The 72,089-nt window shown below is 38.2% G+C and overlaps 1 long non-coding RNA gene across 1 annotated transcript; it reads right to left on the bottom strand.

Annotated features, from left to right (window-relative positions):
- Positions 1 to 41,651: 41,651 nt before the first annotated feature.
- On the bottom strand, positions 41,652 to 60,944 carry LOC147648178 (uncharacterized). The gene is made up of 4 exons (XR_015280823.1): positions 60,840 to 60,944; positions 48,333 to 48,435; positions 48,132 to 48,229; positions 41,652 to 47,323 (listed from the first exon to the last, which is right to left on the bottom strand). It is a non-coding gene; the product is annotated as an uncharacterized LOC147648178 (long non-coding RNA).
- Positions 60,945 to 72,089: the final 11,145 nt, after the last annotated feature.

Below are 72,089 nucleotides of genomic sequence, written 5' to 3'. Positions count from 1 at the left end.
AACATACTTTTCTTAGCAAGGCAATCTTCTTTTCTAGTGTAAGAAAGTTTTCTTGGTTAAAAAACCCCATTTGTTGTAGTTAAATAACATATATTCATTTCAGCTTTTGCATTTTTAGCAAGAAAAAAAACATTGTAGCAACTGTAAATTAGTGTCTTCTAAACAAATCAAGCCTCTGAATATCATGACACCCTGAATTTAAGTATCCTGAATGCATGGTTTTAAAACCTGTGAACATTTAAGGCTTCACTTTATTTCTGCTTCAGGTAAGTAGTTTCTAGTCTTGACACATTTTCTTTTTTAACTTCTAGGTGTTGGGTTTTGGCTTTTGTTGTTGTTGCTGCTGGTTTCTTTTTTAATTTTCAATACATTATCAGCAACATCTTTTCTCATTTCTGTGTTGATTTTCAGCTGCAGGAACTTGCGTAACCCGTTTGAAATAGCTTAATTTTCTGAAATCTGGTGGACCAAACAAGGCAAGACTTCAATGCATGAAGCTTTAGTGGGAAAGGTTTACAGAAATATTATTCTTGAATTATGCAACCTGTCTGTTTCAGGACTTTCACTTATATTCCTGCATAATCTTCCTTTGCTCTATGGCATGTTGAGTCAATTGATTTTACAATTTCTGAACACAAAGAAAAGTATAGAATTGAAGTAGCAAACAAGATGCACTGCTAGCCGAAATGGAGAGGTACTAGTTTTTCTGGAAAGGGAAAAAGCTGCAAGAGGGTGGAAGTCACTGAGGTTACTCCATTAAACATGAGAATGAAGGATTTTTGTTTTCAAAATATGTCCATTTAATGTTTCCTGCAGATACTGAGAACAGAAACATGAAACAATGTTCCATCATGACTGATGGAAAATTACATACTGGGTGTGACCTGATTTGAGTACTTGTTTAGGGGTATTTGATATCATAGTCTGAATTGAAGATAGGAATTATGAGAAGGTAGAGTAACATTTTGAATATTAGTTCAACATTTGCTTTCATTGACTGTTGGCATCAATTGTAGCTTTCCTATAGAGCAACATCTGTTAATGTAACTCCCCTGAAAAGACTTCATCATTATTTAATTTATGTTTATGAAGTTTTTTATGTATTAAACTCTAAAACAGGGAGCATATCAAAAAACATAAGATTGTTATTGGATTGATGTACACTGCCAGGGAACTGCACTGGATGAAGTGCTTATAAATAGCTGAGGAGACCATGCTTGAAGACATGTATGTAAATTGGATTGTATGTGCACTGAAATATGTGTTATGGATGTGAGTAGGTAGATCATTTGTGATTTATAGGCTGAACATTAGGAAAAATATGCTTTCTCTTGATACAGAAATAATGGCTTTTGTATAGTCCTTTAGAAGAAACAGAATATGTTTCCGGGCTGGTTTACAGGAAGGAGATGTTGCAGAGGACAGATGATGGAGTTGGAGGCTTTTGCACACAAACACTGGCCTCCTGTAGCTCCATCTTTACTCAGCCTTATCCTACTGCCTCATCACTGTTCAGATGCATCAGTTTCTGATACCTCTCATGTTTTATTCACCTGACAGTTTCCATGCTGTATCTGATTTATAACTCTCTTCTGTTGAAAAACTCATAAAAATTAGCCTTACTTGGACTGCAGTACATAAAGGGAAACAACTCTTGTGTAAATGTACAACCTAATGAAAAAAACTGTAGTTTAAAATTATCCTCACAAGTTTATCTTCACCTGTTTACTGATTTCTCAGGTAGGAAGGGTTCATCCTTCTGGCATCCTTGTGAGTTTAATATCCTTCTTATACTTTCTTTTTATCTGCCATCCCCCTGCCTCTAGCAGGCATTCACCATGTCCTTTTCATAAACCACCAGCTCTGTGTGTCCATCAGCTTCTCTCTAAGCTTCACTTTGCATATCTCAGTGTGTGAAGCAGGCTTAATCAAAATATGGTGGATTGCTGGATATACAAGGTGAAAATCTCATAAAAATAACTTTTTGATTGGTCAAAGCATTGCTGATTAAAGAAGAGCAGATGTTGTCATCAGGGGGATAATTTTATTTAGATACCAACCTGGTAACACCTTGGGTTCTCAAGTGATTTAACAATCTACCTGTGAACAAGATGCAACAGGGAAATCAATTCAGTTAAAGGGAATGTTTATATTTTAAACAACCAAAAAAAAAAAAAAAAAAAATGCTATTAGCAGTGAATTCGCAGGTTTATTAAGTATTTCTCGTTAAAGATGCCTCAAGTGACAGATGAAAAAATGCTGATCAATCATTCAAGAAATTCTTCTTCCCAGTAGACCCTAAAAAATGTTGTCATGAATCAATCAATTCTTTTCCATCTTAACTTTGAAGATGATGTCTGAAATGTAAGAAAAGTGGGTTATAGACCTTAGGTTAGATCGGAATGATACTAATTGGAACTCATTATGGTCTAATATAAATGCTAATCTTATAAATATTAAAGAGTCAAATCTATCTTAATGCATTACACTACCTATATTACCTTCAAAAAAGTCAGCTTCATATCAACAGAGTGGAAACTCTAGTTGTCAAAGTTATAGAGGAACTTTTAGAAATGAGCTGTCAATATCCATAATTAAAAGCCTCTGGTCAGGCACAAGGAGAACGCATTGACAAAAATTGTTTGGTTTTAACTTCAAGATACACTTATTACCCTGTCTGCATTCTATTCTTAGAAAGTTTCTGGGGATCTGTTTGCTTGATATCAAAAATTTCACTGTTTTTACAAAGATCGCCTTTTGAAAAGCTGATCATACGACAGCTATGCTACTTTTGACAGGAAACAACATTTTTAGCACACCTTCCAAATGACTGATGCTTTGTCATAAAATTATGTTATATGCAGATGGATCCAGACCTGTATTTTTATCTATTTTTTGTCCATTCCTGTACAATCTTGTTAGATTCCTAGAAAGTCTGGTCAGACTGCTATGCTGTGTTCTCCATAATGGCAAAAAATTCCAACTTTGTCTCTATTTTTCATTCCCTCTTATTAAAATCTTCCTGTTCTTCCCCATATAATGAAGAAATGCTTGCATTAGTAAGCTCAATTCACTGTCATTGGAACTCTGTTGGGTGAAAGAAAACCAGAATATATGCTTCTCTCCTTCAAGCATGTTCTCTCTGTAAAACCAGAGAAAATTATTTTTCTGATAGAAGGAAAGGGAGCTTGTGAGTGAGTTACGGGATAAGAGGCAGATCAAGCTGAATATGTAGGATTTACTTTTGGGAAAAGTGAGGGGGGAGATGGAGTGTTTGGAGGAGGGAGAAGAGAGCATTGTGCTCTAATTGTAAAATTAAAGTAATTAGTTGGAAGAACAGAGTCTTGGGCTCTCAGCCCCAAACCAGAATAACTATTTAACATCTGTGCAACAGTATTCTGCTAAACAAAGCATAGAAATTCAGTTGAAATGCATATGTAGCCCCAAATGTTTTCTTTTCTGAGTACTTCTCAAAATTGTACTTTCTCCTCTTCTTTTTATTTTCTTTTTGTGCTATCCCATAGGTACCTTTCCCAGAAGATATGAATTAATATTTCACACTGAATTATATATGCAGATTTTTAACCTGATCACAGGTTAAATTTGTTATTCAAATTTGGTTGGAAACTTCTTTGTTTGAGCACAGTGAGTGAGCAATTTGAGAGTATTCAACAGTGACATGGTATTCAAACATGCTTGTTAATACCGGGATGATGTTAGCTAAGTTAAAAAGAAAAAGACATAGGAAAAAGAAAAGGAAAAGGAGAAAAGAGAAAGGTAGGAGAAGAAGAAAAAAAGAAAAATGAAAAAAAAAGAAAGAAGAAAAAATAGAAAAAAGAAAAATAAGAAATAAAAAGGAAAAAAGGAAAAAAGAAAAAGAAAGAAGAATAAATAAGAAAAAAATAAAAAATAAAATAAAAAGAAGAAAAAAGGTAAAAAAAAAAGAAGAGAGGTAAAAAAAAAGAAAAAATATTAAAGAAAAAAGATAAGTAAAAGAAACAGAAAAAAAGAAGAAACAGAAGAAGAAAGAAAAAGAAGAAAAGAAAACAAAGAAAAAGAGAAAATTAAGAAGAATGAGAAAAGAAAGAAAAAAGAAAAAGGAAAAAGAGGAAAAGAGAAAGAGAAAAAATAAGAAAGAAGAAAAAAGAAAATAAAAGAAAAAAGAAAAGAGAGAAAAAGATAAAGAGCTAAGGGAAACAACAAACTTTTGCTTACATGAGGAAAAAAGTGGATAGTTTACTCCTCACTTTAACACTGGTTGCAATCAGTAATTCAAAGAATGATAAAAGAAAATCTACTGCAGACTGTTGAAGATATTTTTGTCTTTTCTTTGTATCTTTTTGTCTTTACTTGTCAAAAGCCTTTGTCAATTTGGTTGGGTTTTTTTTCCTGTCTTATAATAGCATATAAGCTTTTAACTCTCAATGTTTACAACAAAAATGACTGCATGTTAAGATGATAAACTCAAGCATTTGGGAGAATTACCTATCTGGTAAGGGGATAGTATTACGCTATCTGCTAATACTCCTTATTAGGAGACATAATACTTATTCACAATGATATAATGCTAATTTTTGGCTTCATTGGTATGGTTTTTCCACTAGTGATAGTGCTGAAGTCCTTGGGTTGTGCAACTGAATCAGTGAAATAATAAATTAATTAAATTTGTTGCTTTGTATGAAAGAAATATGGCTCTTTTGCATTGTATTTGACAGGTATTTTCCAGCTTGAGAAGGGGGGCCAGAACTTCTCAGAACTCAGGCACTTCACTGGTTTCTCATCTCAGCACCTCATGGTCCTCTCTGCTCCACATCACTTCTCCTCTAACTCTATGCAGCTCCTCACAATGATGGATATATTTCTTGGGCAAAAATACCTCATATTCTCCAAGCTGAGAAGCTGCCTTATTCTCTGGTGGCCTGAGATCACTGCTCAATGGTGTGGTCTGTACCAAACATAAGTCAGCGGAGTGCATTAATCCAAATTCAGGAAATAGACTGCCTTCTGCTGTACAAAACTGTAGGGAGTCACTTATCACCATACCAGCAGATTTTTCTGCAGTAGTTGCAGGAGACTTTATTTGCATCTTCTTTATCCATATTTCATTAAAAAGAGGGAAGGGAAGGTGCGGGAAGGGAAGGTGCGGGAAGGTGCGGGAAGGTGCGGGAAGGTGCGGGAAGGTGCGGGAAGGTGCGGGAAGGTGCGGGAAGGGAAGGGAAGGGAAGGTGCGGGAAGGGAAGGTGCGGGAAGGGAAGGTGCGGGAAGGGAAGGGAAGGTGCGGGAAGGTGCGGGAAGGTGCGGGAAGGTGCGGGAAGGTGCGGGAAGGTGCGGGAAGGGAAGGGAAGGGAAGGTGCGGGAAGGGAAGGTGCGGGAAGGGAAGGGAAGGTGCGGGAAGGGAAGGTGCGGGAAGGGAAGGGAAGGTGCGGGAAGGGAAGGTGCGGGAAGGGAAGGTGCGGGAAGGGAAGGGAAGGTGCGGGAAGGGAAGGGAAGGGAAGGGAAGGGAAGGGAAGGGAAGGGAAGGGAAGGGAAGGGAAGGGAAGGGAAGGGAAGGGAAGGGAAGGTGCGGGAAGGTGCGGGAAGGTGCGGGAAGGGAAGGGAAGGGAAGGGAAGGGAAGGGAAGGGAAGGGAAGGGAAGGGAAGGGAAGGGAAGGGAAGGGAAGGGAAGGGAAGGGAAGGGAAGGGAAGGGAAGGGAAGGGAAGGGAAGGGAAGGGAAGGGAAGGGAAGGGAAGGGAAGGGAAGGGAAGGGAAGGGAAGGGAAGGGAAGGGAAGGGAAGGGAAGGGAAGGGAAGGGAAGGGAAGGGAAGGTGCGGGAAGGGAAGGTGCGGGAAGGGAAGGGAAGGTGCGGGAAGGGAAGGGAAGGTGCGGGAAGGGAAGGGAAGGTGCGGGAAGGGAAGGGAAGGGAAGGGAAGGGAAGGGAAGGGAAGGGAAGGGAAGGGAAGGGAAGGGAAGGGAAGGGAAGGGAAGGGAAGGGAAGGGAAGGGAAGGGAAGGGAAGGGAAGGGAAGGGAAGGGAAGGGAAGGGAAGGGAAGGGAAGGGAAGGGAAGGGAAGGGAAGGGAAGGGAAGGGAAGGGAAGGGAAGGGAAGGGAAGGGAAGGGAAGGGAAGGGAAGGGAAGGGAAGGGAAGGGAAGGGAAGGGAAGGGAAGGAAGGGAAGGGAAGGGAAGGGAAGGAAGGGAAGGGAAGGGAAAGGGAAGGTGCGGAAGGGAAGGGAAGGGAAGGTGCGGGAAGGGAAGGGGGCGGGAAGGGAAGGGAAGGTGCGGGAAGGAAGGGGGAAGGAAGGTGCGGGAAGGGAAGGTGGGGAAGGGAAGGGAAGGTGCGGGAAGGGAAGGGAAGGTGCGGGAAGGGAAGGTGCGGGAAGGGAAGGTGCGGGAAGGTGCGGGAAGGTGCGGGAAGGTGCGGGAAGGTGCGGGAAGGGAAGGGAAGGGAAGGGAAGGGAAGGGAAGGGAAGGGAAGGGAAGGTGCGGGAAGGGAAGGTGCGGGAAGGGAAGGGAAGGGAAGGGAAGGGAAGGGAAGGGAAGGGAAGGGAAGGGAAGGGAAGGGAAGGGAAGGGAAGGGAAGGGAAGGGAAGGGAAGGGAAGGGAAGGGAAGGGAAGGGAAGGGAAGGGAAGGGAAGGGGAAGGGAAGGGAAGGGAAGGGAAGGGAAGGGAAGGGAAGGTGCGGGAAGGGAAGGGAAGGGAAGGTGCGGGAAGGGAAGGTGCGGGAAGGTGCGGGAAGGGAAGGTGCGGGAAGGTGCGGGAAGGGAAGGTGCGGGAAGGGAAGGTGCGGGAAGGGAAGGTGCGGGAAGGGAAGGTGCGGGAAGGGAAGGGAAGGTGCGGGAAGGGAAGGGAAGGGAAGGGAAGGGAAGGGAAGGTGCGGGAAGGTGCGGGAAGGTGCGGGAAGGGAAGGGAAGGGAAGGGAAGGGAAGGGAAGGGAAGGGAAGGGAAGGGAAGGGAAGGGAAGGGAAGGGAAGGGAAGGGAAGGGAAGGGAAGGGAAGGGAAGGGAAGGGAAGGGAAGGGAAGGGAAGGGAAGGGAAGGGAAGGGAAGGGAAGGAAGGGAAGGGAGGGAAGGGAAGGGAAGGGAAGGGGAAGGGAAGGGAAGGTGCGGGAAGGGAAGGTGCGGGAAGGGAAGGTGCGGGAAGGGAAGGGAAGGGAAGGGAAGGGAAGGGAAGGGAAGGGAAGGGAAGGGAAGGGAAGGGAAGGGAAGGGAAGGGAAGGGAAGGGAAGGGAAGGGAAGGGAAGGGAAGGGAAGGGAAGGGAAGGAAGGGAAGGGAAGGGAAGGGAAGGGAAGGGAAGGGAAGGGAAGGGAAGGGAAGGGAAGGGAAGGGAAGGGAAGGGAAGGGAAGGGAAGGGAAGGGAAGGGAAGGGAAGGGAAGGGAAGGGAAGGGAAGGGAAGGGAAGGGAAGGGAAGGGAAGGGAAGGGAAGGGAAGGGAAGGGAAGGTGCGGGAAGGGAAGGGAAGGGAAGGGAAGGGAAGGGAAGGGAAGGGAAGGGAAGGGAAGGGAAGGGAAGGGAAGGGAAGGGAAGGGAAGGGAAGGGAAGGGAAGGAAGGGAAGGGAAGGGAAGGAAGGGAAGGGAAGGGAAGGGAAGGGAAGGGAAGGGAAGGGAAGGGAAGGGAAGGGGAGGGGAAGGGAAGGGAAGGTGCGGGAAGGTGCGGGAAGGGAAGGTGCGGGAAGGTGCGGGAAGGTGCGGGAAGGTGCGGGAAGGTGCGGGAAGGTGCGGGAAGGTGCGGGAAGGTGCGGGAAGGTGCGGGAAGGGAAGGGAAGGGAAGGGAAGGGAAGGGAAGGGAAGGGAAGGGAAGGGAAGGGAAGGGAAGGGAAGGGAAGGGAAGGGAAGGGAAGGGAAGGGAAGGGAAGGGAAGGGAAGGGAAGGGAAGGGAAGGGAAGGGAAGGGAAGGGAAGGGAAGGGAAGGGAAGGGAAGGGAAGGGAAGGGAAGGGAAGGGAAGGGAAGGGAAGGGAAGGGAAGGGAAGGGAAGGGAAGGGAAGGGAAGGGAAGGGAAGGACTATTCAGTTATTATGTGGAAAAGAAAGAGAAAAACTCTGGCTGCACAAAATAAATATTTGAAGGCAAATATTAAAATAAGCTATAATATTTTTAAGGTTTTTTTCTAATAAATTACATTATAGTTAAAATAGTTATGAAAATATCTTCCAGGTACTACCCTATCTAGGTGTTTATAGAGGAGGTTTTCTCACAGGGGACTTAGGAGAGTAAGAAGTGAAAGCATTTATTTATGGGGGGAAATTGTCTTGTCAAAGCTGTTAGCAAAGAAAATGGAAAGAAAATGGAAAGAAAACAGCCTGAGTGATAAATGTTTGACTTCTGCAAAAATATGAAAAAGAGAAAATGGCTTTAAGGACATATTTTTTCCTTCTTTTCCCTCTTAATTTGTGCAAAATAAAGTGAATGGGCCTATTTCAGCCACATTCATGGCAGAAACTAATATGTGGTATGTTAAATCTGAACCCTCTGTGAATTTAACAGAACACATTACTACTGCCTTTTGTTTAGTTCTGAGTGACCAACAGACTAGAGGATCTGCACACAGCTTCACTTACAAAATTTAAGTAGCTCAACAATCAAAAAATTCCCATTTACTACTTTAAATATTTATATATGCAGATGTATTGTTTTCTGATGTTTGTACAAAGTAAGGGAATTTCTTGGGAAACCCTAAAGAAATTAATGTTTTAGATATTACTAAACTGATATCACTAAATTGATATTTTAAATACTTAAAAACTCATTTGGCTAATAATTTTCCTCTTAGAGTGAGACTGTTACAAGGCAAGAGAGCACTTGAGGAATTACTATTTGTTGTGAAGTGATTTAATAAATGTTTAAATAATTCACTGGTACTGTCAGTACATTTTCATGAGAAGCAGTAGCCTGGAAGACTTTCATGTCTTCTACCTTAAAAACCCAAGCCCCAGATACAACCCCCTTTTCTGTTTCAGCTATACAGTGAATTGTGATCTTTTATCCACTACCCAGAATTTCCATTTTGATTTGTCAGTGGCCAAAAATTGCAGCATGTTCAAGGCCAACTCTCAGGAAACCTATGTGATGCTTTCATCAGATCCTCAAAACCAATGATTGTGCTACAGGACTATTAATTTGCAGTATTTATATGGATGTATAAGCAGCCCTGGACAACAAAATATTCATTTGGGTAAATGCACTGTATTTCTGCAATAGAATGGTTTTTTTATGATTGAATTCTAAAATGCCAAAAAACCGTGTTGATACAAGTTTTAGTAGGAAGAAAATTTCTTCCTTGTAGGTTTTCCATTAAGCTGTACCTTAATGGTCTAGGGGTCTAAATGTGTAGTTATTTCTATCTTGTACATCCATCTTGTCACTTTTTAACATAAAAGTTTTTTCAACAGAGGACAAGGTCTAAATTATTCTCTAAACTGGGAGGGAGACAGCAGTTAGACTTAAACGCCTTTAAGTGAAGTTAAGATGCTTAAGCTTACTATGATTATTGCAGAATACAATTAAAGCTGGGAAAAAAAAAAAAAATCCTAATTAACTTTTAAAAGAACTGAGAGTGATCCAAACCAGAGATGCTCATTGTTTTTTGGGGTCAGCCAGACTGAGATGCTTGCTTGTTTTTTCTATGGTGTTTAGACTGTTCCAAGTACATCTCCTCTTCACCACAATGGCAGCTCCTATCCAGACACTCTGTCTTCTGCCTCAAAATTGTTTTTCTTCCTGGTGACAGATCTTAGCTGAGCTAACTCTTCTGGCATGGCCTTATTTAACTTCTCTTCCTCCACACTTTTACTCTTTAAGCAGTCATGGCCACATGTCGGGCTGATGGCGCAGAGTATGCCTGGCTGGCCTCCCTCCCGGTTCCCTACCGCTCCAAATCTCATGTTTGTTCCCTCACCAGCCTCCTCTCTGCCACAAGCTGGCCTGTTCACAGCCCATGAACATACTGATCAACCCCTTGTTTGAGCAATGTGATCTCCTCAGAGTTGGCTTTCCTGGGGTTGCAAACACTGAAAACAGAGTAGGTGATTTTGCTGCATTATCTGCATTAGCTTTAGCTCTGCTTACTCTTACACCTGATCTCCGTGTCTCCTTTTCTCCCTCCCTTTCTCTCCCCATGCCTCTGTCTCTTTGCCTTTCTTATTCACTTCCTTCCTGGAGTGGGAATCTAGTCACAACTTTTCTTTCCAATCAATTGCTCTATCACACAAGAGAAATCTCACCTGTGATTTGTTGATCTGAGTACCTGAAACACAAGGTTTGAGTAGTAGGGGTCTTTAGGTTCTTCTTTCTGCTGCTAGGAATCAGACTTGGAACTCTTTTCTTGGACTTTGAAATGACTTTGGGGGGGGTCTTTTCATTGCATATTCACAGGCACAGGATTAAGCATATTTCCAAAGCTGTGAGCTGTGCCTAGAGCTCCCTTATACTGAAGCCCAGGCTTTAAGGGCCAGATATTTGCAATTTAGAACATGATATCATCAGACAGTTTTATAGCTAGTACTCTTGTGTCCAAATGCATTGTGTTGGGAGCAATAGGAAATGTGGAGTTGTAAATTTTAAGGAGAAATTATATTCACATAAAATTTTAACATACCCTATGGTGGGTTTATTTGTAAACATTAAAATTAATTATCCTTCTTTTCTTTAAATCTTGTTCTATTTTATTATTGCTTTTCTCTATATTTTATTATGAAGAATGAGTGGCTTCATTTGAGGTACAAAAATCCTGTATTGAATCATGAAAAGAAAATAATTCATCATTGCTTCATTGCTTGCCAGGATATATTGTTGCCAGGAAACAAGTCACATGCAAATATTTTATAGTCAGCACATATGAGATAAATGCTGATTTTTTTCAGACCATTTCAGAATTGTGTTTCTCCTAGAAGAGAACATGAATCTGTTCCCTCCTTTCTTCTCTTGTGTAGAGGATGAGAGTTGAAGTTTTCTACTTTTCTTCAGAGGAAATATTAGAATAAGGTTGAGAAACAGTATTAGGCAACAGTTGTGAGTGTAAGCAAGTTGGGGCAGACTGTGATGGACCCTCACAAACAAGTGAGAATGAGTTAAAAACAGAAAAGCAGAAGAATGGGAATAGAAGAAAAGATAAAGAAATATTCTCAGCAATCTGAAGAAAGCTAGAGCTAGAAAACACAGATCCAACAAATTCCAGACCCATAACAGTCTTTTCATTTTAAAATTTCAAATCAGAAATTATGGTAATCAGTCACTTTATAATGGTGAAAAGTGCTATTTTGTTTGACCCTCAATCAAAGGCAGTCTGACTCAAAGCATCAGAGATGAGTAACAGGTTTAGTCTTCTCAATGTTGCCCTGAACTTTAGTGAGACCTCTGAAATTATCAGATCATTAATGGATTATCATGTCCTTTTTTTGTGAACTTCAATATCTGCTTGCATTTCTCAGCTTGCCAATACCTATTTTGTAAGCCCTTTTATTGCCCTAAGAATTTTACATATGGATCACATATACACAACTAAAAGCAATCCTTGGTATTCCTTCGAGTTATGCACACACACAAAAAAGCTTTCCTTGAGAGTAAGGTGCCCAGGATTTTGCATTATGCATCCAAAAGAAAGCTAAAAAGAAATCCAAAGGAAACATCTGGGGGAAAAGATGATTAAATCAATACCAGACAAGAAGCTGCTATGGTGTAGTTTTCTTTTTTTCTTCATGATTTCTGTACAGTCATTCATGTTCATGTGTCAATCAGCATATAACTGCAGGTAACTGTAACGGGAAACTGCAGATAATCAAATTTTTCTAATGGGAAAAATTTGATTTTGAATGCATATTGATAGAGAGGTTTGAATAACACTTAGTTTGGGTACTAAGCAAAATTATTAGAGTAAAATAACATTCCTGATCTGGGATTTTTTTCAGATTAACCAGTCTGAAACATCTAAAACACATGATATCCATTAATGAGACCATTCAAGGAAAAATACAGCAGGAAAAATACTCTTTGTTTTAAAGATTAAAAAATGTATTTTGCTTTTCATAGGTCATGAATGTCATTCTCCAATACCAGATGTAAATATCCTTTTTTTTTTTCCTCTTCATAAACAGTGAGATAAACCAACATGCTTTATTGGTAGTTAAAACCTGAAATCATGATACCACTCATTCTCAGTTCATTTTATCTCTTGACACTTCTATTTAATTGTTTTCACAGATTTTGAAATTGAAATTCAAAGCAAAAAAAAATATTTATTTTTTACACAACTCACTTAAAAGTCCAAGAACTTCAAAACTTTTGGCCAATTCTTATAATATTGCCAGAGATCAGATATACCTTATGTTTAATCCGCTGAAACTCTGCTGTCATTGTTTGTCATATGTACCAAGTGTCTTCAGAGCATAAAAAATTGAAAGAGATTTTTTGAGTAATAATATTTTTGTTTTTGTTTCAAATTTCAGACTTGTCTTTATTTTTATGATAGTGTGGATAATCAAGAGAGGTCAGAGAATTATTTAAGAAGAGAAACAGACATGACTGTATTTTTGGTTTGCACAACTTCAGACAGCTCGTAAGCATCATAAGAAAAAAAAATTATCATCTCAAATCTTTCATGTGACAGTTGTGTTGGAATTAGTTGCATGAAGAACCAATGAATAAAAGCTATCTATAATGACAGAAATTGTTGACCTACTTGTGGCAGAGGGAAGACTTTATGGTAAAGTTTAATGTTTATTTTATTTTGCTGACACTATCCACTGAATTCAAAAGGCTTTCTTAAACATAGTTTTACCCCATATTATATAATATTAGGAAACTCTAATATATTTGTTATTTATGGTTTCATAAATAACATGAGGACATGTTAATAACTTCACATGAGAAGAAGAATTGATTTTGATAAAAACCTGCTCTTTTGAAAATACAAAAGCACAAAAAGAGCATCTAGAGAACAAAAATTGCTAAGAAAGACAACCAACATTTTTTTGTCTATTTTTATGAGATGAGATCCTTCTGAGTATTGGAGAGGATAATATGAACTAGAAATAGATTATAAAATGATAGATAAATTTTAGCATTTGCTACAGTGTTAACAAGACATAATATATATTCCAGAATTATTTACAAATGTCTCTAAAGCCCATAAGATGGAGATAAACCTTTAATCAGGGCCTGTTGTGACAGTATAAGATGATGTGATTTTAAACTGAAGGAGGGTTGATTTAGATTAGATAGGAAGAGACATTTTACAGTGAGGATAGTAAAACACTGTCACAGTGGTGGTATATTCCCCCTCCCTGAAAATATTCAGGGTTGGGTTGGATGGGCCTCTGAGCAACCTGAGCTAGTGGAATGTGTCCCTGCTTATTGCAGAGAGGATTGAAGTGACCTTGGAAAGGTCTCTTTCAGTTGGAGCTATTCTGTGATTTTAGGAATTTATAAAACAAAGGTTATTGAGACATCCCTCTGCAAAACAAGCATCTTCCTTGCTCATGTTAGGTCTGAAGATACTGGGGAGATCCAGAATTCCACAGATGGAACGTGTCTTGTATGAATTGTTGCATGTCTCAAGGCTTGTTGCAAAGATGTGGAATTACAAGTACAGTTAAGTGTAGGGTGTACTTCACACTACTGGTCCTATGAGGATAAGGAAAAGGATAAAAAGGCAGCAATCATCCCTTCTTTTTAATTGTACCGTTCCTTACTTAATTGGTGGCCCCTCTTCTTCTGTACGCTGTTGCTCTCCCTTGTTTGGCATGCATGGAAAAAACCTTCAGGTAGAATAAAGGTTGCCTTTCATCTGGTGAGGCCTTCCTCTGCTCAAGTCCAGCTCTGAGTTTAAGCTCTGGTGTCTCTGCAGGGAATGCTACACATGTAGGGTAAATGATTCAAAGAAATATAGAGAGTCTGGCTCATCTAAACTGTGTGAAAGGGAACAAACCTTATAAAAAAGCCCATGGAAGTCAGTAAGCATGAATGCCTATGCTCTACAGCTCTGAACTCTCATATTTCTCATTTGTCTATTGCCATTGTTAACTAAAATATTTAATGTACTGTAACAGCGTATGCGATATTACAACTTTATTGTGGTGCCAACAAAGGCATTTCTAGAGAAAACTTGCAACAACAGCAAAAACTCTCCAAGTTGTTTCAAAGTGAATCTTTTCCATGTAATTTTTAATTTCAGATGTGAGAAATTTACAATTAAATTTTGTTTTATCAAAACAAAGCCTTATCCCTACTTTTTACTGCCTTTCCTTTAGTTACTTTGGAATAACATCTCTTCTTCAAAAAAGAAACTATGTGTAAATACTTACAAAACCTGTGCATTCAGCAATATCTTTTTGGGTTCTCTTCCATTTTTATTATGTATGGTTTTTTTTGTTTTGTTTTATTTTAAAGTACTCTCTTAAGTAGAGCAAAAAATTGATTATTCTAGTATATCCTTAGAATTACATTTTTTTAAGGAAATAATCAATTTTTTCAAAAATGTTTTTCTATTTCTAGACTGTCCTATGACTTTTCTCATTACATCCAAGCCCCTTAAAATTTTCCTAGGGAAAAAAAGCAGAGGGTCTGCCAAAGACATTTCAACCAATTCCACCAGTGACATAACCATAACCTCACTGGGTGAAGGAGGTTTGGAAAAGTGTCAGGACTCCTATTAATGAGGTCTGCAATGATGAAGTGTGGAGCTTGATATAGGAAGTTTATAAAAGCTGTTGAGTGTTACTTACTGTATGATTCCTACCATGTTCTGCCCCGCCTCATGTCTTCCTAGAATAGCCAGGTGATTAGGGCACTAACCCCTGGTGTTGAAACCCAAAATTCAATGAATACTTAATAGAATTTATACAAAATAGAGCTGCTCTAATAGTTGAGATTGAAAATGTTCCATCAAGAGTAATGGATAGCCTTGAGGGCTTACTGGGAAAAGGCTGAAGATGAAATCTTAGTTCTCACTCCATAGGATCAGAGCCTGAGCATGGGTCTTCTCCCTGCAGGAGATGCCCCTTTTGCCATGGCTCTGGTTATTCTGATATTTAGAATATAGTCTTCCCAGAAAAAGAAGTCTATGCTTGCTGCAACACGTGTTCTCTCCTACATGTTTTGGTGTGAATTAAATGCCATTTTTCCAATGAAAGGTTACAAATGGAAGACTTGGAAACATTAAATTGGGAGACTGTTTGGGATCAGAAAAATGTCATCATAAGGCAACTGCAGAGAAGACATCGTATTCTTCTATTGTCTGTGTTTTCTATCTTTTCAGTATTTGTATAATGATGCAACTGGCTACCTGCTAAAAGCAAGGTAAATTGACGTTGCCTGTCTCAAGATGTATTTCCTGATATGCTCCTATTTTTTAAAGTAAGCTTGTACTTTCTCCAGGTTTTTTCTCTCACTTGAGTAATTTTCTTTCCCCGCTATGTAGTGATCCATTTTTGCTGGTCAGTTTCATTTCTTGCATTGTCTCTGATGTTATGCCCCTCATTAGTTGCATGTTTCCTTGCTTTCCTTCTCCATCAGGAATGTTACTGCCTTTCAAACACAAGTACCTTCTTTTTACAAGGAATCTCATTTTTAATATAAGACTTCTGATGTTTGTCTTTTTTACTTCTGGTCATAAAGGAGAACAGAAAGGAAAGTAAACAAAAAGGTGTACTGGTAAAGGCTGAGACACCCAAAACTCAAAAACTTTGTTCAACAATGTTCTAATGTGCAGGGGGCATTTTTTCTGATTTCATGAAATGGAATTCCTACAATCTTGAAATCTGCAGTTCATTGGGTCCCTTGTTCTGTAAAGTTCTTTGAATAAAGATTTTAAATCATGCTGATAGCCTGAAAGTAACTGCTTTCTGAGAGCATCAGCTCTATTTAACTCATGTACTTTTGATACTTCCCACGTGCTACTGGTGAAGGGCAGAAATAGATAATGATTTTCACAGACAAACTGGAAAACACTGTGGGACCATCTTTGTATATTTTAACAGCCCAAATTTCATTATTAATGCTGAGAATTCTGTCACTTTTGCTATGAAATTTTATGTGGATCACATTTTTGCCATGATTGACAGAAGATTTTTGCCTGGAACCAGCTGTTTGCTTTCTGTGCACCATAGGAAAAGCATCTGAGATGGGCCTTGGCTATCACATTTTCATGCGATGTGCACTCGCATATACATGTACACATTACACAAAGAACAGAAGAGTTCACAGCAGCCCCAAAAACGGCATCTGTTCTTTATAGTGAGATAAAGAAACTGCAGAAGGTTTGTTGAAACTTGCTGATGCTTGTTGTCACTTAGCAGGAAGTGTTTAGGAGTTTGTGAAGAACAAAATTACAATTTGTCAAATGTTGCAAACCTCCAAGTGATCGCATATTATTTGATTACACTCTTGCTATAAATAGGATTTCACTTTGGAGGATTACAAAATGACCAACTTTCTGTTCAGTAGAATATTAGAATTTTAGTCTTTTCTCCTCTTTCTGTTTTTTCCCTTTATATTTTTTCAGAAGATAAAGGATGATGTTGCCATTGATGTGTCCTACAATATACTTTTGCCAGCACACATTAATGTGTGAAATCCAGACATTATTTAGCTTTCTGCAGGGTGATATGACAAACCTACAGTGAGATGATTTTCACATATGGTGTCAGAGTCTTCTATACTGGCTAGTAGTACCTCACATTCAAGTTCTCCTTGAAGTGATGAAAAATATCATAATGTGAATCTTGTATCTAAGATCATTTGGTTCAACAGGAATAATTTAAATTTTTGGAATCTTTTTCCATTTGGTCCAACATCATCCATGAAAATGCCAATGTGTCATCTTCATTAGTGGATACACAGAATAACACAAATGTTTCTCCTGTGGCTAAAACTGCCAATGAGGAACGCCTGTGAGATCTGGCAGGGTTTTTGACTTTAGGAAAACCCTCTTGTGTCTCCAAGTACATTTACAAAAGAAGCTTTGCAGATAAAGAGTGAATGAGTCATTACATATCTTTTCATACACATCTTTTACATATCTTCTATGTCAGGGATACCCTTACCTGCTCTCCTGCCATTAGCTGAACTGTCAGAAAGGTCAAGATATAGCTAAAGTTGGAGGTGTGGCCATAAAGTACTCCTTATGAATGATTACTGAGCTCAGTCAAGGAACTTTCTCTTTTCTTGCATGTCATTAAGTAATCCATTATCACAGGTGAGGTTTCAAGTGCTGATAAAGTTAGACCACCACAGATCAGGTGCAGACTCTTTTCCTAACTGTTGACTCAGGTTCTACAGATGGGGATATACTCTTGCGAAGATTTTTAACCCCAGTGCTGAGTGTTAAGGCACACTACATTTGTCATAGTAGTATGAATGGGAGGGCTGCAATATTCCAAGTGCTTTCTCTAAAGCTGCCCTTGGCTTTTCAGCCATTCACCATTGCCCATAATAGCCAGTTGTAGTTGGGCATTTTCACCACTGAAATTAATGGGTTGGATGGAGGCAAAAACTTCCACTGTGTTACTGACTAGCTGAGCCAACTTTCAATTGAGCTTTTGTCAGAAATGTTATAAAGGTAATCAAAAGCTTATCTTTCCTGGAGAAAGGAAAACCTGCTTTCAGGACAAGACAAATTATTAGAAAACCTTCTTTTACTTCTTTGACTTCTCAGAGTTTTCAGGTGATTCTTCATTACAAAGTCATTTTGGACCAAGGATGTATAGTCAGTTCATAAGCATCTTACTCCAGTTTAGAATACGGAAAATAAGTTACTCAATGCCATTTTTGTTTCTTATTTAGTCTAGAAATGGCTGAAATAACTTTCCAGAGAAACTCAGGAAAAGCTGTGTAGAGGTCTTTGTGAAGCTCTACCTGCCTCCTGCAGAAAACCAGTGATAGAAAACTGATGTGTACAAGACTTTCCTTTCTCCTTTCCTCTATGCAATCTGGACAGACTCAGGGAAGAGCCAATACAGACTGCTGGAATTAAAGGAGAAGTCGTGTTATGAGGCCTACATGAAGTAAAAAATATAAAAAGAACTGGCAAAAGTACATTATTTATAAATTGTTTATTTAGATTTGTTTAAAATCTAAGTATTTTAGTTTTCAATTTCCTCTTAATGTCATAAAATTTCCAAAGATACATATTGAGTGAGAGCTCTAAGTAATGGGAAAAATGGGGAGGTATACTTCTGCCTCGCCCAGATAAATAAGTGTAGGGACAGTTTGGACTTTAGCACCTCTCTAGTGTCAACATGGGCTGTCAGACACCGCTATATTCTCTGCTGTAATGAAGTATTTTCCTATCACTGTTAAAGAAAACCTTTTTAAAACTGCTATTTCAAGCTTGCTGAGTGTTCTAAATTTTGGAACATGCTTTCTGAATATCAAAGGCTACTTCTGAAAATAATCATTTTACTTACATTGCACTGGATTGTATGTTTATACAGAGTTTCCATAGGGCATTATGTTTTAACCTCATTCTGTGACATACTTTCTGGTGTCACCTACCATCTCCAAAGAATCTGTTGAAATTCATAACCAAAGTAAAAGCAGAAGAATTTTTGAACATTTCAAGTGCCTATATAAAAAAAACCACTTTGCCTCCAGGCAAGGCTATATGTCATTGAGTTTGAAAATGTGATAAACTGAAAAGAAAAGGAAGGAAAGCGAGTGCCCAGACCTGAGTCATGTCAACATAAAGCATTTTTGACTAAACCTTGACTGGACAACACTCCCTCAAGCCAATGTAAACCAATTTAAATTTGCCGTAAACTTGTCTTTTGTCAATGAGCTAAACCAAAATGAGACATATCATGAAAGTAAAGGAATTGGAGCAAAAAGTGAGCCAAGTCTGTATGATAGTGGGGATATTTTCAATTTAGAATTCATTTTCCTGTGAGTATGTACTGCATGAACTGTTCCTGAAATTCAGACTGCCAAACTTTGCTTTACAGTTGAGATTGTGCCAAGGGAGCTAGACCAATAGTTATATGGAATTCCAGGAAATTCACTAATTTTAATCTAATATGTGCATTTGTTTTTTTCTTCACAACACTAGAAATTACTTACTTCAAGACAAGTAAGGTATTGCAGTTGTAAGAATAGTGTAAAGGACATGGCTTCGAAAAAATATGCAAATCATTGTTCTTTTATTTCTTCTTGATCTGTCTGCTTAATGACTGAAGTACAAACAGTGGCCATTGATAAACTTTAGAAATATGATGGATGCAGCATACAGTGATTGCATTCTGAGGTTGCTAGCAGTTTTATTTAGCTTGTTCTTACTGAGTGTTGATACATGGATTGCATGCAAGTTTTACGTTTGTATTGAGGCATGTTTAATAGAATTGAATGCACTTAAATATGTTCTATAAGGTTCTATAAGGTGTTATTATTCCATAGGTGTTGTAGGAAGTAGACAATCCTAGAATGTAAATTTTTTAAGTTACAAGTAAGTGATATTGTAAGACTTGCTTAGACAGAAGTCTCAGACTGGGAGTAATTTCTGTTCACATTGTGTTGTTTATAAAATTCAAGTTTTGTCAGTTAATAATTGTTTTTTTTAATAAATCTTCTAATTAAAAAACTGTGAAGATGATATTACAATGTGTTATGTGTTTATTTGTCACAAATGGTGCTACTTTGTCTTGAAGATTCAGTTAAAGACTTCAAGTAATTAATATTAGAAAAATATATCTGGATGATTCAGAAACTTGTTCCATGGCATAATGGTCAATATCAAACTCTTATTTTAAAAAAGAAAATTAAGTACACCATAAAAAGGGGACTAATGTCTCTTTACCTATAATAGTTTGGAACTATGTTAATGTTTTACTGTCTTGTCTGGTGCATCTAAAATACTTTTCTGGCAGCATTACATTGGCAGTTCAGGACACGGTTTAGTGGTGCCTTGGCAGTTTGATGGGTAAAAAACCAAATTAACAGGATTTAAAAAAAAATAAATATTGGGAAGAAGACTACATCCAAGTGTGCTCCCATTAACCTCAATTCTTTTGTGGACTGAGGGCAGGGCCGTGCCTAACCTCCTCCTGTCACTGTGGAATTGTGGTGATGTTAGGTGCTGGTTCAGACAGGGGCCTTCCAGCATTTCCTATGGAATTATACCTGGTCTATAAAACACACTCCAGTTCAGTTTGATGTACTGTTTACCTCCTGAGGAGTCATTACTATCACTTGAATGATCTGCTGATAATGGGTTTGTATCTTTTATGTGTGTAATGGGTCTGAAAGAAACAGTTCTATGGAAATTACACTGCATCTGCAGAGAGTGGCGGGCTCTACTCCATGGGAGTGCCTGAATGCTCCCCAAATCCTGGGGGCTGCTGTTGTGCATGAACAATATTAACAGTCTTCATATGAGGAAGTCTGTTATAATCACCTTAACTGAAAAAAAATCAAAAAAATCATTAACTGAAAAAAATCAAAGATGCCAAACTTGAACCCACCTCATCTAGAGAATGGTAGGTACCGTTCAAGCTTTTTCATTCACATTTGCTTAAGTTTGGTTATTTTTGGCACAAGATTTACAGAGCCTTGTTTGATTCTTATCAGCCTGCTCATAGGCTTTTTCTAGGCATATACAAGAGCTGTGCACAGCACGGGTGAGCTAAGGACAGAGGAACAAACCTTAACACTGTGTTTCCTGGCTGTTCTTAAAGCACTAGTGTAGTTTTAACATCCTTTCCTATTTCATGAGCAAGCAGCCACAGTCAGACATATAAATATGTCTGTCTTTGATAAATTAAAATCCTAGAAGGTGTGTGAATCCTTGCCAAGACAGTTACGAGCTGGTCAGCATATATTACTTGCACTTGGAAATGGTGCATTAGAGAACACTTGACTGTTTCACTGCTTTAAAAATAGATGGACTTGGCATTTCTGCAATCGTCTGCAGAGGGTAAGAAAGTAATATATGGATAAAACTAAGCATAGATCATGTTTCAGAATCTTCTAGATGAAATCAGTTGATCCTGCAACATATTCATTCCTGTCTTTATGTTTTCCAATCTTTTGTGTCATTTCGGTTCGATAAGAGCAGCAGAGATGAAAGATGTTCTAGTGCTGTGGGTCTGAGACCTCAGACACCCAAGATCAGTTTCCTTTTCTGCCATAAACTTCATAAGTGACCTTCAATGGGTTTCTTAGTTTGGTTGACATCCAAAAAAGCACTTAGAAACCCAAAGTGTAACTCAAGCCCAACTTAGACATCTTTGTTCAGGGAAGTACTCTGCAGGAACTCAGCCAGCCTAGGTACCTGGGAGGATGTGTATGTTGGCTTTGTCTAAGACAGAAGATAGAAAAAGATCATTTAAATGTGTTCAAAAGCACCACTCTCCTCTGATGAGTTGAGAAGAGAGTGGGCTCATTTGCAGTCTACTCAGAAATAACATTTTCAGTTATGTCTCTAAAAATCCTGGTCTAATGGGTGTCCTCTGAGAGCCTGCCATGTGCAGGCAACCTTGAGTTCAGCATGAAATGTGGTAGTTTTGGCAACATTTTTGTGTGTATTTTACAAGCTTAAAAGAAGAATGACCTGTCATCCACCACTTGTATATTGTTCCAGTAGATATAATGTTTTAAGAAGTGGAAAGATATGGTCCATGCATCATTTTGGCTACTAAAAATGGAACATCATGCCTTGTAATTTTCCTTTTCCCTGTTCTTCCTTTTTTTTTTTTTTTTTTGTTTTGTTTTTCCCTTTGTTTCAGTTCATAAATAGCCAAGTGTCTTAGGATCACACTAATGAAACTAGTAGTTTCTCCCTACTTGATTATGCCACAGAATCACTTTCTTCCCTGCTTTGTAGTCTTCTTTCAGTATGTGGCATCTAAATTTTTCTACCGCTTATTGTGGTCTGCTCTGGGAAAAAAGTAGATATCTGCTGTCTTTATTGGGAAGGCTGTGTTGTTGTGCAGAAAAGGCAGTCTGGGTTCACAAAAAGAGAAACTGCACTATTGTATGGATGAGACACACAATAGCAAAGCCTGTAGTTAGAAGGTAGAGCTCTTGGTTCTGCCTTCTGTTTCCGCAAAAAAAATATTTGTCTGTTTTACCCAATGACTGCAGTTTAGCATGGGGAAATGATCCCTTAGCTGGGATGATTAAATCACAGTTCTTTTTAGGGAAGAAACAATTGATGCTAGTATTTCTGGTTGTACTTCTCTACTCCTCTCTGACATGAATTTTGGGAACAGAGTTCATATTTAGGCTATGTGCATTGCTCACTGGTGTACCAAGGCCCTGATTTATTTGCTCTCAAGACCACAGACTTTATTTGGTACCTTTAGCCAAATCTTGTTTTACCTGCTCCTTTTCCTGGTGGATCATCCTACACAATGTCCTTTTCCTCTTTTCCTTTAGATTTAGAAATCCTTCAGATTTAGAAGGGCTTCAAGTCTAGGCCTTCCTCTTTCCAGGTAGATATGCTCTAAATACTTGCCTGCAACCATCTCCTTGTGTCCTCTTCTACCTTTTTAAAAATTCCTTGTTCTGTATCTGAGTATTTGCTTCTTGCTTCCTAGTCTAGCCACAGATTTGCAGCTCTGAGCCTGCAGAGATACCAAACTCACAGATATCTTTAGGTAGAGCAGGCAAGATTTGAGGAAACATTCAAATTCAGTGTTTTGTGCCTGTGAATCCTGTTTTAAAAGATGGTTCTGTTTTTCATGTCAAATACATGATTCTGGGAACTATATATTAAGGCTGGATAATGAGTTATATTATACTCCTCTGTCTCAGAGATTTTGTTTTGCAAAATGAGAATGGGATAACTTGGACTAACAGTAATAGTGTGACTGTCTTTTGAGAAAAAACAGTGCAATTAAAACTGTATATGCTCCTTGGACGCCAGAGTAGCAGGGACCATGTAAAAAGGAGGGATTGTCCATTGAAATTGAGAGCTGAATTTAGCTTACCCCATAAAACAGAAGCCCATTCTTTCTCCTTCCAAGCATTTCTTGGTCTAATACAGGAAAAATAGAAATCAATCTAATTCCAGTATACAGCAAAGTGTCTACTCCGTGAGCCATAGAAGTGATCTCAAAATAACAAACAGGTCTGAACAGATATTTCAAAAGCTCTTCTTTCTGACCACCATGTTTTCTTAATTCCCAAGTGTCCCTGACAATTCCATTCTTCTATCATGTGGTGTGTTCCTTTAGTTACATTTATGTTGTAGTCATTGCTGTTTGTATTCAGAGAATTGCATGAGCACTGAACTGAGGGTCAGGTACCTGCAGCAGCAGGGGACCAAGGGTGAGTTTCAACATCTGTGTGCTTATGAAGCTTTCTAACTGCAGTTTTCAGGTGGCCTTGAACTCCAGTTTGCTGGAGTTTATAGTAAGCTGATGTGGCTTATATAGTAAGCTAATAAGTATTTGTCTATCTTTGTTTAGCCACTGTGGTTGCTTCAGACTATTAGTACTATTTGATGTACTTGGGTCTCTTGTCAAGTAGGATTTTGGGTGGTCTCTTCCAGAATTAGAGTAAACAAAAGAAGTAAATTTTTTTCTTTCTTTTTATTTTCCCCCCACTGAGTAATAAAGAGTGATTTTTGCATAAAAATTATGGTTCCAAAACATATCATACACTTTAATAACACATTTCCTCATAACAATACAACTTATAAATGCAGATAGAATTTCAAATTTGATTGGACAAAAGACCAGAAAGCAGTTTTGGGGGAACAGTGCTCTACTGACTGAAACAGTTCATCTAATAGACTTTTTTCATTTGTAATGTCCCTGAATCACAATTCCAATCCACATATCTCAGACAACAGTATCTTTGAACAACTTGGCAAAAGTATGTTTAAACTGAAATTTTATTAATTTTATTATTATTATTATTATTATTCATTTTATTATGAATATCAATGGATTAAGTTGATTTCAAGACTAATTCACATGACAGAGCAGAAAGCAATTTCCTTACAAGTTGTGTTCTGGACAAAACTCTGTGGTCTTGCAAAAGATAATAAATTTGTGGGAATTTTGGAATGAAGGTTAGCAAATGTAAAATCTTCCTCTTTCTTTTCTATGAGATTCTTTTTATATGAAAATGTGAATACAATATTTTACTCTATTCTTGGAGCATCATTTATTTTGATTTGAAGACAAATACCCTCAATTTATTAGAAACCTTATTTCTCATAATTTTTGATCCTTAATTTATCTATAGCACTATGGAGAGCAAGAAATGTGTTATTTAGGAAAATTGTGACCAGATCTCTTTGTCCATTAATTCTCATTGTGACAGCACAAAAAAGGGCTGGGCACAATGTCTAGAGCTTCTCACCTACATGTAAACAAGTGCAGAACAGAGATATCAGACTTTGGGAATGTTGTTTTATACTCATTGGAGGGAGAAGAGTATTTGCAAGGTGCGTGGATCAAGTGACTATTTTTAAGCAATACTCTTACAGCTAAAGACCTGCTGTCTAAAAGTTTCTCCTCTCAGTGCAGGCTGTAGAAGCCATTCAGTCAGCTGGCCAGAAGCAACATGCAAAATCAGATAAAATGGGACACCTTCTATTCCCAAACCTTGGTGGTTTTGCAGGAGACTTGCAGCTCACTCATTTTGTGAGCTCATTTAGGGGATGAGAGGCTTTATATGCCCCTGAAGCATCCTCTGAAGCAAGTGGGAAGTGTGAGTGACGAGGGTGAGTGCCCTAATGGCACCGCAGCCGTAAGGCTGCGCCTTAAAGACACAGCTCATGGGTGGTGATCTCAATTTACAGATGAGATTAACCCTCGCCTTGGAATAGAGATCTGTAATACACCTTCAACTGGTGCTAACCATGGTGAGGCTCCATTTGAAAGCGTTGGAGTGATGGTACTTACCTTGGCTGAGGGTATGTTCCATCTGTTGTTGTTTAACTGTAGACAGAATGACATCTCTTTGTTTGACAGCTACCAGAGAGATAATCATAGCAGGCATATCTCTCTCTGGAGATGGAACTGTGCCCAGGTTATCAGTATTCAGATATATCATCAGATTAACTTTAAGTTTGGAAGCTTGGAGTGGTATTCTGTAGATTTTCTTTTTCTCAGTACTGTACAAGTTGGATTTTTTTCTCCCAAAACTTTAAAATAGATTAATTTGTTTTGAGGCTAATTTCATCCTTGAACTTTCTGATTCCTGCTTTCAATAATTCACATTTAAAACAAAGTGAATCATTAGCCTGATCTCAGCTGTGTTGAGATATGTTACTTATTTTAGCAGCGATTGCAATTATTTCTGTTGTGTGGTCACAATGGTTCAGTCCTGTGCTCCAAATTATTGATCCAATTGGGCCACAGTTCCTCTCAGAGTTTTCAAAATCGTTTTTCAGTTTCATATGCAGATATTCTATTGCCAGCAGAGCCTTTTCAAGGCTCCTGGCATTTATTTTAAGTGATTCCAGAGCAGGGCAGAATTACAAACTATTGCTCTCTCTCTGTACCTGCAACATTTAAGGCTGCTATCCACAAAAGTGACCCTTCTGCAAGGGCAAAGGCTTACTAGCTGTAGCCAGAGTGCATTTTTAATTTGCTTCTTGAGATGCAGAGTTCTGAGAATTTGAATGGAAGATGTGATAAAGGTAGTTTCCAGATCCTCTGATAGAGATCTATGTCTAATCTACATCTATATCATCTGTATCTATCTATCTATCTATCTATCTATCTATCTATCTATCTATCTATATCTATATCTATATCTATATCTATATCTATATCTATATCTATATCTATATCTATATCATCTATATCTATATCTATATCTATATCTATATCTATATCTATATCTATATCTATATCTATATCTATATCTGTATCTATATAATCTATCTAATCTATATCTTTATCTATATCTGTATAATCTCTATCTATATATTAAATACAGATACGTACACACACACAAACAAATAACCAAAAAACCTAAGAGTTGTTTCAAGATTTTTACCTTCCTCGTCTCTTGGGCTTTCTCCTCCTTTTCACTTTATCTTTGGATAACTGGCCTGAACAGACAAAAGATGTCTAAGTTGAAAAAGCTCATGTGTTTCAAGAGATCTTGTTTTCATGGCCCTGATGTGCCCTTTTTTAGCTTGAATCCATCACAATCAAATGATGCAGTTCTGATGACAAGAACTATCATCTGGGAAAGTAAAATGATGGGATTTTATCCTGTTCATACTACATGTATATATTTTAAGTTGACATGACATTTTACAGCCAAATTAAAAAATTTTCTTGAAATAAAATATTAAGAAACAAAATTGTGAGAGTAAGAATAATACACGTGTAATTTTTTTTCCTTTGTTAGTATTTAATCCAGTTCCCTTTTATGCAGAATTACAGTTAAAAAAATAAAATTAAAGAGCTGTTATGAATGTTATATATTCACATTTTTTTCCATTAAAATAAGGATATTTTTTCCTTATTTCTAAACTGGCTTTCTTAATATGAATAATTTCTAATGCTGATATTTGACACCTTCTGACCCTGTGGTTCAGCCTGGTGCAAGGACTGGTTAATGCTGGCTCCCAGAGTTGCAGCTCCTCTGCAACTTCCTAGATTTCTGGTTTGGAACCTTCCCATTTGGAAGTAGATCTGTCTTAACCTCAAGGAAGATCTGCACTTTGAGCTTGGAAAATTGACTTGAGAAAAAAATTGAGAAATGAGGTCTTGCCCCTCCTGTGACTTCCACAGAAATTTACTGTAGAAGATATGAACTCATTGTTTTCTTGTAAATATGCGGAGGTTTGTGGTTCTGAGAATATAACTCTATTTCATCTGAGAATTTTTGAAAATGCAATTTTTTTTTCTCCTTTGTGTTGTCATTTTGGTACAATTGCTGGCAGCTAAAGGAACCATACTTCTTCATATTTTAGATTGTCAGTGCTTGGGTTTTTTTGATTGATTGTAAAAACTGTGGAGATTTTTAGGGAAATGGATCTAATCACTGCCTGAAACTCACTTTTCAACTTCAGAGAAAAATATTCTTGATGAATTTCTAATTAAAACATAAAAAATCAGTTTTCAAAGAACTTTGAAAAAAAGACACAAGCAGTTTTCCTGTGAAAGCAAAAACACAAAATGGAAAAGTAATTTAAGGCTTGTAAACCAAGGGGAAGGTTAGCATTCCTGTGGAAAATAAGCAGCTGTTGCCATTTCTTTCATTCTTTGTTCCTGATAGACGTAGAGATTAAACACTGTTGGGGGAAAAAAAGTAACAAATTGGGGTCTGAAGACAGAATAAATTTACGATGTCATGCAGAGGTATAAAAACATTTTATAGGCATATATGCCCACCTTTTTGTGGGACTGTGCTGTTGCTGTCAGGTCTCTCTGGCTATGCCTTTTTCTGCAAAACAAATTTTATTTGAAAAGTGGCATCATGATATGCAAAGGACCCTAGTAAAAAATACCCCAAACTCAATTCTGTTGCAGCTCTCCCTCAGGTTCTGTCCCCCTGTTTCCAGGACAACAGGGGGGACAACAGAAAGTTTTTGAGTTTGTATTGTTACAGTCAGGAAGCTGGGACTTTGCCTGGGCCCATTAAAGATGGCCTATGCACCAGTTTTCCATCCACAACACAAAGATGACTGTGCTTCCTTTCCTCACAGAATTCTCTGTCAGGTCCTAAAGAGTGTAAGCACTGACAAGAATCAGTTAAAATATCAACGTCTGCATTTATTAAATCGATTATTATGGTCAAATAGATAATCAGGGGTGTTTTGTGTTGTTGTTGTTTTGTTGTGGTTGTTTTCCTTTGTCTGCTTCTATTTTTAATTTACTCTTTCACTTCAGTGCCTAAAATCATTATTGAACTTTCTTTACCCTGATGAAAAAATCATACTCTTTTTCTAAGTAAGAACCAAGCCAACCAAAAGGCTTATCTATTTATTTATAACTTTTCCATTTACAAGACTCTTTTTTGCAATATGGCCAACTGCTATCCTGATATGATTGTAGGAAATATTTATAATTCTGTTAAATGAGACTGATTAATCTTGACTTGCTTTTCACCAAATTTTCTATAGTTAGATGATGGACTTTGGAAGCTGAGCATCTCAGAGATCTTCTACAGGCTACTTCATAATGCATTTTATATAATTTGGCTTTGGATTTAAATATTAAGATTGAACTTTCTCTGTTTTTTCATGTCTTGCAGCAAACATTAGAATTCATGTGGCACATGTGGAAGAAAATTCTAGGGGATCAGTAAGAAGAAGTACTTTCTCTTACTTGTCTCCCTCCCCTTGTTTTGATAGAGGAAAAACGTGGCCTGTAGCTGTACCACAACTCTTTTCTCACTACAAAGATGATGGGAAGCCTCCAAGACCGTGTTTGAATTGTGAGCTGGGGAAGGCTGCTAGGGTCATTAGCCATCTTCACTTCCCTTCATGTGCAGAGCTTCAGCTTGCAAAAGCAATGTGCTGTGGCTGACAAACACTTTTCCAAACCTTGGCCAGCAGCCAGGCAGGACTGGGAGCTGCACATCCCTAGGTATGTTTGTCCAGTTGTTCATGCCATATTCACAGCTGGTGCACTTATTTCGATGAGGGCAATATGTTTTTATATTCTGTCTAAGGACTGTTCTCTTCATCATCTTGATGGACTCTCTCTCTGACAGGTTGCTGTTGCAAATACAGCATTTTGATATTGACATTGTATCATCCAAGGCTGATTGAGTTGATTCAGTAGATTTTTTTTAAAGTTCTCTATAAGAATCAGAGGGAATGCTGTGTGATCTTTTTTTGTCCTTCAGTCAGTAAAAAATGCAGTTGTTTCCTGGCAATATATAATAAATGATTAAAAAGGAGTAGTTAAGTGTCCCTTACAGTCTTTTGATGTACCATGTAGATCTTTGTCTAATAGTGCCATACTTTCATCTTGCTGATATAAGCTAAGACTTTACTCCGTATTTGACTGTCCTACATAGAGCTAGAAGGTTTTTACTTGTACAACACCTGAATAAGCTCTGCTTTTTGTTTAACTTGGATCAGGGATACTAATAATTTTAAACACCATGATTCATGTCTGGACTTTATTAAATTATATTCTCAGGCTTCACATGTCCTTTTCTTTTTTTTTTTTTCCTCACAGTTTATTTTCGTTTTCCCATAAGAAAGTTACAGAGTATAGTTTTGTTAATGCCATACAGCTATCAAATCTAGTTATGGATGCAGCATTCATATTTTCTTATTAAAAGTATAAAGCATGTATGGAAGAACACCTTTTCCAGTAATGACATTTGATTTTGTTGAGAAGTTCTAATTTCCCTCTTGGCACCATTATCAACTGCTTACTTATAGCGAAAAGAGGTAGCAAACAGCTTATAATTAGTATACATATATTTTTTATGAGTATTCAGTACAAATTGATCACCCTCAAATGTAAAATAATAGTTCTGCTCTGTGACTGAATCAAAAGAATGCAGCAGCATTTCTTCATTTTCTGCTCAGGTCTAAACCTGGCTTATATTTTTGATACCCTTCTGCAGAGAAGTAGTGGTCATTTGTCACCATCCATGATGGTTCTGTATCATGAGTAACATTTGATTTAAATTCAGCTGACAAATTGATGCATCTCGTGTGGGACACCACATAATTACCACTTGATAGCTATTGCTAGACACTAAATGGATTGTATCATAAGAAACAATTTTGAAATAAAACACCCCAGTTTTTGAAATCTTTCAAAGTGCTGTGTTCTCATAACAAGTCATAACATCATCCTAATTTCTCACAGTTATCCTTCCTACTTTATTTAATACAAATGACATGACAATGCCTCTGTTCTGTTTATTCTAGGTTTTATTCTACTTACTTCTATATGTTGCATCATCAGCAATATCTGAAAACTATGTCTTTCTGTTCTCAACAGATGAAAGCTTGAGTGCAAGGAAAACACTGTGTGTTAATCAGACCTAAACTTTTTCTTTTTTTAATCTTTAAAAAAAAGGGAATAAAAAATTTGGAAGAATAAAAATACTTGCTAATTATGGTGAGACAAGGGTTGCTGAAAGACAAATATAAATGCTCATCACTCTTATTCATTTGTTAAAACTAATTTTGCAGTAGTCTCTGTCTTAATAAGAGGTGAAATTATAATGGATATGGACTTTTTGCTCTGTGCATAATTCATAGTACTCATCAGGCAGAATCCTGCAAATTTGTACCCAAAAACAGAGGCTGTTCAAACCTCTGGAGAAAACATCAGCTTTTGAAAGTCAATCACTGCAAACATCTGAAGCCATCATGTGCAAATTCTCTCTGTGGCATTTTTGCTAGATATCACAGGAGCAGAAAAGTGGTTTCCAGTCATCCATCCCCACATCTTTGCAGCCTTCTGCTAATTGCATCTTCACTAAATCCAACCTGACATGCTTTATACTTTGTTGCTTTGCAGTTGAATATAAGCTGTTGTTTTCAAGACAAGTTGTATGACATCCTCTATTTTTCCAGAGAAGGAAAAAACATTAAAAAAGTCTGCAGACTTGCTGAGGTGCACTTGCAGCAGAGCAGTGGCATGGGGAACTTTCAATATACTCATGCTGCTCCACATTAATCCCTTCTGAGTGACTTGGAAAGATCCAGTGGGTGAAGCAACTGCTTTAAAGGACAGGACGCCATAAATAAATCTCTTATCCTTTTTTTAGAAACCAACTAGAATGTCACCAGGAGCTGATTTTGGTGACAAAACTTCATTTTAAGCTGTTCATTATAATATAGAAAAGATAATGGAATGTTCAGAAAGTGGGAAGATGTCTTTCATCATTCAACGACTTTAAGTGCATGAAGTAAGTATGGTGAATTTTTTTGCACAGTTGTTTTTTCATCCTCTTTAGCGTGCCACCAACAAAAATAAAGATGAGTGCAAATGTTCTGCCATTGGTGTCTTTCTTGTTCATGTCTGCTGCATCTACTGTGCCTGATACACCCAGGGTGAAGGACTTAATCTCTAAAACCTGCATTAATAAATTGTAGATGTCATTGCACCAGTTCAGCTGTAGGAACCTAAACTTGGGAAGTTATTCAGGTTTATGTTCAGTTTTTGTGTTTGTATTGTTGTGTGGCTGCTGGTTTTTAACTACTTTTTTCAGACTCAGCTCTTAGTGCATCACTGGGTCTGTAAAGGTGTGGAGGAAGTACACAAAGGAGGTGGCCTTACAGGAAGTAAAAATATCCATTGTTTGGGCAGATTGTCCTTCTATGGAAATCTATGTGTTTCTGGGAACAAGAAGTCTGAAAATGATTTTGAGACTTGGTCATGAACATGTGTAATTTCACCTACTTTCTCTAGTGGTTGCCTGGTTTACTCAATGGCCCACACCTTTCTGCCTTGGCTGTAGATGCTAGACAAGGTTCATTGCATAAACCAAGATTTCAGAGGAATTTTCCCTGCATTGATCTTTCATTTGTGAAGCTCTGCTGTTAAATTAACTGCTGACAGTGTCACATAGAATGGGGTGAAGATTAATGTATTCTACAAGGATTAAATTTTCTCATTTTTCAGACTGGAATACTCATGCAGTACTAAGAACCCCCTCGGCAGAGCCACCCCTGAGTTAATGGTGTAGCACAGGATGACAGCTTAGTTCTAAAATCCTTTCTATTGCTTTTTATTTTATCTTTTTTTTTTTTTTTTCTTCTAGTTTGAGCTTTATATAGTAGTTGGCACAGTAATATATCACAAGATTGGGACCAAAAAGCTTTTCTCTTATTCAGGGAGCTCTAAACCTTTTTAGCAACTTCTGCTTGAAATGTTCGTTGATATCTGCATGAGTTTTCCTTCTCATTTCTGCCTTGCTGCTTCTTGTAACTTCCCCTTATGTCACACCCTGTCAGTGTGATGACAGGCCTCTGTGTTCAAAGCATCAACCAACACCTGATACACCCAGATCTGGGAAAATCCCTCAAACAGCAGCTGCAAGCCTTGACCTAAACCAAGGCTCTCAGAACGAAACCTCAGGGAGCCCCACACTGGAGGCACTGCTCCTTCAAGTCATTCACACATCAAATCACTTTTTACAAGAGGAGGGAGAAGGGAATTTCTTAGCTATATTTTTTTGCCTTGTGATGATCTGTCCTCAAAACATTTCTTACTGGTGGAATGTCAGCTTTTGTAATTCACTGGCATTTTTCTTTGGCAAAATTAATATCTTAGTATTGATATGGGGCACTGATATTTATGGTAGAATAGCAGCCATGAAAATACAGAATCGAGTGAAATAAGATTTGAAACCGTGCAGCATCTTGTGCACATAAATACATAGAAATATGTCTCTAAATTCATGGCATTTAGTAATTGCTCCCAGAATTAATTATGTATGGACTTTAAAATTATAGCAAAAGAAATGTCATTTTTTAAAAACTAAACAACTTAACAAAACAGACATCCTTTTTCTGAACATGGTTCAAAATGTGACAATTCTTATAATACAACTTTGATTTTTTTTTTTTCCTAATCATGTTATTTTCATTTTCACTTTGCACAGAATCTGAGTTTTGAGAGTATCTGTGAAAAAAACCCAGTTTATTTGAAGAATTAGTCCCTGTAGGATAGATGAATATGTGGGATAGACTCTCTTTTTTCCCTTTCATCTTTTAGTACAGTTGATCATTTATTTGACTTGCATGGAGCAACAAAGACAGATTAAATATAAGTCTCCAAGTGTCTAGTCCAAGATATTGACATGACCAAAATTTAAGAGGGGGAGAGAAATAAAAATGTAAGATAATATGCCAAATAACTGTGCAATAGTTTATCATTTTCACATCATTCTTCCTATACAGGTTCTTATTTCTTCCTGTTCCACTTCCACTAATTCCATAATTCTTTACTTCTATTTCCCTGCCCTTTTTAAATTACCATGCTTCCCTTAAGGACTGAAGTGTTTGCTGAATGGAGATGCTTCTTGCTTTAGAAAAAAAATAAAGTAACTGTATTTTATTAAGTATTAAATTTATATTAGCATTATATTCAAGGAAAGGATTTGGGAATTTATATTCCCAAGACAGGAAAGGACTTAAAAAAAAAAACATTGCTGCATGCTATTTGAAAATGTCTGAAATTTCGTGTGTTTGGAATAATGTCAAACTTCTGCTGTCAAGCACATAAAAGGCAAGAAAATGCCAAAACCCGGAATCTCTGGTCTCATTTTGAGCATTACCTTTATGGTATAAGCTTTAGTTATGTAATTATCTAATGTCACATAAACTATTGTGAAATAGTGTACAGTCAAGGGACAAGGAATTGGGAATAACTAGTTGCAACTGTTAGGCTTTACAGGTGCATAAAAATACAGGGCACTTGAGACTGGCTGTTATTCAGATTCAGGAAGGGACTGTTCTCTCCTCCTTATGGGTCCCTTTTCCACTTTTCCTAAATCTATCTGTTTTACCACCAATATGTGGCTGAACTGAAGCCATACCTTTATCGTGTATGTGTGAATGAAAGTTCTTTTGCTGAAGGCAGATTTTGGGATGTGGAAGTAAGGGGTTCATTGCAAAAGGGCATACACTCTTTTTGCCAAATATCACATTGTTACACCAAAGTGTAAAAGGCAGAATTTTCAGTAAATCATTATCCTGTCTCATTTGCTATTCCATATTATACATTTTCTTTTGTTGTTTCCTACATTTATGTGGTGGAATTGTTTCTGTTGTTGTTCCCCCTTATGGCTGCCATTCCTTTTCCTGCCTTTTATTACTCTTCGGTTTCTTTCTGTGTGACCTATTCTAACAAGGAATATACCTGTTATTCTACTAATAATAAAATAGATTCCCCCCAATTTTTATTGACATTTTGTTAACTCATAAGTTCAAATGAATGGTGTATGAAGATTGTGGCATTCCCCCACAAAATCACCATGCTGTTGTGATTTTTTGTGTAGGGCATAAATGCCTCTTTCTTCCCATCTCCTTCTCCCTCCCTCCCTCCCTCCCTTTATGTAAATGATTCAGAAATAAAATAAAGCTTCTCAATAAAACATTTACCTGTCAAACAATTGCACAGTTTTAGGCTAGTGCAGCCTGCCAATGGTGTTGATTCCACTCCAGAAACTGTGAAAAAAAGATAATATCTCAGTAATGATCTTTTATTATGATGCTCCTGTCATTCTTCAGAATATATTTTGCAAAAGAAAAGCAAAGAAAGAGCTAACAAGAAAACAGGTTCTCATCATGCTTCTTCATTCCTTTCTTGCTACTTATGCAAGCAAGGATGTCACTATAAGGGAAAAGCTCCAGGACATCTTAAAAAAAACCACTATCCCTACAATGTCTATAAGGCTCCCTTGATTATAAAATCCAGATCACTGCACAGGTGGGAGCAAAGGTCTGAGGGCTACTGCAATTCTACCTTTCAGTAATGCTTCACACTGAAAAGAAACACCTTTCATAATTTGTCTTGATGTGCTCATTTCATGGGTCAAGGGCCAGGCGTACCTTTTTGCACTCTACTTTGAATTTGTTCTGTGCAGCAGAATCCTGACCTTCACAGCATATGTGCATCATCATTGGTAGAGAGGCACATCATTCTCATGAAGGTTTAGATTCTGGAAACCAGTGCTTGCTGGTTTACAGTGTAACATGCTTCCTTGATGATAATTAGTTGATTTGTTCCTGAACCTGAGTAGCCTCAATGAAATGCAAGGCTAAAATTAAACATCAAATAGCCTGAAGACTCCAGCAAGACAATGACAAGGAAGACTGGGGAGAATGTGAACTAATCAAAAAGAATGGGAGGTCAGATACCACAAATGCAAATTGCTGAATATTTTATATTTTGAGAGACCTAATTTTGTAAATCCTCAGTTTCTTCTGAGCCCTTTATTGACCATACATCCAATTCTGTTTTATGTCTTTATCAATGATCTGGACAATGGGGATCAAGTGCATTGTCAGTCAGCTTGCAGACAGCAGTAAGGTGTGTGGGCGTGTTGGTCTGCTGGGGAGCAAGAAACCTCTGCATAGGGATCTGGGCAGTCTGGATTAATTGTCCAAGGCCAGTGGTATAAGATTCCACAAGGCTCTGCACTGGGTCATGCACTTGGGTCACAACAACGCCCTGCAGTGTTACAGGCTGGGGTGGAGTGGCTGGAAAGAGGCCAGGAAGGAAAGGACCTAGGGATCCTGCTTGATAGATGGCTGAACATAAGCCAGGGTGGGCCCAGGTGACCAAGAAGGCAAACAGCATCCTGGCTTGGATCAGCAATTGTGGGACCAGCAGGATCAGGGCAGTGATTGTCCCTCAGTGTGTACACTTGGCAATGGTGAGGTCACAGCTCGAATTCCGTGCTCAGATTTGGACCCCTCATAACAAGAAAGCCACTGAGGTGCTGGAGCAAGTCCAGAGAAGAGAAACAGAACTGGAGAAAAAACTAGATAACTATTCTTTGATCTTATTACTGTCAACAACTACCTGACAGAAGGTTATAGGCAGGTGGCGGTCAATCTGTTCTCCCAAATAAAAAAAAAAAATAGGATATCCCATGGGATTGCCTGAACCCTGGAATTGTTCAAGGCCAGTGTGGATAGGTCCCATTCTAGTGGAAGATATCCCTGCCTGCAGTAGAGTTGATCCACATGAGCTTCAAGGTCCCTTCCTAGCCAAGCCATTCTGTGATTCTCTGATCCTTTGGCTAGTGGAAATGATCTCAAACTGTGTTAGGAGCAGTTTAAATGGGATATTAGTAAAAAAGTCCTTGCCAAACCTCTTGTCAAGCACTGAAACAGGCTGTCCAGGCCAGTGGTGGAGTCACCATTCCTGGAGGTGTTTGAAAATCAAGTGGATGTGGCAGTTGGGGACAGGGTACAGTGGTGGGTTTGGCAGTGTTAGACTAGTGGTCGAACTCACTGATGTTGAGACCTTTTCCTTTTAAATTATGTTAAGATTCTCTTTTTCTATAAAGTAGGCAATAAGAAATGCAAGACTGCAAGCTTTTGTCAGATGGTCACATATTTGCATTGTTTTAGTTTTGTGGGACCCAGATGCATGACTCAGAACCTCGCATCCTCATGAAACATTAATTAATTGTAAGTATAAAGTTTGTTGTAAGCCTTAATTTTCCAGTGCTTAGTCATAGTTTCCATCTTGTATGGATATTACAACTGGCTGCTGATTGACAGCATAGGCACATATAGCAGGACAGCAGTTGAGAAAAACAGTCTAGTCCAATTCAGACTGAGACACTTTAATATAGGCTTCAGGCAAAAACTCTATGGGTTCTTACAACCATAGGTTTTGGGCTTACTTTGTAGGTTCCTTCCTCATCTCAAAGTGGCCTCTCCACAAACCAGGGGAACCAGGTTCCTTTGGAACCAGGAGACCAAATATGCAACTACTAGATCCTCTCATGACCTCTGTCTTTTGCTTGTTTTCAGACCAATGCCTGCTGTCTAGGCCTAACCTGAGCTGTCTGATTTAATGACATTGTCAATGACATGGACAAAGGCATCACATGTTCCCTCACCGTCATTTGCAGATGACACCAAGCTGAATGGTGTGGTTGACACGCCTGAAGAACAGAATGCCATTCAGAGGGACCTGGATGGGGTCCATGTGGTCTAAAGGGGGCCTGTGTGAAAGACAAACATTTTAATAGGGCCTATTGCAATAGAATAATGTGAAAAGGTTTGCAACGAAAGCGCTGTCAGTTCAGACTAGATATAAGGAAGAAATCTTTTGCAATGAGGGTGGTGAGGCTCTGGCACAGGTTTCCCAGACAAGATGTGGATGCCTTATCCCTGGAAGTGTTCAAGGCCAGTTGGATGCAGCTCTGAGTGACTTGGTCAGGTGGAAGATGTCTCTGCCCTCACCAGGCAGTTAGACTAGCTGACCTTGAGAAGGCTGCTCCCAAAACAAACTATTCTGTAATTCTAAGGTGATTCTGTCAGGATAAGGAGAATATGGATCCCTGGTCCTAGCTAATGATCCTTCTCAACAATGAGAGTGGACCAAGACCATTGATTGCACTGAACCTACATTTTGGTATACATGCAGTGTACCATAGTGAAGATGTTTATGTCCTGCCTATGATGGTCTAGAATTAGCCAGGGACAATGGAATGATGTCTACACATGAGAATAACAGAAGGAAGACTAATTATACACCTGGGAAATCCTGACTTGCATGATTATATTGTCAGAATCATTGATCTTACTTTTGCTCTTTTGAGAGAGAAGGATGAAATTCTTGTAAGTTATAAATTTCAGAGCAAATGATGCTAAAACTAATTTTCTTTATGTAAATACCTATGGATGGAAATTGGGTGCAAAAGAATTTTTGCTTCTGAGCAAAAAGGAAAATGTGTTGTAAAGGGAAAAGGTATATATTTTGTTCAGTGCCTGCGGGATTTAATCATAACCCAAAGGTGCCAATTGCATTTATTTTACAGGATTAACATCTGTGTTCTGGTATGTAATTGGGATTTCAGATTCTATGTGGAAAAGCTCTGTTTATTTTTCCAGCACGATGTATTATTCCCCTGTTTGTGCTAATTGCCCCTCTGTGCATGTAGTGCATATTGTCTAGCTCTCATATTAGATAACTTCATTTGTGCTGTGCTAGTCTCAAACACACCTGCGAAAACCTGTGATAGCTTTTAAAGCTGAAGATGTTCCCCTTGCTTCTTGTAGCACAACAGTCACGACTACCTGAGGTATCATCCTGAAAGGTATGGTAATTACAGCTGAATTTACAGAGAAGGAATGCTATGGTAAAGATAACCATTTAGCTATGTGAAGCAATCTGGCCTAAACAACAGCAGTTAATGTCATCAACCTCCTGGAATTAAACAGTAGTTTCTACCAGCTCCTTTCCTGTTATTTAGACATACATGGTGCTGTAAGTTTAATATAGTTTTACAAATAAAATAATTATTTTCTTTGGAATGAAAGCTTTCTGCCCTGGGTTCCTAAACTACCTTGCACTGAACAGGATGTGGAAAGCAAATGTACATTGGACAAAGAGGCGTGCTTTGGTCTGGGAGAAGCTTGCATAGCATCCACATGAAAGGCTGGTACTAGCTGGAAAAGCAAAAGGCCCAAGTCTCAATTTTTTTTTTTTTTTGGTTGTTTATTGCTTGGATTGGTGGGGTTTCTTTGGGTTATTGTTTATGTGATGGACTTATTTATGATTGCTAATAGCTCTCTACCAAAAACTCCAAAGTACACAGAACTGGGTCCATGCCTGGTAAACCTTAAAATTCTTTATCAAAGGATTGCTGTTCATTCTTTTACTGTAAAACCTGAAAATGCCATCCCTGACCTGATGCTGCTGCTTTGCATCATTCTGACAGCTTGAAACAGGCTTAACTGGCCAATTGAGGATTCCATTTTTAAAGCTATAATGACTCCTGTGATAACCTGCTCTGACTGTTGCCTGAGGGTCAGGGTATGACATGTTGACTTTCCACTAATTCCCTGCCTGCTAGAACAGCCTTGTGGGGTCAAATGCATTGTAAAATGAGAGGAGCACAGGCTGCTGTTATACACACCAAGTATCACTAATGTAGGAAGAGAGGGTTTGTTAATTAACTCCTTTAGTTCCTTCCAATGGCTTTTGGAAATTCCCAGATTTTGCTCCTCTATTCCTCTGTTCTTAAGAACAAATAGATACAAGATACATAACTGTGAGAGAAAAAGACTTCAGGGTCTGATGTTTTATGATAAAGTACTGTCAGGCCACTTTTTGGTCAAACACCTCTGCAAAATGTCTGATATTCTGTATGAAAATATGAAAGAAAATTCTGATGAGGAAAAGAATTTAATAGACACTTACGATTAAGGCTATAAATGATTCCACTATGTGCAAAGCTATGCAGACTGAGGCCTGATATCTCCTTGACATGAATAAGTAATTCTTGTTTTTTATTCTGCTCAGTATACACATCTGAGATATTTTCAGTAAGGAGCAAACACATTCTACTGAAAAAAATCACCTATTTGCATCCTTGTAATCTTTGCACAGCTGTATATCATGATTTCCAATCTACAGACTTCTTCTGAAATTGAAGAATCTGGGACACCTGAAAGTCAGCTGAAGGTGTGCAGGCAATGGCTCTGCTCAAGATGCTTCAGTTCATTTCCTGTAATACATGACTCTGATATGGTTTGTTGATTTGTCATTGTCAAGAAGTGTGCAAGAAGGCTAATAAATACAGACAGGCTGCTTCTCTAATCTCTAATCGCCAGTGTCACTGATACCGCCCCTTCCTTCCATCTGATGTTTTTAATCAGTCTGTAGCTGTGTTTTAATGAAAACAGGTTATTTCATGGCACTGGGTAAAGGTGGTTGTTCAGTTGTCTGACTGTGTAGGTACACATATTACACTAAGCAGAAGTTTTCCTTTAAGTAGTGAATTATTTCAATTATTGTATGTGAGGGTATGCAAACAATTTCCTCAGATTCTCTCAATTTTTTTTATTTTTTATTTTTTAATTAATCTACACAATAACGAAGAATCAAGAGTTCAGTGATTTTCTGGGTGGATTTTTGCCTTTGGAACCAGTCACCATTGAGCTCAGATAACATTCATGAGCTTGAAATATCTATTTGCTGATTCTTAGTGACAAGCAAGCTCAGTAAAAATGAAGGGAGTTGGCTTAAGCTGGAAAGCTGCATATCTGTATGAAAGTATAGAATACAAATGTGAAACTAAGTGTTTCTTCAGGCAGGTATCAAACAAGACATCTCATAGAACCGTGTCTTTGAAGTTCTTAATAGACACTGATTTATATAAATAAAGACAAAAAGGTATGCTAATAGCCATTTGAAGGATATTTTTTGTCTGAAATATCAAAGTTGAATGCACAGCAAATATAATGAAAATGTCATTATACTATTAATATATGAGAGGTTCAGTACCAATTAAGAACTGGACAAAATATTGTGTCTATTTTACTCTTACTAGCTTGTCCATCTTCAGCAAGTACTCTATTTAAAATCATGAGCGGAAAGAGGAATATTGGGAAGTACTTTGAATTTCCTCCTTTCCTATTACATGGTAAATTTGTATTTCTCTAAAGGGCAGAGCCATTTGGGCTGTTTCCCATTTATATTTTTAAAAGGATGATGAAAAGGGTCATTCTGAAAGCCTTTGTTTTCTGTGTGCCACTAAAAATATGGTTATCTTTTTGCCTCCCAGACTGTTAATTCGGTGACAGATAGCAGTGTTATATTTAAAGGTAGCCCACCCAGCTCTGCCCCCTTGTGAGAACACCCCATGTGTGGGTTGGTCAGATGATAACCATGTGGAGCTCTGTGTGGGCCCTTAGTCAAATGGGTGTGAGTATCGTTACTCAAATGAGTATTCATAGCCACTACTTGCTTTATTTTTTTCTGGAACAGCAACAAAATGGCAGAGACGACAGCTGCCACATCATATACATACACACACTCCTACACAAACTATGCTTTGTACATCAGAAGCAGCATAAATACCATGGCATGTGGCAGTTACCATGGAAACGTGTTTTTTTAATGAATAGCAGATGGAATAGGCATGTAAAACTTACATAAGTTGTTAGTAATTTGTAAGTTACTGCAGACCAGCTACTGCAGTAAACTTTTTGTTTTCACTGTTTCTATTTTTTCCACATACAGTGTTCAGTCATTTCTTCCCACTGAGTTTACCCTGATCTGGAACACAGGCTATGGTGGTGCATAATAAGTAGAAATAGCTAATTTTTTCTGTGGGTGAGGTTCCATAATACAGGCGAAACAGGAAATAATATGGTTTAACACTTTTAAAAAATTTATTTTTACAGAAATATTTTGATGTAATCTTTAATGGTAAAAATATAAGACATCACAAAAACGTAGAAGCATTTACTTTTTAGATGCAAATTCTTTCTGAGTGGATAGTGAATGTTAAAAATGGTGGGGACTAGTTAAACAATCTTCATAAAAAATAATGTTTTGATTGATATTCTGACCACAGTTTGTTAGGAGACAGAGGTTAATAACTTACTGATCAACAGGAAAACATAATAGAAGATGCCCCTGTTTTTAAATTTTCAGCCTGTAGGATGCTGAAAGCAAGATTCTTCCTCAAAATTTGAGATCTGAACTCCTTGGAAGATGTGAATAGCTGATCTGATCTGATCTTTGTAGGTAAGGACAACACTAAACAAACAACTGGAGTTATAATGAAGACTCCTTAGCAGCATGAATAGCTCACTCACCTTCACCATTTCCCAGTCACACCATACAGGATTAAATAAATTATGACTTAGGTTTATAAATTCTTTTTAAGAACATGGCATAAGTTAGATTCTTACATCTTACTTACATCAAAATTGCTAAATGTTTTTCTGACCTGGACTGTGCACCTTGTAAAAAAGACATTATTTCAGGAGAGACTGGTACTAATAAGAAATAAAGGCATCAGATTCTTTCCCCAAACAGTGGAATGACTTCCCAACATGTATATTGTTCAAAGACAATAACAAATATTCAAGTTACCAGTTTCTATGCAGCTGCTATAAAGGGAGGTAACAGATACATATGGCTAAGATTTTCAGACAGCTGCTAAAAAGTTCCTGCTCTTGAATTCATCCAGCTACCCTTGGTGTTAGATGGGTTTGGGATGTGAAAGCCCCTTAGGCTCCTCTAATTCTGGGTTACAAGAGTGATCTTGTTCCCTGAGGCTTAATTCTTCAAATTCCCTTTTCTGTTCTTTCTCCCTTTGTCTGGAAATTTGATACCAGTCTCCCTGCTGAGGAATGTTCCCTGTTGTCAGTGTGGGGGTCAGGAGTGACAAAAGCTACCTCTTTATTTTCGTATTGCTCACTGGTTCCTAACTACTCCTAGCAGTACTGGATCTTCATTTTCTGGATGATGTCACCTATCTTCCTTGGGTTATAAACCCAGTCCTGCCTTCTGCAGCCCTTTCTCCAACTGCTCCAGCATCAGAAAACCTTCCTTGTGTTGGTTGCTGGCTGGCATTGTTGCTTCTCCAGGATGACTCATATATTTTTCCTGTCCATTACAGTGATGGTCCCAGGAAGGTTTATGGCAAAACACAGTCATCAAAGAATAGCCTTGTCGGAAGAAACCCCGTGTCTCTACCGTCTTCTGGCTGAGGCACACTGGACTAGTATTTCCACTGAGTTCCAGAATACCCAAAAATCCTTTTTATCATTATAATCATGTTTATATTGTTTATTTGTTTGGTTGGTTTTAATTTTATTTTTTATATACTTACTGCTGAGAATTTGTGCCAAAAAGAACAAGTTTATCACAAAAGAGAAAGTAAATAAATCAAGCTCTTCCTTTTTCACTGTTATTGAGAATGCGAAAGTCTTTCTTTTATTCTCCAGGGGATATATTTTCAAAGCAGTAAAATTAAGAATACCATTCCCATGCATTAACCATAACTTAAGATACTCAGGTAGATATATGCTAATTGTTCCTTCTAATGTTCCAGGGAAGTTACAGCTAGATAAAATGAACACTTGATTTAGGCCTCAGAATTTAAAGTCTTAGAAGTTATTTTCACCCACAAAACAGCAGATAAGAGCAATTACTGCCGTCTTCTTATCTCTTTTACCAAAGTAACCCTTCATTCTGTGGGAAGCTAAGTGAGAATTAAATGTTCCATCTTCATGATGGTTGCATGTATTTTTAAATTTACATTTTATTAACAGAGTAATTGTGGACTTAAATTTTGTTTAAATGGTATGCTTCATATAACTGCTACGTAGCTGTTATACAATTGTAGAGGAAGCTTTGCAAGACATTGAGACACTAATGGCTTTTCAACCTCAACAAGACACCTAAAATAAAAAGATGTGAGAGCCTTGTAATTAAAACAATCTTCTCAGTGAACTGTTGATACAGAAAACAATCTGCTCTCCTTTACATTTTCCATATTAATTTACTGAAAAATTATGACTATTATGTTTTGTGAAGGTGCACTTTGGCAATTTTTATGTTACTGGGAGCACTTTAACTCACAGTTGTGCTAGAAAATGGTATTGAATATTTCAATTTATCAGTATTAGTGTGAACTAGAAGTATATTGTTAGACTTCTCTATCACTGTTCCAAAATTCCTTCAGTAACCCAAAAGCTCTGATCAGAAAAGCTCTCATCTTGATGATCCAAAGGTCTTAAAATCCATAACTGAATGCAGCAGGAGCAGCTCTGGAAGCCAGTTTGACCTGGTTTCCTGTGAATTTCTATCCTTCTATTTTCTAGCTATCCCATTGTCTTCTGTATGCAGGGAACATTTTCCAGCACCTCTGAAGGAGTGTGCTTGAGCTGCATCCTTTGGAGCAATCGCTGTGAGAATGGAGAAGGGAGTTCCCAGCCCCACTCCTATACTCCCATGTGATTTGTTCAGCTGAGAACTGAATATACCATTTAGAGTTTGTCTCGTTTCCTCCAGAGGCCACATCAGCCATTAAGTCTTTCCTTTGTATAACAGTACCAGGAATCAGAGTGTCCTGTCAGACTACAGCTGTGGCCTCCAGAAATGGAGGATGTAGGAGTAGACCATGAGATTGTTCTCAAAAAGTCTAAAATAGTTGGGGTAAAAGAACATAAAAACACAAAACAGAATTAAGAACACATACCACTGGCAGGTCCCCTCTTAACAGTACAATACCAATACTGAAAGAACATTACAGGAGGAAGGTGGATCTGGATAAAGTATAGGATCAGAATAAAAGGAAGTCACCTTGGTTGTAATAGTTGAGTTCAGATGGCACAAGTTGCCCAATTAACTTTTGCCAGTATTAAAACAAAATATTTCCATATCAATTTATTACAGCACACACAATCAAACTTTTACACATTTCCATACATGAGAACATTTACATGCTTTCCTCCCATCAACCAATCAATGGTGCAAGCTTGAATCTAAATTAACTAAAGGCTAAAAAAAATGGCCTTAAAATATTAAATTGGGTCATTCATATTAGGGTCTTTGGTGCTTTGCTGAGTGTGGGTCATATTTCAGTTGTTCCCATTAAAAATGTTCAGCACTGATTTTGTATCACTAGCCTAAAAAACCTTATCTGAGACTACTACTACTAAGGTCAGCAGGGTAGCATCTCTAAGTTTACTGCACCATGTTGCTTCTCTCCTCTTCAAAAACTGGAAAAAAAAAATCTATGTATAATTTTGTGTTACAACTGTTTCCTATCATTGTCGTCTTCCATGCACTTAGTGACATGGCACTAATCAGCACAATATTTACCCTCTTACTGCAGTAGTTACAAGCTGGGTACACTTCATATGCTGTGCAGTGAGGTGTATCATTGGTACTTGCTAAGTGGGAATTGATAGCGACACCAAAATGATAATGGTTTATCTTCATGTGCAAACTTATCAAAAATTCTTTGTAGCCACAGATGAACAGTCTCCCAGAAATGAAATAAGACCTGCCTGCTGCATTACTTATGAGGCACTCTGCCATCTCAGTAGGATCTCTGACTCTCAAAATGCTTGGAGTGTCTAATAATTAGATTTGGATAATACTTTCTCTTCCAGGCATCACGTTTTATTTTAGCAAGCATTTCCCTCCACAGCAGTGCCATTGAAATTTTGAGTTAGGAGAGACACAAAGAGAGCATGGAGAGGGGGGCAACCCTTAAAAATGCTCCTTGGGGCATGGAGTCTGCCTGGGAAGAAAAAAGTGTTACAAACTTCTCTGTTCTTGATGTGGAGTTGCAAAAGGAAATTAGCTCATTTGTAATTTCAGTCAGTCCCCCCATCCCAACACACAGACTCCATTAATAATGAGTTGAGAGAAAAGAGATCCAGCGTGCCTGCCTGCTCAAATAGAGCGTGTACTTAATAATCCTGCTCATACAAGTCTCCCCAAACCTGCATGCCATGCCTCCAGGGACTCTGCACTGGAGCTCTGTGGTGCAAAGATGCCACCACCCCCATGCATCCCACAAAAGTCTTCCTGAGAAGAGCACGTTAGACTAGAAAGCCCCTACATAATTAGGCAATGTGATCTTGCATAAAAAAGGGACAAAATACTGTTCAAGTTTGCAAACAGCAGCTCTGCTGTGCACATTTCAGCAGGTGCTGGTGAAACCATCCATCAGCATTTGATTCTGTGAGTGTAATGGGAAAAAAAATGGGCAAGAAAATACTGCCTACATGTTGGGGGGCTTGGGTTTTTAGGGTTTGTTTTGAGCTAATGAGGTCATCTCTGTGTGTCTTATTGAGTGAGACACAATTTCTGGTATTTTAGTGCATTTATTAAGTAGTATGTGTATGTGTGTTTTATTATTTTTTGATGTTTTTTTTAAAACTTACAGGGTACCAAACACTTTGGACCCTGTAACGCAAAGAGCATTCATAACCCTTAAATTCTGCCAAGTGTAGTATACTTAAGGAACAGGTTTATAGATTCATGGGGTTTTTTTCATGCTGTATAAACCAAATACACTGTAAGCTAAAACTAGTTTACAGACAGTGGCAGACAAACTAGATGAGGCTGTGAATATTCACTGGTAGTACAGATAAAGAAATCTAAAATGACTAGGAAAAAAATTGTAGAGACCATCAATCTTTTGGTCACTCACAGGGGTCAGAAAGTAATTCATAACTATCAGTTCTTAACATTGTGTTACTTAATAAACTCTGTGTGCTTTATTTATGCCCTTGCCCAGAACAGAGAATAGTTTTACTATACAGCTTCATATGTGTTACAACACTGCAACTTCTCTTTGTATCTAGAAAGAAGCAGGGAAAAGTTGTGGAAGACCTCTTACCGGAAGAGAAAGTAAACAATTATTGGTTGGAGCAAATATAGTCAGCCTGATCTCCCCCACTTTTTCCGTTCTATTCCATTTAATAAAGACAACTTTTGTCTCACCATTTGGCTGTGTATGTGGATGCTCCTAGTAGACTTACATACATGAAAACTAGCTTAATCAAGATAACTGGTAAATCTACACATAACAATCATCTTGAAAAGCATGTATAAATAGGCACATTAACCAAAACCCTGGACAAATCACGAATGTGTTGAAATAAGTAAGTAATATAATGAAACTAAAAATACAACTGCTTTAGATGGGAATTATATTCTTATGATCTTAAAATATTCCTCTAATTTGAACCATGATGCCCCTAGTACAGAAACAAATCTAACTGCTGCACATGTGTTAAATTCATGTAATGAAAAGGAGCCCCTTTGAGGATCTGCCCGTCACTGAGACACATTTTCTCTACCCAGCCCAGCAGCTGATGCAAGTTTCAGCCATAACCAGCTCAAAGCAAAAAGTGAAAGCCAACCAGTACTCCAAGCCAATTGTCTGAACAATAGACAGCACGTCACCATATGGGACAGCTCTTGAACATCCTGTTCTCACAGGCTCAGCATGAAAGCCACAAGAAAGCCAGTGACTGGAGAGTGTGACTATTCCTGTAAAGAAAATATAAATGTCAATAAACAAGGGTGTCTTCAGTGGCATGTCAGATAGTGGTCCACCTGGAAGCATTAAAAAGGTCGACAATAAGTTTATTTTCTCATGACATATTAACCCTTGCTATGCCAAATTCTTGCTTTCCCTCCTGATTTCAAGGGGAAAGAGTCAATGCCTCTTTCACCAAGGCCAATCCTGAGAACAGTCAAAAGAGAGTAACATTTTTAAAAACTAGTGAAATTCTTCTTTTTGGCTAGGAGGTTTGGCTCACACAAAGGTGTGAGGACAAGGAGGAGAAGACCTGGCATCAGGTAATGTTTTATCAGATGTGTTTTGCTCCTGTGCAAAGTTCCCATGGTATCAAAGGCCCATGAAAGGGCATTGCCACATGCATGGTACCACAAAAACATGCCCATGCAAAGGTCTACTGCACCTAGCTCTGAAGATGACACATGATGTTCACATGGCTCCATTTTCAGGAGGGTCAAATGTACCTTTTAAAAGAAAATCCTGTACTTTCAAAGCTGTCAAAGTTTGTACTCACTATGTCACTGGGAAGCTGTGCAGGATCTTCCACCAAACAAAGCAGCTACATTCAGATAACAGAAAGTAAAGATGATATTAATGAAATAACTTTCAGAAAATGAAAAACATTTACTTCCAGTGTTTGAAAGTGCACACAAACAAAAATATAAAACACAAGGTTGGGAATTGCTAGTGCAAAGTATGTTGTAACTACTTTACCAGTAGTGTTTTAAATTGACATAAAGTGTCATTAGAATGAAATGCTTACATTTGAAATGCTCCTGATTCACATAAACCAAGGTGACACCATCCAGGTTGCTGAAGTGACACCTGCTTTCCTTAACCAGACCTTAAGGTCCAGCCCTCCTCACTGCAGAAGGGGAGGTAGATTGTGGGAGGGGTCTTCATTTGGGCTGATGTCCTTAAGATTTATATCCTGCTCCTGGAGGATGAGAAAGGAGACAAAGGCAGCTCAGCATAACTCAGTAATTAATTTTTTCCATTAAGCTCCAGTTTTCTCCATTAAACATCAGACATCTCTGTACTCGTACAGTCATGTCACTCCTGGACCTTATATCTATGTTTTCCTCCTGTACCATCTGAGCCAACAGCAACACTAGTGCTCCTACAAGAGAAGCAGACTGTGTTTGGGTGGGAGAGGGGTTGTGGTATATTTTAGTGCTGTTAATATGTGTTTAGACCTTTAGACATTTCACACAACCACCACTCTTTGTGTGAAGGCTGTTGTGTTAGTGCCCCACACTGTTCTATGCTTCTATGATTCTCAGGTTCTGTGCACTATATACCCATTATTCAGTTAGTGAGGTATTTCTATGCATTAATAATATTTTGGGAATGAGGGGAATGAATGTAAAGTAACAAATCATAGTGTGCATGTGATTAGTCTAGATTTGAAGTAAGTTCTTTTCCTTCTTGCATTATTCAGGTTGCAAATCTCCCTTTCTGGTTCTGAAGGATATTTCTTTATGCTTTTAGAAGTATGCCATATCATTTGCTAAATGGTTTATCTTACCTCTTTCCTAAGCAATGAAATCCTTCAGGAGATTAACCAAATTCCCTGCACTGCCCAGTAAATTACTGTGCATATATGAAAAAATACATACATACATATACGTTTATACATGCATTTGTATATATATAGTGTATTATATATGTCAAAAAAATGCATATGTACAATAGAATCACAGAATGTTTAGGGTTGGGAGGGTTCTTAAAGATCTTGTTTTCACCTGTTGCTCTGTGAGACCTGTTCAACCTGCCCTTGAACAATTCTGGGGATGGCACAGCCACAGCTTCTGTCAGCAACTTGAGCCAGGACCTCTTCACCCTCAAAGGGAAGAATTAATTCAAATTTTTTTGGTAGAGAGTTGTGCCTCCACCATGAACAGTTAGCTCTGAAGGAAAAATGCCATGTACATGAGGTCACTTACTGAAAGGGAGTGTTGCAATAACTGTCTGAAATTCTCTATAGAAAGAGGTTTTTGAGGGGAGTCATCAGTTCATGGGCAGCTGGGGATCAAATCTCTGCTTCCTCTGCAAAAGAGAACATATAATGTTGGAAACTTGCAGAGACATTTAGATTACTTTAAAATTATCTATGCTCTGTTATGACATAGAAATTGCTAGAAACTGGCCTATTTCATCATGTAGCCAATGCTTATGGCTTGAAGAAGGTTGATAATTCTGTATATAACATGAACACCTTTTCCACACCCCCCAGAAAATCCTCTTTATTCAAGGTGATGTGCCTTTCTTAAGAGAGAAGTAGAAGAATTAGTTTGGGAACCAGCTTTGATCTGGGCTGTTTTAAGGTTACACAAATGCAGCAGTAGTGGCTGCTTCTCCTAATCCCATTCCACCTGCCTGAGGCCAAGGGGAGCTCATACTGTTGTTTGACCCTCATCTTGGACACAACTCTTACTCTGCAAAAGTGTGGAAATCTGCCTTTGTCACAGGGCCAGATAAGCCATGACCTGCTCTAGCTCCTGGGATGTGTGAGGTAGCCTAAGGGTCCTCTGAACAGTCCTTAGCATTTTGTGACACCAACCTGCAGTGTGGGGGGAGTTAAGAGAGGGTGGACTGTAGATTGGTGCATCCTTCCAAGTCATGTTCAAAAGCAGTTGTGCTGGAATTTTAAACTCCAGGCCCTTGTTTCCCTTTTTCCAAAAATCAGGCAAGTTAGCTTGAAAGACCCACAGGCACTGGTCAGCTAACTGATTTCCTCTAAAGACAGAGATGGTATGTTCTCTCACAGGACCTGCATTATAGGCAGAGCTCTCTTCATACCAACTTCTCACAGAGGTATAGGCATCCTTTTAGCTACCACAAACTCCTAGAGATCTTGTTGGTCTTCTCATCCCTGTTCTTTTTGTTAATTATTTTTCCCCCATTTATCCTATTGACTATATTTGGGCTTGCTAAAGAGTGCCTCCATCTTTAGCCTATTTTGTTACTGAAGAAAATTATGATGTTTTAATTATTTGGAAGAGAAGAAGGTTTTCCACATATCCATTTAAAATATCAGCCACATAAATGCCTCTGGTATTACAGAAATTGAAGATTTTTGTATAGGACTAAATAAAAAATTTGGATGAACTTCACACCCAGACAGAGAAAAATGTCATTTTGCTGACTGAGTAAAGACACCAGAGAGATGCTTGAAATAGAGAGGATAAACTCCCCAGTGCCTGAAATCCCACATATTTTTCTTATTGGAAGCAGTAGTTCCCAGCAGGATACTGATACATCCCATTAGCTACACTGTTCTTGGATGCATATCCTAGGATTTCTACAGTAATTTCCAGACTTGAGCTCTCATGTCTACAATGAACTCTTGATATTGACAAACCAAACAGAACAAGGGCTGAAAGGTTTCCAGATCCTGAGCCCAAACCAGAAAGCCAGGCTGTGATTTCAAAATGAAAGCCTTTTGCTGATTATCTTTCCAGTAAACTACTCTCTTTTGAAATAAATTTATCTTTAGAGTGCAAACATCTAATTTTTTTCCTCCTTGGTTTAATTAGTGTTAGTGGAGAGAAGTGCACATGGTTGAGGATACAGAGTGTAAAGAATGTAGATAAGGGTCTTCGATCACTCTCCACATGGCTGCTTTTAACCAAAGGCAAGTTGGTGCTTTCTCCTTTGCTCTCAGTTCAGCTGAAAGTTGCATGAGCAAGACAGAGCCAACTTTCCCCAACAAGGAGTGGAACTGCACAAATTCATCCCACAAAGCTACATGGCAATCAACAAAATAATGTTTTTGCACTTGAGAATGTGTGACTTGATTGATAATATCTAATTTTACATGACTTTTAAGCAAAACTGACAGAAAGATGGGGAGACTTTTAAGGAGCAATGGAAGAATGAAAAGCTGAATGAAGAAAATTGTGCTGCACATCATCTTGTCTTATTACTGTTAACGCCAGCAGTCATAATCAAGAGTTTATTGTACAGGGCAATCTGGATGATTAGAAACTGGATTCAAGTTCATAAAAAACATCTTGACATAAAACTCTTTTATATTTCACCAATAATACCAGGAGGCAAATTCATCCCCTCCCTCTGCAGCCTCTTTTAATTCAGTGGAATTATACCAGAGATAATTTTAGCCAAGTATTATCAGGATTCTTCAAAAATTGTATTTCAAATAAATGTACATTTGCAGAAATATATTTTGTCACAATGAAAGGTATTGATACTGTGAACATAGGTTATTCTTTCCTCTAGCTCTTGCAAATTTTAAACTTGGAAGAAATAGAATTCAGACAGGTAAAAAACAAAAAAAAAAAAAACAACAAAAAAAACCCAGAAAAAACATAAAAACCCCAAAGCCCAGAAAACATGCAGGGTCCATTCAGGTTATTTTGTTTCAGTGTCTATTCAATTATAGAAAGACTCACTTCTCTGTTGTTACCTCTCAGACTTCTCAGGAGGACCATATCAGATTAAAATGAGTAAATAGGACGATATTGCTAGAAATGTGGCCATGAAATGAACTGTCTGTGCTTTTAGAGACAGCATCCAGACACTTGAAAGGGGTCACCCTGGAACTTTTGTATTATTGTTCCATTCAAGAAGATTCCCACATTGTCTTTTTTTCCTACAGATTCTTTTTCTCCTCCCCTTATTTTTTTTTCCCTTCTTCCTCTCATCAAACCCCTTTTTTCCCTTTACTCTCTGTTTTACTCTTTTTCTATCAAGATAATGTTCCCTGCTCAGTTGAAACCCTCATTACTGGTCTCTGCTTTTTCCCTACCTTTAAAGTAACATCTTTCTTTACTACTTCTTTAACTGTCTTCTGCTTTGGCCTAAGGTAGTGGTGGCTTTATCAGGCTGTCTAGTTCTATAATCTCCTTGTAGCAGTCAACTTAATTGTTTTACACTTCAGTGACTCTGGTAGATTTTTAGTAGCTACTATTGGCTCATGATGAATTTGCTGCTAGATAGCTTTTTGGTAACATTGCCACTGCTCTTCCCCAGTTTAGTCAAGCATTCAAGAATGAGGGGAGGGACTTGGGGCGCTATGACTCCACCAAAAAAGAAGCATTGAGGACAGAGACTTGCACAAAAACTTGTGCCTCTGCTTCATGGGTCAATAATGTTTTGTGGCATGATATACACGTACCATGTGGTTATCCAAGCCTTTGTACTATAAATACTGCTGTATTAAAAGTATTTCATTCTTTGAAAATGCAGTCATGTCTGGAGTAGTATATGGGTACTCTGTAACAATGAATAGCAGCCCGGTGTGACAAGATAGGAAAAGAACAATACTTTGAGAAATAATTTCGAGTCCAGCTCGATAATATTGAAAACTACACCTGTGTACTCTCTTAGAGCTGCAAATTATGCATTATGTGGTATTTACACAAACTTGAAGTATCTTTCAGATTAAATGACTGGGCCTATAATATGAAAAAAATCTCTGTGTCACTGTCACAGAGCTACATCATATTTATTTTTGCATTGAAACATCCATTTTGTGAACTTGCAGACACCACAGATGGAGATTTGAATGTAGTGTGATACAGCACATCAGGAGCTAGTTAAGGTAATTGTTTTGCAATCTGCAGTTTACTCCTGTGAAAAGATCCCTGACACTTTGGGTAGGAGATTAACCCCTGTGTGCCACATTCATTCCAAGTTCAGCTGTGCATAAATGGATCGTCTCTGTAGATGCTGATCTATCTTTTCACTTCACATGCTCAAAACTTTTTGTGTTGTTTCTGATTCTAAAAAGCTAGTATGAGCATCCCAACCACAGATTTTATTAATTTAAGAAATAACTGGCACAATGGAATCATAAATGTCCCTTCTGAGAAACCATGCACTGAACACCACAGTACATCAGAGGCAGTAAATGTAAATTGCATATGCCCAAACTATTAAAATTCTTAACTTACCATCCCAAATACCGTGCAGACCCTCTGTGCGGTTAATTAAAGCAAAATCAGAGATATAGCCACTGAAAAGTCATAGTGATTGTATCCAGGGCTTTTCCGGGTACCACTGTGTTTCTTTTAGAAATATTAAAAAATTCTAAAAATCATCAAAGGTTTCACTTATGCTCATTCTTTATTATAAGATTTACAGTGACTGTAAGATGGTCGAGGGAGAAATTAGTCAGAAAATAGTGTGCAAAGCCTAATGAGCAAACAAGATTTCCCTGCAGTTTATTTCTTCTTTTCTGTCTTAAAATAGTTGTTTAATACTAGAGAGAATGAAGCAAGGGGAAGATGGTGGAAGAGGGGAAAAGAGGAGGAATGTTAAAACTAGTTTTAATCACCTTCAGCAACCTAGCCAGGAAAACAGCAGTGTATGCTGGTGCAGATACTGCTGCTGACAAGCTCCCTGTCACAGCTGCACACACCAGGAACCTGTGATTCACAGCTTTATGTCAAAGCTGACAAAACTCCAATCCTCAGTACCATTTGCAAGACAAAAGAACACTCCCATAGATCAGGCTTTTGTGACTCTTAAACTCTTCTGCCTCTGCCAGGTGCAAATGACTTCTCATGTAGGCCAGCAGTACACTTTCTCTTTCTGACTTGTAGCTTTCTAAGAAGTTTGAAGCATGTTTTCCCATTCTGGAGAGCCTAGTGACTTATTTCTCTTTTAGGCAGCATCATACCGGTTTGGGGGTGTTTTTGGGGGCTTTTGTTTGGAGCGTGCTCTGTTTCTAAGGCTGCTGCCTCGGCAGCATGTCAGAAACTGCTGTGAACTTACTGGTTTTGGATAAAAAGCAGTAAAGAAGATGAATGAGGCTATGAACAAGCCTTGCTAACTGCTTTTGGAGCTTTACCACCCTTGAGTTTAGCAGGGTAACACAGTTTTCCTTTCAAACATCACATTTCAGCCTAACTCTGCAGAAGCCAATGGAGAGACACAACAGGCTGAACCAGGAGAAGCTGCTGAATGAGTGCATTGAGTGCATTAGGTGGATACGTATATTTGATAAGAATTGTTTAAACAGTTGCTCATTTAGTAACTATACTTTTTTTTTTTTTTTAAGAACATGAAGTGCTCTATTGTCATGCTGGTTTGACAGAAATGAGAGATAATAGTCTTAACACCAGAGAGTGTCTCTTACTTCTGTTTAGGTTTACCACTCTGGAGTCCAGTGTGAATTGTTCCCAATAAACAAGCAGGGGTCAGTCTTTTAACAACATAGTTGTGGCAGCTCAGTGTGTAGTATTTACCTAGGCTGTAAGAAGAGGGGTTTTAGATTTCTGTTTGCCTTTCAGGGATTTGAGGTCTATAAAGGTATATTTTCTATTGGCAATGGAGTGTTTTGTGGTGGCATGCAAAAAAATTTAAGTCTGGAAACTAGATTAACAAATGAATATCACAGTGTGCTCGAAGTAAGTGCTGGCAGAGCTATTGCAGTGATACGGCATCCTAGGCTGGAACTGTCTTGGGCTTGAGGCAGGTGGAATTCATCTCAACCCATTCAGATAGACATATGCAAAATTCCCCTGAAGTCCCAAGTCCATGTGCCTAATTGTAGCAGTAGGTCTCATAAGACTTAAAATGTAGTCCTTTATAATCTCCAATTTAATTTTTTCAGTGGTTATCCTGAAAAGTCAGGTGTTAGACACCTTAACAACTGGCATCTGCATGTAGTCTTCTATATTTGATTTGAATGCTCTAAGAGTCATTGCCAGGCAAGTGCTGTACGAAATTGCTGTGCATTTCTTTAAATCAATAAATTCTAAGCTAATTCACATTTAATGTGTTTACACTCACTTTTTTTGTCTACTTTTCACATATTTCCTAGAAAATAAGTCCGGTTGCAGAAAAATTTGTGGAAGCAGAAAAATTCTAAGTGAGAAAAATATTTGTAAAAGCACGTTTTGTATTCATCAAGAACCTTGCTGTAAGAACAATCCTATCTATTCAGGGCCCTGAAATATGCCAGGTAGCTGTTACTTAAAGTTGATCTGTTGTGGGGGTTTGGCCACTTATAAACAACCTAACAACCAGCATGGCAGAGGCTTTAGTAGTCACTGACATATCACCTTGCTGCATCCACATCATATTACAGATCATTGAGCCTCACCTCTGCCCCTGGGAAGATCATGGAGAAGATCCTAATGACAAAAATTTTTTATATTTTATTTTTTATTATTATTATTTTATAAGATGGATTTGTTCCATTTAAAGAATGTAGAGTTTGAATTCCCCATACTCTTGCTGGGAGGTTGCAGCAACAACTGAGAAGACAGAATGGTCACTCTGTGTAGAGACAAGAACAAAATACAGGGAGGAGGAAGAAATTTTCAAAAGACAAATTTCTGCTGTTATCTTGTCATTCTTTATATATGGCATTATTAGTGCATAGCACTTATATCAAGTCTTTTGTTATCAGATCTCTCTCATTATGCTCTTGTTGACCAGGCCTAAATGTAAGGAAACAAAAATGTGTTTGTTTCCCACAAATTTTCTTTCAGCATCTGTTTCTGCAGTTTAAGTCCTTGGGCCAGAATTTTGGTTTCACTTGTTGCTGCCACTTGGTCCTGAGCTGCCACTAAGATCATTGTAGCAATTGCTAGGAAAGTCTACAGTATAATTTAGTGCAGAGTTTCCAAAAGATCAGAGAGTTCTGAGTAATGAACAAATGCTACTTCTACCCTCACCTAAGAGCTGATGTTTGTCAGAGTGCAGCTGGATGAATTTATGCTGGATTATCCAAAATAAAAAGATATGTTTAATAACAGTAACTATAACTGTTAACTATAGAAATAAATTCCTATAATTCACACCTAGTATATTTGTATAGAATGACAATCATCTGGGTCTGAATGCAGCCTGAAGCATGTGTATTTTTCACTTTGTTCAATTTCAGATTTTATTTCCACTAGCCTCTCAAGTTTGATATGCCTTCAAATGTTTAATGCCCAGTGATATGGTAATTCACAGCACTTCTCTGATTTCCTTTTTTGATCATCAGATATCATTTTCACCGAATTCAAGAAATAGGACCGAATATTTTACCCATTACTGAGTAATATTCTGCCTTTCTTAGTCTTCTTTTTCTTCTGTCTCTACTTACAAGGCTTTGCTTTATCATTGACACAGGTTGATAAATTTGTTGTGTAGTTGTGCACATTTTACAAAAGTGACAAGTTCATTGTGTGGAAAAAAAACAGAACCTTCATCAGGCTCCAGACCTGAGACCATCTCGTTTCCAAGGCTGTCAAATCATTCCAATGTACTGCAGTTTATCAAACAATTTTCTCATTATTCCCCATCAGTCTCAGATGCAGAAAACCTGCCAGTGCTTTTTGTCTTATTGGTTTAAATTAAAATGTAGAGTTTCTCACGAGTGAATGGAAAAACCATTGAATGGTTCATATTAAAATGATGTTCTGGCAAAGAACACAAAAGTACCTATGGATACTTGGTGTGTGCTTTCAGTGAAACATTAAGCTTTTGGCACAAATGCTTCCATGTTATTTTTTTATGCCATGAAATGATAACACTACAACAATACTTAAATGCTGACACAACTGAAAATATTGTCAGTTAGGACTCCCAGGCATTGGCAAGCTCTTTGTTATATTTGCAACCTAGCACTCTCTGTGAGCTTCACAAAAATGTTCATCACTTTCCATGGAGGTGGAGGGAAATTAAAAAAGAAACAAATTGCTTCACAAAGTGTTGAGTTGAAAAGAATATCACAACAAACGGAAGATCTGTGGTATGTCAGAAACTTTTTTTTTTCTTCCTTCCAGGGTTTTTTTCTGGATTTATCTCTTTAGGTGCAATCCATTTCCATTCCACCATTATGTCATCTATAATTTAAATTTATGAGACAAAACTTTAGTCTTGCCAGGGGAGCAGCTGGAGAGCTCTATTCCCTTTGCCATAGAAAATGTAGATGTGTGGAACGTATTGTATCTGACAAGGTCTGTTGAAAGTATTCCTATCTTTTCTGAAAAATATCCATCAGCATATAATATTTATTGCTCTTTCAGTTCTTCTGCAAATAATTTTTAGTCCCTTAGAAAGGAGTGAATTTCCTGCTGAGGCAGCACCACCTGTATGGTTTTCCCAATCTCAAATCAAGTGCTCCAAAACGGAGGATTTCACAGGGCTAATGGATAAAATGAAGGAAGCACATGCAGTCAAACGTAGAGAAAAAAAATTCTCCTCATAACTGAGTTGCTATAGTTAACATTGCCCCACAATAACAGTTCTATGACATTCTAATTCTAATTCTAATTCTAATTCTAATTCTAATTCTAATTCTAATTCTAATTCTAATGACATTTACTGCAGGTACAAAAAGACCTCTCAGACATTTTCACTTGCATTTTATTGACCAAACAAATCCCATACTTTCCCGTATAGTTGTGCCCTTTAATAGGTTTAGATTAGATATTAGGAAAAAATGTTTTACTGTGGGGATGGAGAGGCACTGGAGCAGGTTGCCCAGGGAAGCTGTGGATGCCCATCCCTGGATGTGTCCTCTGAACTACATGGACTGTTTAAAGCTGCCAGTGCCCACTCTTCCAAGTTTAATTTTACTGATGTAGACACTATCTCTGATGCTGTCCTGTATAAACAAATATGCTCAAGACTGGCTAAGTATGATGTGGTTTTGGGTAGATAACAGGAGATATGTTTCCCCTTTGAACACTGGACGCCTCCATGGAACATCCCAGGTTGGTCACCCTGAAAAGAAGCTGCTGCCTACCTTTTTGGCTGGTGAAGTGACTGAGAGAACTCATGAGGGGAAGATATTCACGTAGCTCCCCAGAATGTGGATACACATCATATCAAAAATTCTGGTGAAATTGGTGCATCACTGAAGAGCACAGAAATATTCCCGCTTTTCCCCAGGTAAGATCAAAGTGTGGCCAGTTTCTTTCTGATCCTGTAGCATTTATTGCAAGTTGTGATGTAAGCCATATAAGCTGCCAAAAAAATAGAACTAGATATTTTACTCAGGCACTAAAATTGTGTTTGCAGAGCTGGTGGCTTAAGAAATTTCTGTTGCACAGAAGCTAATGTCCTTAGTGATAGTTTCCTTAAATGTAAGTGGCATTCTCATAAACTTTGTAATAAAAGTGCTCAATGCATTACTGATACGGCAATTACTGATTCTTTGGGGAACAAACTCTACATTATTGGGCAAGAAATATTGCCTGTAAGTGTCTTTTATGCGTCTGCCTCTGTACTTAACCCACACAGGTAAACATGTCCCATGTAACCATGGTGATAATCTCTGCTTCCTTAGGTCAACAAGTTCCTTTTAGCTCTGAAGGTCCTGATAAGTGCAGTGCATGAAAACAGTACCAGAATAATTAATTTTATGATTAGTATTTGTTTTACACTGGAGGTCAAATTGAAAAAAAACCCCACTTTGATGGTAACTGTCTTGTGTTAGTTCCTTAAGGTAGTCAAAGGCAATTCATGATCTCTACTGAAAAGAGAAACAAAATGTTAGAGAAATTATGGAAAATACATTTTCAGAGAAGTTTGATGAGAAGAGGGGTGCAATAAAAAACCCTGATTGTCCTTATGTACATTTTAAATACAATTTTGGTTTTTTAAGGGTTGGTCATTATTTTATTTTGCTGCTGATTTTTTTTTTTCCCCTAGAAGGGTTTTGTCCACATTCTGGAGATAGCATGGAAAAAAGACTGGAACAATATATTTTTATAGAACTTCTGATATGAAATTAAATGGTTGTGCTGTTAAAATTAAGTTCAGAAAAAAATTTGTCCAGACTTGGCTTAAATCTATTGGAAATGCGGCTAAGTAAAGTTTGATTCAGTTGTGAATTACAGTAAAATCAAATAGTGGGACCTATAAAATTTTGCTCCAGCTTAGAGTGTAATATTGTCCAGTCATCCCATCCAGGGGCTTTAATGGACAGCTAGTGCTAAATAAGCTGAAGGAATGGTCCTTTCTTCATTTGATATTGAGTGGGGAAAGGTACTTTTCAGTCACTTTGTTTATGACTCGTTCAAGTGTGTGGGCTGGGTCCTTGTATCATTCAAAATAAAATAAAGACTGGGTCTCAGCAATGGTAGAACAATAGAGGATGGTCCTGACCATGAAGCTGGCAAGGCATACTTAAGGATGTAAACCTGGTGACTGAAAAAAACCAAACCAAACCAAAAAAACCCACAAAAAACCAGCTAAGTTTTCCAAAAAAATGTAGTTTAGAGAAAGGCAGTGTTTTCTGAACCTGGCAGAGGGATGTTGAATGTTGAGGAGGAGATGGCCTGGAAAAGATGATGTCCCAAAGGAAAGAAATGAGTTAAAGTTCAGTTTTAAGTTTTTCATCTTGGTTACAGGATGGATTGACTTCATTCCTCATGCTCGGGAAAAAAGTAGTCTTTTTCTGTATCAGCTCCAAATGTTCATATTCAGAGAAGCTATTTCTTTTGTTACTGAGAAAGAAAAGGCAAAGCTTTTTCTGAACATATTCACAGTTGGTTCTGAACCAGAAATGAGCTTTCTGATTTCTAGTGGTTTGAATAATTATCAGGTGCTAACGAGTTTTTAAAGGTTTCTAATGTGAACCTATGATTTTGGAACCTGTCTGCTGTCAAAATCTAACTAGGTTAGAGACAACATGACATGATCTATGGCCCATTCTACTAATGAAGGTACATTCCATGCATGAAGGTACTGCTTCCTATGAATAACACTGCTTGTTTGTGATGGGGAGGAAGCTTTACAAATCTGAAATGCAAGGTTCATGCACCATCACCAAACAGTTTCTGAAGTCTGTGGGAAGCTACAATAGATAAAATAGAGGCTTTTCATTATTTAATAGTATTGAACAGTGTAGTTAGGGTGCGTAAAATTTGAGACAATGAGCTGGATAGTTTAGGTTGTCCTTGTTTTGAGAACTAGCTGTATTGGCTTTTGCATGGCCTGGTTTTGATAGTGGGGGATCCCCAGAGGTGGTTTTTGCTGCTAGAAACTTCCACCATGTCCAGCAGAGCCAATCCCTGATAGCTCTTAAAATGGGCATACTGCTGGCCAATACTGGGCCAATTAGAAAGGGTGGTATCACCTCTATGATAACATATTTAAGAGGGAATCAAAGCAAATGTTTTGGAGCAGTTTTAACTCCTGCCAGAGAAAAGCAAGCTGAAGATATGTGAGATAAGCAACAATGTGAGATAAACACCAAGGTCAGTGGAGAAGGAGAGTGAGGAGGTGCACCAGGTGCTGGAGCTGAGATTTGTTTGCAGGCTGTGGTGAGGACCATGGTGAGGCAGCTGTGTCCCTACAGCCCATGGAGGTCCTGGGGATGTAGAGATCCACCTGCATCCCATGCAGGAGCCCCCACAAAAGTAGGTGGATGTCTGTGAGGAAGCTGTGATCCTGTGGGAGACCTCTGGAGAGAGGGCCCTGCTCCTGTGCTGGAGCAGCCTGTCCTTGAGGCTGAGTGGAAGAGCGACCTGTGCTGCAGCAATCTGGGGGGGACAGCTGCCCCTGGGACTGTCCCTGTGGGCTCACACTGCAGCAGGGAGCTGCTGCTTATGAGATGGAGCCACGTCAGAGAAGTTCACAGAGAAGTGTCTCCTGTGGGAGGGGACCAGTGGTGCAGCAATGGAGTGACTCCTCTTCCTGAGCGGCAGGAGAAGCCACGGGAGGTGAACTGATCATGACCCCCACTCCATGTCTCCTTGCATTGCTGGGGTAAGAGGTGCAGCTGAGAAGGAGGGAGGGGTGGAGGGAAGGTGGTTTCTAAGGCCTTAGTTTAGTTGTCATTATCCTGCTCTGATTTTGTTAGCAATAAATTCATTCTTTTCTCTTTTTTTTTTTTTTTTTAAATTTACTCTAAGTTGAGCCTATTTTGCTCATTGAGCCTACTTAATGGTATTTAGTGAGCAACCCCTTCTGGTCCTTATCACAACCCAATTTAACCTTCATTAAGTTTTCTCTCCTCTGTCCAGTTGCAGCAGGGGAGTGAGTGTGTAGCTTTTGTGCGTACCTGGCATACAGCCAGCTTCAACACACGACACCACCTTTCACCGCTACCAAGTGACACAAGTGTCATGGGGTGACTTTACCTTTAAGATAGTTTTGAGAGCTAAGGAAGTTGAAGCTGCTGGTGGCTGATGGGAGTCTTTTCTCCTGACCAATTATCGGTCATTTCTAAGAACTGACAGCAGTTTTGACCATTGAAAAGTGAGATCAACCTGTGAACACCACCTTAAGACCTAAGCCTGAGAATTTCTTGTACTCTTTGTTTTCTGGCTGTGAAAGGTAACAGAGCTCCAGGCCTCCATGCGGCCCGGGTGAGGGCTGGGCTGGGCCCAGCAGCTCCCGGCTGGGAGATGGGGCCTGCGGGGCTTGCCCCGGGCTCTGGCCGGGCCAGGCCGGTCCCTGGCTCGGCTGCAGGTTTTGCTGTGACTGAATTCACCAGAGACTGCCGAGTAAAGAAAGGAAAAAAAAAAGCTCTTGACCTGCGGCAGGCTGAGGCAGGGACCACACTCTCCAGAGCAGCCATGAAGAATCTTCTATCGCAGACAGCTCCAGCTCCTGCACCAGCAGAGATCACAGAACCATCTACAAAAGCCTGGGCAAGATTTTAACCTTTTCCTTACCCAGATGAGACTTGCAGATTAATCCTTTTATCCAGAGAGAGGAAAAGAGAGTAATCAACATGTAAAGAGACTTTATCAGAGACAGTAAAGAAAAGAAGCTTCAGAAAAGGTAGAGACTAAGGAGATGCTTTATAAGCTGAAATATTTTTCTGTTAAAGCTATGGTGATAGACAATAGTGTTCTGAAAAAAACTCCTTTGATTCATGACAGAGTATATTGGGAGGAATGGAGTGTTTAAAGTTTGGATTTTGAGCAAAAGGTGGAGTAATTGTGATACAGTGAGGTGCTGGAACAGAGTGAGATAAAATAATAGTTGAAGATTTGAAGCCTTGAGAGGCAATGAGAAAACTGTTTCCAGGGAGGCTCACAGAAACAGATGAAGAGAACTTTTGCCTTTGAATAACTCATCCTTAAAAATAACATCCCTAGACTCATTGACCCATAAGACACCTCAGAGTGATGTGAAATGGGAGGAGAAAATCTGATGACAGGGTTTCTGGGCAGCTGGCATCAGAAAAATAGAGAGCTGTAACAGAAATAGTTTTCTTGTAGAAAACTCCATAGATTAACAGAAGGAGACTTCTGTTTCTCTACAAAGACTGATGAAAAGACTATAGCAGGAATTGTGACTGTTTTAAACACCAAAGTTCCAAAGTTTTTTGTCTCTATGTTGTCATGTGAACAAGGGAATGGTGGGTAGTAGAGGATAAAAAGGGTTTTCTGGAAGTTTATTCTGGTGTTCTTATTCTTGTCATTTTGTTAATAAACTTTCTTTATTCCTTTTTAAGTTTTAAGCCTGTTTTGCTCTTGCTCTAATCCATATCTCACAGCAAAAAAAATAAGTAAGTCTTCTAGTAATTTTTTAGCTACTGCTTTAAAACCACCACAGTCTGTTACCATTTGATGCTTTAATACACATAAAATTGGCCAGTGAGGTCAGTCCACTCCTTAGTGAACTTAGTGGATGTGCATTGCAATATAGTCTTCCTAAAATGAGGTACCCTGCCTCATGAACTCACCAGGAGAGCTGAGATAAAACGTGAATTATTCTCCAGTACTTAGGGAGTTTTCTCCTAAAGTGAGGCTAAAGCATCCTGAGAGCACTTGGGGGAGGAAAGAGGCATTTTTGGTGTATCTTTGAAAAAGGTTTTATACATGTGACTTTGGTGCAGAGTGCTTTTCATTTTGTACCTCTTGACAGTATGCTTTTTCTACAAAATAAAAATATATATTAAAGGAAGAAAAAAAGTAAAACAGAAGGAAGAAAAACCTTAGATAATAGACCAGAGTGGAGTCACATCCATTACCTTTTGAATTTTCATAACACTTGAGTAGTGTTGTTATAACTCAAAAGATACTTAATGTTGTGTCTTGCTGACATTCACCTTAATTACTGCATTGCCAGTGTTTTTGTGAGTTAGGAAATGACAAAATTAGACCTAAATTTCATCCTCTGTCACACTCATTAAACCATTAAAGCACAGAATACCTTCCAATGTCAAGTACCAGCATATGACTCAAGCTCTACTCATCGCTAGCAGTGTATCTAATGCCTGAAGTAAGAAGAACAGAGCAAATCCAAAACAGAAAGAAAAAATCTGGGAAAGATGTATCTTCTGCTACATGATAGTTTAAATTTTGAGTGGGGGCAGTCAAACAAAGTGTACAGTAATTGTTCACCAGATGTGTCACAAATATGTTCATTCTGCATCATTTCATGAAAAAAAACAACCAAACAAATGAAAAACAAAAACAAACAAAAAAAAAGCTTTCTGTATATAAATGTTCAAAACTCATCCAAGCTGAAAGTAGCCTGTATACATCTGTGTATGCTGTCTGTATTGGACTGAAGTTCTTTGGTGCCTTGAGATTCCATTGTGTTGCATGTGGTTTCCATTCTCTTGTTTTTATAGCTTTTTGGAATTTATTTTAGATCTTTTGAGACCTCTAACCATTCCCTGGCTAGAAAGAAAATGTTTCAGACTGCTCAGTTTCTGTTAGAGCTTCTCATTTCTTATAGCAATTCTTTGTGTGTTTAACTGAGTGTTAGACTTAATGTTCTCTGATTCCAAGCATTGCATCATTAACAAGCGTCATTTTTCTTTGTTGCCAGCATTTACTACTCATCTAGAAATAGTGTCATTTCTCAATAAAAGGCAGTTTCAATTTTATTTGGTTTGTTCTTTCTGTCTTTATTGGGGAAAAGGTCCCCAGATTATAATTATTTGGTTGAATTATTTTTGATTAATTTTGCTATGGTATTTTTTTTTTTAAATGTTCATGGAAGGAGAGAAAGTATGGATGGACTCTTACAACCACAGGATTGTTTCTCAGATTTCATCAATGTTTCCACTAGGAAATTTAATAGGCCATGGAAAATAAATTGTCAGAATGAAACAGACCATACCATATGAAAGACCCTGTTGTGGAAATAAATTAATATATAGTTTCTCTGAAGTTATCAAGGCCAAATCAGGAATGGTCTGTAAGGAGATCAAACAAAGGCTTCCTTGCCATCCACTGTATTCTTTTATTTGCTGATCTCTTGAGGAATCTAAGTTTGCGTAACTTGAACACCAAAGAGGTGAAAGCAGTTATTCTTGGAAATAACAGAGTCTTCTTTAACTTAATATTTCTTCCTGTGTCCAGGTTCTTTAGTTTGGTGATTTTTTTACAACTCATTTTCTTCTGCTGGGACTCTATGAATTCAGACCTACTTTGTTAAGCATGTTAAACAACTGGAGGAAAGAAAATTAAATTTCAGTAAGCTGGGTGATGAAAATTAGGTAGTGGTTAAGGTGCATCATTCATCTAAAACTTCCTTACCCCTGTACTTCTATTGTTTTCATTGGAAGAATTAACTTGGGGTTTTTTTTGTGCATATTAGCAGAAAATAATTCTCCCTCTTTGCACAGGTGCTGCAGCAAGTTTGGTGCACCATGAAGTGTTAGTCTACCATTTCTTCTTTAGGATGATGTGCTCTACCACAGATGGATGGGTACAGCAACAGCAGTACCAACCTCCTGCCTGTGCTTTTCAAACCTAAGTTCTCCAGCTAATATTCAGGGAGTTTTTCTCCTGTAAGTTTCCTAAAAAGGAGCACAAGTATTTACATTAGGAACACATCCAAAGGCTGGAAGACTTGGACAGCTGTAAGTGGAATTTCCTTTAATATCCACTACTTTAGGTCTAAAGGCACAAAACCAGCTGGCATTTAGCAACTTAGGAGCAGCTGACCTGTGACAGTGATTCATGTTCTATAAAGCCATGTCAGTTCAAAATGAATCAAGTTTTGCTTACTCACCTAATTGGCTACACTTCACATTCATTTGCGCTTCCCCTCAACCATCTCTTAATTCAATAGGGCTAGCTACAAAACCATGAATTACTTGGTGACAGCAAATATATGCTGGATCAAATCTACAGTTGCTGCTTGTGCTAGGAAACATTGTCATCTAGCACTAAATATGGTGCTGTCTTGACGTGTGTCCACTTTCAATAGAAATAATCTCTTTAAAAAGAGAGTATGCATATATGTATTTACATCTCACGCTTGTGTTGTTTTGCAAGTCAGTGGAATATATAATCAGATACTTAATTTGGAGTGTACACTGCTGAACAGGAAGCCTGTAATTATTTTATGGATAGCCCATATAACAGTAGACTACATGACATGGTTAACTGGGAATCAATGTTTCCATGTGGTGATCACAGTGCCAAGTATACAAGTTAAAAAAGTTGCATGCTGAGACTGACCATTATATGGCGGTTTTGAAATGAAGCATGAGCTAACTTTTTCCTCAAGAGATAAGGCAGTGGTTTTGTACTATCCAAACACACATCAGTGGCCATAAGCAAACAAAGTAACTACAAATTAAGTGGAAAATATGAAACAGAAAGGTCTCTCCATCAGGCTGTTTTTTTAAGCAAGAGATGCTGGCCAACCCCTGCAAGAGTTTTATAAGAAAGGCAGGGTGCATTCATCCCTCCAAACTTAATATTCCTACACAGCCTCACAAGGCTCCCCCACAGCTGCAGTCCAGCACAAGAGGTGGAAACCAGGAAGGACATTACTTCACACCATGGCAACTTCTGCTCCCATGGTTTGCAGGGAAGGACCTTCCCTGCTTAATATTGAAACCGTGAGCCGAGGGCAAAGCAATATTGATGCTGGTGACCCTCCAGGAGATCCCATAACTAATGGCTGCCACAGATACCTTGATGAGAAGCCTTCTACAACCTTTTCTAAAGATCTGCTTGTTTTCTCTCTGCTGCTGTAATTTTAATGGGTTTCCAGCTCAGGAGCTCCTGGCCATTTGCTCTTCCTGCTCATTTCAGTGAGTGGAGGGAGATGATGAACAACCCCTCTGATTGCAGTGCTCCCTCAACACCATGTGGGTTTTTCCACTGGAGAGCAGTAGCTTCACTCAGTGTTTTGGGGCCAGCACCTGATGCAGCATGACTTGCTGCTGTGTAAGTGCCATACACACGAACTTGCTATTACCTGCACATCAAAAAGATGCACTTCCAAAACACCTTTCCTTGTTCATACTTTCAGGAAAGCATCTCCAAATGCTTACCATAATTGTTTTCTTCACATACTTCATATGGTCTCTTGAAAATTGCTGCTCATTTGTTCTCCTTTCAAAAAAGCAGAACAATTTGCCCAAGTTCTGATAAAACAGCGACGACCAAGATATTCCAGAGACAGGTTTCAGCCATGGTTCTATTTACCTAGTATCCTCTGTTTACATTCTGACTCCAAGATTTTCTGCAGACATTGATCACTATTTTTTTATTATATTTTTGCTTGTAGTGGTGAGGATTTGAGGCATTTTTTTTACACTTTTGCTTGCAAAGCTGCTCTTAGGAAAGCAAGTTCTAGAACAGTGCTCATCATACACATATTTATCACCCTAATCTCTGCAACCAGTGCTTGTTATACTTTTCTTGACATTTTCTGGTATGCTTTTTGACATCTGCTTGCAAATTCCTACAGCCTTTTCAGTCCTGATATTCACTTGTTTTATCTGATGCTGTTTTCATAGTCTAAATATGCAGGCTCATTGCTTTCCTTCAAACCTTATCTGCTCAGTTATACTGGGATAGTCAGTCCTGAAGGCTTTCTTGCTACTCAGCCCCAAAATCTTTACAGAGCCTCTTGGGAACAATGTGCTTAGGTACTCAAGTATTTAAGTATTACAGTACTCTTCCTTAAAAAAACAAACAAAAAACCCCAAATCATACAATAAAACAACAAAAACCATGTAAATAATATACTAACCTTATTGTCTCTGGATGTCTAATGACAGAAGCTGTAAAATTCTGTTTTCTTACATAAATCTGACAATGTCATGGCATAATGGCAAAGTAGGAGGAATGCTAAAAGGTTCCTTTGCAATGGATCAAGGTGGGCTTTTGTGTCCTGTGGCATTAATTGTTGTTAAAAATGATAATTTCAAACCATGGACAACTCCAGCAAGTGTTCAGAATTTTCTGTCATTTCATGTATCAGATATCCTTTTTAGACACTGTTCACTATAATTTAAGATGCTTGAATATTTTATAGATTTTTTTTTTTCCACTAGTGTGCAGGTCTGTGTGCTTTGTGTAAAATAGCAAGGCAGAAATGTATGTTTAAGCACAACATATACATATGCAAATATTAGAATGCTAACAAGTAAAATCTTTGATATTTTGGATAATTCTTCTCACATGATTCTCAAATTACACTGAAGAATAAAGCTATGAAGCATCACACTTAGATAAACAATTCACAACAAATGTTTTGACAAATCTGCTGCCTTTTATGTTTGTGTCTGTGAAGAGGTTTTGGTTTGTTTCTGATTTATTATGGAAAATTTTTTATCCATGATGTCTACAGAAGAAAAGCCTCACTCCATGAATCTTTTATTTTTGAAAATTTCTAAAGTTTATGGTTTTCTTAATAACCACAAACACCTTAACTGACCACAAAGTATTTCACCTTTCTGCAGAACAGGAGGATGGGTTGAAAATAAATTTTTGTCAACATATATATGACACAGGAATAAATGTGTGTGAATTTTTGTGGTACTGCCTGCCTGCACATTTATGTAAATATGTGTTTTTGAGCTAGCTTCCATCATTCATGCAAATTCTTAAAAGCCCATGAGAATGCAAACAAGATAGGATCAAGAATACCATAAACCCACATCCAGTTTTTTTATTTCAAGAAAAAGTCAGATACTTACATATCTAAAGCACCCTAGACCCTAAACCAGATTCTGTATTTTCTGGTATCATTACTATCAGTTTAGACTAATATAACTCAGGTTACTGTTGGCTGATAGACCAAATGATTATTAGTATTTTTAGAGATTTTGTTATAACGAGTAACTACAAAACACCGGCAGGGTGAGGTGAAATTTTTCAAACACTCTCATTCTTAAAGGAAAGCAGAAAGTAAGCCACTGTTAACTATTGTTGAGGAAATTATGTAAGATGACTAGAGATCACTGTTTTTCATTAATATATTAATATACGGATGAGATTAACATAGCTCTGCACAGTGAACACTAGATTTCTTTTTTCTCTTTGTTCTAGCATTGTTATTTGACATTGATCATGAAAGGTTTACTAAAGCAATGAGGATAATTTTAAATGTTATAATACTGTATGTTTTAGATATACTAATATCTAATTATTTGTTGCTGTTAGTTATTAGATAATTAAAAAAAAAATATTTCAGATTTTCTTTTAACATCTGTGGTTACAAAAGGGCATATCTTGTGTAGTCAGTAAAATTTTTTGGCTTTTTGTCTCCCTTGAAAAATCTACCATTATCACACCTTTTCTTGTTTTATCACTTTAGTCTCAGTAAAATTACAAGGAATTCATATTCAAAACTCATGTTTGCTGTCCTTCAGAGACAGTACCTACACAGGGAAAATCCCTGGACCAGACTTAGCTGCAAACAAGATGACTTCAGACAAGAGCTAAAGAGACTAATCCACTTACTATTCTTTGTTTTATTAGGATTAATCTGAACTCCCATGATTTTTTCCCAATCTCTTCTAAGGGGAACACATCTCCAATAAAGGCTGTGCTATAGTCACTCTTTGAAACTCAGTGTTCAAATGGGATCAAAATTAGTCAGAATGAGCTCATCTGGTTTTCTTGATTACACTCCTTTTTCCCCTCAGATATCAAGAGAGAATATCTCAGTTTAAATGTAGCTTCAGCAACAACTTGATAGAATATCACAGAATAGAAAACTCTGTTTTTTTGATGCATAAAACACAAAAGCATAAGCCATTGGAAGTAAGAGTACTGTGAAATATGTAAGAGATCTTGCAAGGTTTTAATTTCTGCAGATCGACAGCATTTTTAATTGGAAAAGAAGTACTTTCATTTCAGTACAAAGAAGTATTTTCACTTTCCCTGTCAAAAATTACAAATGATCTGGGAACTTGGTCCTATATTCTACACACATAGTTATTTATTTATGTATATACATTTGTATACAATACCACTTTTTTTCTTCTTTTCAGAAGCATTTAAAAAACCTTCTTTTTTCTTTTCTCGGTAATAAACTTTTCAATACAAAGAAGAATTGACAGGTTTGTTTTTTTCTTATTTCATAATTACAAAAATTTTTTACAGTATGAGGGAAATATCTGAAAGTAATGATGGTACAGACCTTTCAGTTAGATGTGGGGGAGGTCAAATGAAGAACTGATTTTCTACAGAAACTGATATCTACTTAGGTCTGTGAAGATTGAGCTAAAATACTTTATTTCCTGAGGTGAAACCAGTCACTTCCAGCAGTTGCTAAGATATCATTAATAATCATACGTGCAATAAATAACAACATCCGAATTAGCTCCTGAGAGATACATGGCTGCAAATTGCAACAACAAATTACTGTGTCTGTATGAGAATGATCTTTACTCCAGTGTGTACAAAAGCTGTTTTAACAACTGTATTCTTTATGGTGAAGCTCACCCTAATTAGCCTTTCAGATTCCTGAGGGAAATGTCTGCAGAGCATTTGACATTGTGATGTTTGATTTAGCAGGGGGAAGGTAGGTTTTGTTTCTAAACCTAGAAAGCACTGGGCCACAAGCTTAGCTTTCAATTAGGTCACTCCTATTAATGGGGAATGGAAATAAATAGTCCTTTCAGGAAAAAAGTTTGGAGCTATATTAATAATTAATCAGTTTGATATATGTAAATGTTTTACAGATCGCTCTTTAGTGGCAGGACCATTTTATTATTAACTGCATGCACCTAAGTACACATGTGCATGCAAAAATGACTGCTGTATTTGTTCTTTCCTCTATCTCTATACCAGTGAAGTTTTTCTCATTAACCTGCCCTTTTAACAAGTTCTGGAATTTTGTAGGAGTCTGATGAAATGACAACAACAACAACAACAAAATGTTGGTCAGGTTTTGCTATCTCAGATACCAGGGAGGCAAAGGGAGTGTGGTGATGATACAGCATCTATTCTCATCAAAGATCCTGGGCTGGAATCTGTCATTTAGTGAAGTGTCTAACCCTAATGGCCTAATTGTGATTTGTTTCCTGAAAACCAGGGTCGAATTTCTGAAATTGTGCAGGTAGACTGAAGTGCTCTAAAAGAAGCAACACTCTATTTTGCATATTGTACAACGTGGATAAACAGGCATATAAAAAACTGATGCCTGGTAGATTTGAATTGAGCCACCTTCCAGTTATCTCTTTCTGCAAAGCACCAATATGTTTACCAAGCAGGGCGGTGGTAGGGAAGATTTCCATGTGCTATGTAATAGCTCAAGCTGTCTTCCTCAGCAAGCAGGATGCCCAGGCTCATGGCAACATTTCCAGCCATCCTAGGAGAACAGCCAGACAGCAAGCTCAGGGAGGTGGGTTAGAACAAAAAAGGAACAAGATTTAAGTTACTTTCTTTTCTTTATTTTTTTTTTAATTTTTTTTTTTTTTTTTTGAGAAAGAGCATTCTCACTGGCTCATTGAAATTGCAACCTGCCCCCTTTTTATTCTCTTGAGTTTTACAGAGAACCTAGAAACCTTTAAGGAGCTATAGATTCTGCAATGACTGCAAGTTACTTGGTTTCCTTGTGTGGATTTAAGCCTGTATTTGGTACCCATGCAAGTAGTATCCAGGAAATGGTGTAAGACAACAGTGTTACTTGGGTGTTCCAACCATAAAACCATGTACCTGGTGTTTGCAAAACATATGTAACAGTCTAAACAGATATAAAAATCAAAGAGAAATAGTTTGGTAAGGTGTGTCTGTAAATCATCACTTTTAGAAAAAGGAATTATTAGATAAGGTTGCTTCTTTGCTGCCTATTGCTCTTTACAAAATTGTGCTTCCTAGAATAAAAAGAAATTATACGTTTTCACTGCATGCCCTGACAGCTCCAGCTACAATGACAGCAGTTTTTGAAAATCCTTCTTAATAGGTTGGCACTCTAAAAGGATGCTGAGAGCTTATAAACTAAGGAAATGCAGTACAGTCCAATTTTGTTGTTTGCTTGAAATAAGTCCTTCTTCTGGAGAGAGAGGAAGTGTGTAATTTGAAAACATTTGTTGCACTTTAAGTTTGACTACTACCCTAAATAGTGAGTTGACCCAATTCCCACTTCTGACTACTCCTTCTAGACCCAGTAAGGTTTTATATTTGTTTATTTTTATAAAAAGCTGATGAAAATTTTGAAGAAGTTGTGTGTATTGTATTTAAATATTTCAGTAGCATACAGTCCTTTAAAAGGTATGCGTTAAACACCACAGCATACAGAAACATGGTTCTTGTTCCTTTATTTTTATTGAAGGTAGAAGCACCTTTGTTATTTAGGGAGAGTATATCTATTAGAGGAAAACTGTGATGTAATTGAAATGGAACCATTGGTATCCTTTGCATAATGATTATGGACTCATTTAATAGATTTTCTTTTTTTCCCCCTGCTGTATTATGAAGTGACACAGAAATGCAGATTAAGTGGATCACTGACTGCTCTGGAGAGGTAGTTCTGATCATATCTTTGGTATAGTTCTCTGAAATACACAATGTATTCACCTAGGGGAAATGTGATAACTTGTAAATTGTTACGTGTATTGTAGTGAAAGGCATAAATCTTGCTGTTGGGGAGGCAGTTGTAGGTAGGCTTGAGAGAGAATCTGAGCTAGAATTTACTCCTGAGAGCTGAGACTGAATCAACAAGCACTTCAGCATGCATATGAGACCCCTTTGAAGCCAGCCAGATTCAATACATACTTAAGTGCTTTGCTAAATAAAGGTGGGAACGAGTATGTTTAGCTTTCAGCACATGCTCAAGCAGCCTTTGCTAAACCAGGGCCCAAGTCCCTTAAAAAGAGGAAAAAAAAAATTATACACACATGCACTGGCACTACAAGCTAGTCAGCTTATGAAGAGTAAGTTTTTCCACAACAGAATCAGCAGGAATTATTATTAAACACAGTCATGTCAACAATGCACAGTGTGGGGCTCTGAGCCAAGTGGAAAAACTGTCTTCTGCTCACCAGTCTGCTCAGAGGAGATGAGGCTCCCCAGCACCAAAGCAAAGATAGAGACTACAGAACAAAACTGATAAGTAAAAACTGATGCAAATAAAAATCCAGATGCTTTCTGAAGCACATGTGAGTTTACATGAAGCTGGAAACCATGTTGATTATTAAAAAAAAAAAAGGCTTTCCTTTTCCTTGACTTGGGCCTTTTAAGTGGTTGCTGTGTTTCAAGGTGTGCAAAGAAAATCTGAGTGGTTTTGCTAGTCCACAATGCTCTGGATAATGCCCTTGCTTGTCCTTTTCCTTGTTCTTTTATGTGTCAGCAATTATTGACCTCAACCTTCATTTTTGATGAGCTATATAAAATATTAATAAATGATGAGTAAAAAAAAAAAGATGTTGTGGCGCATGATAAAATAGCCCATATTACAAATAAAATGTTCACTTCTGAGATTGCCAGCTATTTTTACATTCAGCACTAAGTGTTTAAACACAGTAGTGCTTTAAGTGAAATATACACGAGAATCCATTAACAGCTCATTTGATAGAAATGGGTAAGAGTGTTGGTTCTGCGCTCAGGACTGGTAAAGTATGAGTG

The sequence above is a fragment of the Cyanistes caeruleus genome, chromosome Z (assembly GCF_971803275.1).
Source record: "Cyanistes caeruleus chromosome Z, bCyaCae1.hap1.1, whole genome shotgun sequence".
NCBI classification, from domain to species: domain Eukaryota; kingdom Metazoa; phylum Chordata; class Aves; order Passeriformes; family Paridae; genus Cyanistes; species Cyanistes caeruleus.
This window is presented reverse-complemented; position numbering and strand designations above follow the sequence as displayed.